Raw genomic sequence first — 68,357 nt, 5'->3', positions numbered from 1 at the left:
GTTAACCTTGCTGCTCTCTGAGACGCTCACCAGGGGCTTAGATGCCTGTGCTTTCTTCAAGTTCCCTGAAATACAAGCCAGTTAACACGTGTCATTTCTCAACAGTAGGAAATGAAGCAACTGTTTTTGAGACAGCATCCTGCCCTGATGGAGGGCAAAGCTCTAGGCAGCTGCTGCTTCATCCTGGTTGCAGGCCATCAGAGAAGGGGTTTTTGGGGGGAAAGCATTTCCAGCAGGGACACCAAGTCTGGCATGACCCGAATTCTGGCTCTATTTCCCTTCAGCTTTCCAAAGCCTGTGGGCCCCACACAACCTTGACCCGCCCTGGACCCGCAGACATATCTTGATTTCTTTGTGTTCTTGGTCATGTTATCTTGCAATGATTGGCCTGCAAGCTGAGTCAAAGAACCACAGGCATTCCCTGAGTTGTGGATGCCACAGCCTTGGGCAGAGACCCTGCCCATCGCCCCTGTGTCTATCTTCATGCTGGTGACACCTGAGCTTTCAAACCTCCAGCCCAGACACCCACGTGAGCCCTGGATGTGCAGCCTGCTGGCCTGCTTGCTCTGTCTACACAAAGCCCAAGCAACCCTCCCTTAAGAGGCAGTTACTCTGAACCCACTGCTCACAAGATGTACCCTCGCCTTAGAATGTTCCACCCCTTCCTGTGACCAAAGCCAGGGCCCCAGTCAATGTCTAGAAACTGCCCCATTCCATACCAGCCACCATACCCCTGGCCTGGCCCGGGCTTTGTACCTTCCCCTCTTTCATTGCCCAATTCATCTAAGATTGACCAACTTGTCCATTTGAAAGAGAGAGGGAGAGATCTTCCATGTGCCAATTCACTTGGCAATAGCCAGGACTGGACCAGGCAGCCTCCAAAGATCATCGGCAGGAAGCCAGCTTAGAAGTGGAGGTGGGATCCCTTCCCTGGGAGTTCTAGTATGGATGTGAAGACCCCAGTAGCCGCTTGACCCGCTGCCCCACCACGCCAACCCACTTGCCCTGTGCCATGTGTGTTCTCTGCAGACCCCAGGATGATTTTACAATACCTACATGTCTCCCCTGCTGTACCCCCTCTGCACTCCCCCATCCCCTCCTCCTGCTGACCCTCAGCCCTGCTGAAATGCTCAGTGGCTCCAGCTGCGTGTAGCTCAGGGCCCCATCATGCCAGCCCTCTCCTCTCTCCCTCTGGCTGCATCATCTCTGGCCAGATGGCCCACGTCCAGGCGTGTTTCCCCTCTCACCTCTGGGGCCTGCGTGTGTGTCTCCTCTTCCTGGCATGGCAGATATCTGCCCCCTGCCCAAGGACAGCTCTCAGAGAGGCCTCCCAGACTGTATCAGTTGGAGCAGGTCCTCCCGTCCCTCTCCCCAGCCCCAGGGGAACCTGCTTCTGCTGCGCCCCAGTCTCTGGGGACTCCCCCACCGCCCACCTTGGTCCTGCGTTTTCTCAGAATCGTGTATGCCAACAGCACCCGGAGGAGTCCTTGCTCCCCCTGAGCCAGCTGCACAGCCACACACACTCTGACTAATGTTCCGTCATTACCCCTTTCTATTTCTTGGTTTATGTACTTTTTTAACATTTTTTCAAAGATTTATTTATTTACTTGAAAGAGTTACACAGAAAAGAGAGACAGAGAGAAGAAAGATCTTCCATTCCAAATAGCCACAACAGCTGGATCTGGGCCAATCTAAAGCCAGGAGCCAGAGCTTCCTCTGGTCTCTCTGCCATCCCCTGCAGCTTTCCCAGGAGCATTAGCAGAGAGCTGGATCAGAAGTGGATCAGAAGCATTCAGGACTCAAACCAGTGTCTGCATGGGAGGCCAGCACTGCAGGTGGTGGCTTCATGCAGTATACCACAGCCCCATTCCCCTTGCCTCTTGCTTTAGACCTGAGTTAGTGAAGGGGAAAGTGGGCAGGGTGGGAAATCACCAAAGGGAAGAGGTGACTGGGCACAGGGATGCCTGGGTCCTTGGCTGTCGTGGGCCTCTGTCTATAGTTAGCTCCTGACTTCCTTTCTTGGCAAGCCCTACCCCGTTATGTAGGACAGTCCTGACTTCAGCCCCTCGGGTCTATTGTCTGACAGCGGCTCACAAATCCCCTGACACCCTTGGGCTCACTCCTCTTCTGCTCCCCTCTCTCCTTGTGAGGCAGCTTGTTTCAGCACGCATGCTCCCTGCTAAGGGAGCTGAGAGTGGTTCAAGTCCTGTCAGACAATGCTGGCCATCTCCCTGACCATTGTCCCTCAGCACCAGGATGTGGCGTGGGTGTGGCCAGTGCAGAGCACCTGTCCCAGTCACCCCCTTCTCCTCAGAGTGGATCTGCAATGTGACACAGTTGTTCAGCCAGAAACCTTCTGGACCCCGAGCGTAATGTAATGCTGTCACCCAACAGCGCGAGCAACAGGGTGTGCAATCGATAGGGACGGGGTGTGACCGCAACGCTCTCGCTCTGCCGGGGCCCAGCAGTGAGCCAGGGCATGCCTGCAGGGTGCTGAATGCCCGCTCTGCAAGGAAAGGGTGCCCAGCTCCAGTCACAGGAAAAGGTCAGAGCTTGATGAATAACCAGAGCTGTGGAGACCAGCCTCAGGCAGCTGGGCGGGAACATGACTTGGTTAACCTGGTTCCTCCCTGCACAGGGGGTCCTGCCTGGAGCAGAATGCACCCCTTGACACTTCATCATGCACCCTCATCCCCCAACAGCCCTGAATACTCCCACTCAACCTTGTTTGAACACCTTGGCCTTGGCTCAGGCTCTGCTGTACAAAGCGAGGGCTGGGGGCCATTCCCCAACCCCACCCAGGCCAGAGCCTCAAGGGATGACCCACAAAACCAGCTCAGTGACCGTCTCCATGGGGGCAGGTGTGTCTTGGTGAATCCGTAAATCAGAGTCGGGATGGGGGACTGCAAAAGCCCCCACCCCGTGTGGGAATTCTCCCTGTGCCAAAATGGCAGGCCTATCCCAGTGTGATGGGAGTGTGAAGGGAGTTGGCTATTCTGGGTTACACTTCCCCAAAGCCCCCACTGAACAGGAGGAAGGTGGCTGTGAGCTGCATCCCTTCAGTTCTTACACTCAGGTCTGCCCTGTGCCACACAGGGAGCAAGGAGGGGAGGGAGGGCTGTGTCACCAGCAGAGAGCGGGAGCTGAGTGAGCTACCTGCTCTTGGCTTCCCTGGTGTGGCTGGAGAAGAGTCCCTGGACTGCTTTCCTGTGACCACCGTAACCATCACCGTGACTGTAGTGGCTCCCAGCACCATGAATGCGGACTCTGGGGTGGCCAGTGCACAATCAGTTCATGCTGTGATCACTAGTGAGTGGCTGCTCGCAGGGCCACACTCCTCCCAGTGGCTCCAGAGCAGAGTCCAAGTCCTTACCTTCTTCACTTTCTAGAAGCCTCCTGCTCTCCTTGGATTGTGGCTACTCCTCCACTTTCATGGCACACCCCACTGATATCTACATCCTTAATCACGCACACCCTCTGTTGTGTCTCCCCTTTCCTAAGGACCTTTGGGATTATACTGAGTCCACTCAGATGATCCAAAAATGACCTTGGGGCAGGTGTTGTGGCACAGCAGGCTAAGCCACCACCCTGGAAGTCCACACTCTACATGGTGTAGATTCATGGTACTGCCTCCTGCCCACTCCTGCTGATGTGCACCCTGAGAGGCAGCAGGTCATCACCTGCTCATGTCCTTGGGCCTCTACCATCTGTGTAGGAGATGCAGTTGCATTTCCAGGCTCCTGGCTTTGGCATGGCCCAGCCCAGAAGGAAGGAGGAAGAGGAATGACTTAGGTGGGGAGTTGGGGGATTGGGAGGGGCCTGTGCAGGTGGGGAGGACAGGGCAAACCCTCCACGCCCTGGCATGAGAGATCACTCAGACCAGCTGGAGCGCTATTGCTGCTATAACAAATGGGCCAAGGTCAGGGGACCTTGAAAGGAAGCAGCACAGGTGCATCAGTAACCCAGCTGCACTTGGACGAGGAGACCGCTGACCTCGGCTGCTCAGCAGCCTGACCCCACTTCCTCTCCCCAGTCCAAGGCCCATGTGTGCCAGCAGGCCCAGGATCATCATCTTTCCCTGTTGCTATTGCTGGGCAGCTTATTTTTCTAGCCCTATCAACTACCTATTTGTTTGTGTGTTGGAAAGAGATGGACGGCCACCCAGAGATCCCTCATCAAATGTCTGTTACAATCAGAACTGGGCAGGTCAAATCCCGGAGCAAGGATCTCGATCCTTCCTTTGTGGGTGGCAGGAACCCAAATGCTGAAGCATCACAGCTGCCTCACAAGGTCTGGAAGCAGACACCTGAACCCCCTCCTTAACAGCCATGCCCAAGGCCCACCCTGAGGGAATCTAAGCCAAATGAAGTCTTATTCATCTCCTAGTTCTGGAGCCTAGCACATGCAGAGTCGAGGGACCTGTCTGGTAAGAACCTTCTAGCAGGTGTATCACGTGGTATGACAAAGCAAGCTTGCCAACTTGAGTCTCTTCTAAAGCCACTAGGCCATCTTCTAAAGCCACAGGGCTTCATCTGATCCCAAAGGCTCTATCCCCTAACACTACCAACACGACCCTGAGGGTCTGGTGTCAACATGAGGCTTAGGTGGGAAAAGCCCCATCAATGGACCCCCAATGGACACTGACCTCAGGGAGACTGGCTTCCGTCTTGATCCAGCATGGCTGTCATGGTCCTCTGAGAGACCACCAGCTTCTGTCAGTTTCAGCTTTTAGGCCCATGTCATGCCTTACGGATGCTTTACCTTGTTTTTCCTGTGGTGACTGAGTGTTCCAATACCACGATACCACAGGGCATTCTGATGGGTTCTGGCCCCTGGCATCAGCAGCTGTGAGTGGTTCCCAGAAACGCGGACTGCCTGGAAGCCAGCTGAGCCCTGAGCTTGCTGTGCCGAGGTCCAGGAGCCAGCAGCAGCCGTGGGAGATGGCTGGCCCTCTCCATCTTGAAAACACGGCCTTTATGCAGGTGTGTGGCCTTGTGGTCCTGGGTAGACGGCTTCCTTTGTGTGTGGAAGGTCCCTCTCCTTCCAAAGCCAGCTCCTTGCCACTATCGGTAGGTGAGTGCTGCCTTCCTTTCCCACGTGCGTGGCCCTCTAGGAATTTGCTGTGGCCGCTTGGCTCCTCCCAACACAACCAAGGGATGTGCCTGGAATCCCCAGCCCCTGACTCTCACCTGACTCCTCTGGGTGGGGAGGGGTCTGGTGAATCTGGGGAGCACACCTGACTTCGCCAAGGCTGGCCCTGGTTCCAGCCAGTCGCTCCCATACTGGGAGCCATGGGATTGGACACGGACTTGGTGCTATGGTCTGGCCATAAAGGGCTTTTACTCCAAGATCAGCAGGTGGGGTCTCCAGCCACTGCTCGGCCCGGAGGCCTGCGTTCTTTGGGACCTATGCTGGTCAGAGGCTTTTGCTCATTCCTCGTCTTTGAGATCACAGGGTTGAAAAAGCTGCTGACCTCTCCGACTTCTCGGGGGGCTGCATCTTCCTGGCAGTTCAAGTTCATGGGGGTTTCATGCTCAGCTGAGAGCCCCTTTCCTCATCCCAGAGCTCTGGAGTTTAAAACCATGATGGTCCCATAGGCTGTGATAACTTCAAAATGAAATCCCTACACCACAATGAAAGGGAACAAATCAGCCTCTCTTTAATGTCTCTTAATAATTCAGTGATTCAGTGCCCGGTGTGGTAGCCTAGTAGCTAAAGTCCTCGCCTTGCACGTGCCAGTTTCCCATATGGGCACTGGTTTGTGTCCCTGTGGCCTCGCTTCCCATCCAGCTCCCTGCTCGTGGCCTGGGAAAGCAGCTGAGGACAATCCAAAGCCTTGGGACCCTGTACCACATGGGAGACCTGGAAGAAGCTACTAGCTCCTGGCTTCTGATCGGCTCAGCTCCGGCCGTTGTGGCCACTGGGGGAGTGAATCATTGGACGAAAGATCTTTCTCTCTGTCTCTCCTCCTCTCTGTATAGCTGACTTTCCAATAAAAATAAATTTAAAAAATAGTTCAGTGATTCAAAGGTAACATTTTTAGAAATTTTTTAATCTAAGGTAAAGAGGCATTGTGGCTGCTGTGACACCAGCATCCTATATGGGCAATAGTTCATGTCCCAGCTGTTCCACTTTGACCCAACTCCCTGCCAATGTATCTGTGCACCTGGGAACACAGTAGCAGATGGTCCAGGTGCTTGGGCCCCTGCACTCAAGATGTGAGGCTTGGGAGCAGCTCCCGGCTCCTGGCTTCAGCCTGGCCCAGCCTAGGCTGCTGCAGTCGGCTGGAGAGTGGACTAGTGGATGGAAGATGTTCTCTGTCTCCATCCCTCCTCCACCTCTGTGTAACTCTGACATTCAAATAAATACAAGGAAATCTTTTTAAAAAGTAAGAAGATGGGGGGCGGGAAGGAGTGAAAATATTGTAAGCTAAAGAGACATTTACAGAGCAGATTGCTCTGCTAAACTCAGAAGGAAAATCTCCAAATGACTGCTTTCAATAATGATGCATCCCCCACAAAGACCTAATGGTGCTTAACTATGTCTTAACTGATCGTCTTCCTTTTTTATCCTTTAAAAAATATGCATGCGTTTGTTTGAAAGGCAAAGTGACAGAGACAGCTGGAGAGTGAGGGAGAGGAAGAATCTTCCATCCTCCAGTTTACTCTCCAAATGACCACAATGGCCAGGGCTGGGCCAGGCTGAAGCCAGGAGCCCGGGACTCCAGCAGCGTCTCCCACATAGGTGCCCAAGTCCTTGGGGTATCTTCTGCTGCTTTCTCAGGTGCATTAGCAGGGAGCTAGGTCAGAAACAGTTACAGGGGCTTGAACTGGAGCTCTGATCATGAATGCTGGTGCAGCCAGCGGCACCTTAGCTTGCTCTGCGCTGGTCTCAGGTTGATGCTTCCGATGCTGATGTGCGTGTTTTGGCCTCAGATTCCTTTTCCCCATCACCATAGAAGAAGTGAGGACACCTGCCTAATAGGTGCGAGAAGATTTTGAGCAAACAAATTGATAGCTCTTACATACTTCTGGAGGGAATTTGTTTCCCAGATCATAAAATCTTTTAAAATCTAATAGAATATATTCCTGTTTCTAAACGTCATCCTTTTAAATCAATATTGTCATTTGTCATTGCATACATGCAGAGAATCCAAAGGTTACTGAAACAGTCATCCACATTCCTTTTTAAAGATTTATTTATTTGAAAAGAGTTACAGTGAGAAAAGGAGAGGCAGAAAGTCATCTATCTGTCCACTGGTTCCCTGCCCAGATGGCCACAATGGCCAAGGTCAGGCCAGGCAGAAGTCAGGAGCCAGGAGCTTGTTCGGGGTCTCCCACGTGGGTGCAGGAGCCTGAGCATTTGGGCCATCGTCTCTCACTTTGCTATTAGTGGAGCGCTGGATTGGAACTGGAGCATCTGGGACTCGAACTGGCACCCACATAGGCTGTTGACATCACAGATGGTTTGACTGCTGTGCATTAATGCCAGCAAATTTGTCCACTTCCATGCTTAAAATCTGTTGATGTGGATTTTTTAATTAAAACTGTAATCCAGAATAAAACAGGGAAAAAAGGCCTCTGATTTGTGAGTTTTCTTAAAATGGTTTTGTTACCAGGTTATAAATTGAGAGGCAAAATGTGACTGTTGTGCAACTTAAGGGTTTTTAGAATGTAATTATGAGAAAAAATTACATAATGCTTTCTAATCAAGATGATTATTTGGAAAAATTAAACTAATTTAATAATTTTGGCTCCAAGGCAGTTTTATGTTTTTCTCTGTTTTTACCACCATTTAAAAATAATATAAACACAATATTCTAGTTTATACAGAACAGCTGTATTTTCACATGAAAAGCTCAATTATAGTGAATTGCATAAATTTCTCCAATGTTTTTCCTTGTCAGATAAGCAAGCATTAATTTGTTTGAGATTATGAAAGCTTAAGATAAATTAATGATAATAACTGATGTCTTTATAAAAAAGAGATTACTTTTTCTAATACTAAAAATCACAGACTTAATGTGCCAACTTAAAGTGTAATTTCCAGATTGTTAGTCAACTTTCAGATCTTAAATGAATTTGGTGTGAAAAATGAATAATCTCTGAATCCTGAGGTGACATCATTTTAAAATACTCATGGACAGGTGTGTGTGGAGCTGTGAGCAAGTCATTGCCTAGGTTACCCACATCCTGCTTGCAGGTAAGGCTGCTGGGCTTCGGATTCAGCTTCCTCTCCACATATTCCCCGGGCAGCAGGTACTGGCCCAGAACCTGGCCTCTATCCCCAACTTGGGAGACCAGGATCGGAGTCCTAGCTCCTGGCTTTAGTCTGCCCCAGTCCTGTCTGTTGTAAGCATTTGGAGGAGTAATCCAGAGGAAGAGAGCTATCTGCCTGGCTATCTCTCTTTCAAATAAAATGAAAATAAATAAAATAATTTCCATTGAACATGTTTGGGTCCCCGTTATTAATGAACACAGTACAGCCTAGCCACTGGTAGTGAGTGGAAGAGCTTCACACAGTCTCTTGTTTTGTTCATGCACAACTAATGTTTTTAAAGAATGGTACCAATGACACCAAGTGTCCAATGACAATGGTGATGTTTTGTTGGGAGGAGGGACAGAATAAATCTTAAACTAAAAATGTGTTTGATATGCCAAAACATAAATGATACTACAGCTAAAAGATAAACTTGGGCTGTCCTACTGCCAGTTCAGCTCCCCCTCAGGGGCCTGGGAGAGCCCTGGAGGGTGACCCAAGTGCTTGGGCCCTGCACTCTCTTGCAAAACAGAAGAGGTCCCTGGCTCCTGGCTTTGGCTCAGCCACTGGGGTCATCTAGGGCATGACTTAGTGGATGGAAGAGAGCTCTCTGTCCCTCCCTCTGTCTCCGTATGACTCTGATAGTTCAATCTTATTTTTTTTAAAAAAAGACAAACTTGAAGTTGTACTGTAAGTCTAGAGGGTTTGAGAGGAAGTAAATGCTGTTTTCATGGGTTTAAAATAACTACAAATAATGAATCTGAAAGAAGAACGACATATGTTAAATTGTTTTAATAAAGTCGGCTCAGTATTAACACACTCCTTTTCATTCTGAGTTCTCTACTGCAAATTGTCACTGGGGTGATACATGTGGCACAAACCAGAACTCTGCTTGCGGAGTCAGTCTAACTCTACCCAAACTAGAGCCTCTTAGTAGCATCAACACATTTTGTCACTTCCCCAGACTTTTGGATTATTTTTACATCTTATCAAAATGTCCAATGTTTCTAATAATTATCCTTACTTACTTCTGTGAGGTTTTTTTAGAAAAATATATTGTTATTATTTTTGCCTTTAAATAGCTATAACCTCTGAAAATTAGAATTTTCCTTTCCCTAAAATCATATTCCATATACAAAATGGTAAGGTTTCTATAATGGTTTTTATAGCAAAATATGAATTTTTATAGTTATTTTATTTTTGATTATTTTTTACATAGTTGATTAAGGTAATTAAGGTCAAGGGCTGCAGGAAGGTGGGTGCGATCACTATTTCCACGTTTTTTTTTTTTTTCCTGTATCTGGGAGAAGAGAGGAGATAAGGGGAGAAGCCACACCCAGCCTCCCAAATGCCTCTGTACTCTGGCATGGAAGAAAGCCACCCAACGCCACCCCAGGGTCCCTGATGTGAGGTATGGTCCTGCCTATGAGGTTTCAATAGTTCAACAGTTCCAAATCGTGCCACTCCAAGCACGATGCAATATCTCCAGAATTCACTGGCTGATATAGTCCACCTTAGCGTCTCCATTTGCCCAGATTGTCACTGCCAACATGTGGCCAGGGTAGTTGATCAATTTGTTCTGTCCTCCATCCTCTGTTGTGATACCAGGTGTCCTCTGCAGACTTCAATGTACTGCCATATCCTCCATGGCACCTGGATGTGCTGTCCTCTGCTCTGTCTGAGCCTCTGAGGAGGCCCAGCTCTGACACATGCACTCCATGGTCAGACCATGGAACCTGCACTTCTCTTCATGATAAGGGTTCTGAGATCAGCAGTTCAGATGGAGGGATCCCCATAGAAACTTCGTCTGAGGTGATTCCAGACCTGATTCTTGTGTGTGCTTGCTGACACAGGGTCCAGCACAGTTTGTCACCACAATCAGCTTATGCACATGCTGGTGGTTGCAATTATTATTATTATTATTTTTATTATCAGTTCTGCTTCCAACCCTGTCTTATACACAAACCAATGGGTGTTGGAGCCCAGCCCGATCCTGCCCATCACACACTAGGCCTTCATGTACGCTAGTGGGAGCTGCAGCCTAGTTGGAGTGACCCACAATAACCCTCACCAGGCCCACCCCCTGTCCTGGTTCCTTGCCTGCCAGTATGAGCAGCAGGCTGGTCCAGTCTGTCCCACATCCAATTCAGCTCTCATACAAGTCAACAGGTATTGAAGCCTAGTTCAACCCAGCCAGCCCCACTATCCAGCCCACACACATGCTGGTGGGTACCATTCTGTCTAGCCATGCCTGCCCCAGTCCTGGTTTTCATGCTCTCCTGTGGGAGTGGTAACCCAAGAGACAGGTGCCCACTGTTTCCCTACTGGGTCCACTCCCAGATCATGCACTTTCCAGGTGGTTCTGCAATTTAACTTGACAAAATTAGCCCTCAGTGCCAGCATCTGCCAGCTGATGCTGTGGCAAAGCCCAACCAACCCTCACTCACTCTGACTTATGCATGCACTAATACGAACAGTCAGGCCAGCTGGCTTTTCCCTGATCTAGCTCCCATAAGGCCAACAGGTGTTATACCCCATTTTAACTAACGTTCTCCAGTGGGAGTGGTCGTCCAGCAGGGGAGCCCTCCACATTCCTGCTACTGGTTTCACTGCCCTCCCCACTGGGTCTGCTGTTATCCAAACAATTGACCAGCTCAACAAAGTTCTAAGAGTCATCCTGTTTGTTGCTGTTTGCACTTTAGATAGGTTATGTATAAATAAAATAAATAAAATGTATTAAGCTCAATGTTTCAGTGATTCTATTGAAAACCATCACATCATATTTCACTTCCAAAAGAAAAATCTTGGTGTTTATGCACAAAGGTTTACGTATTTGAATAGTGTGTTTGCATGGTGAATGCTTTTGTTTGTATGCCTCTGCTTGCAGTCCTATCATATGAGATGGAGTCAGCTGCTGATGGGCCTCCACTCTCCCCCTCCATCAGCTTAGGCTCAGGTGCCATTTCCTCATTCCTTACCTCTGCTAGATACAGGTCCCTGCTACAACCAACCAACAGGCGCTCACCCTTCTGGGAGACATAGCCAGAAGACATCAATAAAGAGCCGAGGCTCACAGCTCACCCTGGTGGAGTGAACCAAGCAACTGAGACAGACTCTGGGGTGGCTATGGTATAGTCTAGAACCGTGCTTAGCAGACCATGGCTATCAGGGAACTCCAACTCACTGCCACGGTCTCCTGGTAAAATACAACTGGAATGCAGGCATGCTCCCTGGGTTGCTGTTACTCAGGGCTGCATTCCTGCTCCAAGGGCCAAGTTCAGCAAGAAGGGCAGACCACACATGGACACCTGTGTGAAACAGGTTACCTAGCCCCAGATGAACAAAATACACAGGGATTACCAAGGACTAAATGGGTAAGGTGAACTGGCTCCATTGTGGTTCATATTTTATTTCCATTAACCTGAGAGAGAGCTTTGCTATTTAAACTATCTCTCATCCTCACTTTAATAGCTCACACCTATACAAACTAGATTGAGTCACTCTTTTTAAACATTGCAGTAAGATATTTAATTTAACTCAATATATCCACATTACCATGTATTCTAAAAAATTAATAGCAAGTGGGTGTTTGGTATAGTGGCTTTTGACCACTTGGGACACCTCATCCCATATCTGCATTCTGGCTCCAGCTTTCTGCTAAGGCACACCCTAGGAGGTAGCAGGCGATGGCTCAAAGTAACTGGGTGCCTGCAGCCCATGCAGGAGACACAGATGAAGCTCCTGGCTGCTGGCCTCAGCCTGGTCCAGGCCCACTTGTCAGGACTTTGTGGATAAACGAACCACTAGATGGGAAATTTCTCTCTGCCTCCTTCCTGATCTCTGCCTTTCAAATAAATAAAAACTACTTAAAAATTAAAGAGATATGATATTTTGCTTTCGTTTTCAAGTTCGGTATTTATTTGTATATTTGTAGCATGTTGAAGCACTCTTTCTTGTTTGAAAATTGTAAATATTTATTTGCTTGAAAGGCGGACATTTCATCCATTGGTTCACTCCCCAAATGTCCACAACCAGCTTCCTTCGGGGATGTACATTAGAGGGAAGCTGAATAGGAAGCAGAAGAGCCAGGACTTGAACCACTCACTGGGATAAGGGTGGCCATGTGGTGTGGCAAGGTTAAGCTATTGCCTTTGATGCTGGCATCCAATATAGGCTCAAGTTCGAGTCCCAACTGCTTCACTTCTGATCCAGTCCCTGCTAAAACACATGGGAAAGAAGAGGAGGTTGTCCGGAGTATCTGAGCTGTTGACACTCATGCATGAGACCAGAATGGAGTTCCTGGCACCTGGTTTCAGCTTGGTCCAGCCACGGCTGTTGCAGCCATTTGGAAAATGAATCAGCAGATGGAGGATCTCGCTTTGTCTCTGTTCTTTCTCTCTCTCTCTCTCTCACTCTGCCTTTCAAATAAACAAATAAATCTTGGAAAAAAATTTTCAGGGAACAAAATGCAACTAAATCAATTAACCTAACTTCTAGATGGGACTAATGGTTAGGATCATGTGGATACTTACAGAAATTCAGCAAGGCTCTGTCCTTTTCTTTACCAGAGTATCCTTGGACATGGCTATGCCAAGCCTTGCTTTTAATTAGGTACATGATTTAAAAAAAAAAAAATCCTGTGACACTTATTGAAGGGTGCTGAGCTAAACTTGAGGCCATCCGGAGAGGCATAGGGATGGTGGCACTGGGGTCTAATAAGATGGCAGACATTTGGGCTCAACTCCACATACAGCATGGGCAAGTGTAATTTATAGCTCAGAAGCAGGTTCAGGATCAGGGCATAGGAAATTACCAAGAAGAAATTGCAGAAGACATTCTGAAAACCAACTCAAACAGACTCCTACTGAAGGCAAACCGGAGACATCACCTGCGGACATGGAAGATGAGGATTGTGATCAGAAACTGAGGGTGGTCAGACTTCGAGGGGGAGAGACCCCTTGCTACCCTGACTTAGCAGACTCCTGGTTCCAACTGGGTTTTACAAGGCAGTGCACAGACAGGCCAAGGAGCAGACTCAGAAGCCAGACTTAGGTTTGGTCAAGCAAAGATTCTTGGTCATAGGATAGCCCATTACCAAGAAGAGTGAGTATATTCATGGCAACAACACCGATGAAATCCTGGGGAAACCCTGGCATGGCTTACAGCTTCTGGAATGCCTCTCCTGGCAACTGGGTTATGTTAGCAAGTATGGGAATTTTAGAGGGAACAGTGCTGGTAAACTTCACCTTGTTCGTTCTCCTGTCCAAGTAATTCCTGGACTATAGGCTTTGCGAAGCCTCCAGACAGAAGTTTCCTGCCAAGCTTTATCTTGTGGCTCTAATTTAGTTAATCACACCAGAAGAGATTTGTCACTGCTTCCCTGTTGGCCCCTGAAAATAACGTTGGCCAAAGAAAACAGCCTATCAAGCAGACGGCATTGACTCAGACACTTGTTAAGCAACTGTACAGTACGACCCATAATTCAGCAGCAAGAACTTTCCCACCAGCAAGGAACAACTGTGGAAGCCAAGCCTGAGCCGTCGCTCTGCCTCAGGCCTCACCAAGCACCACTGTAAGGTAGTGACACTTCAAATCTGGAAAATACCAAGCTCTCTCCATTCCAAAATAAATAAATGAGCCAGCCTTGAAGCCTTCCTATAAATATGCCTTCCCTGACAACAATTGCATCCCTGGTTTTTCTATGCAGGTGAGTGAAGATATTTAGTGGCCACGAGAGACATGTAAGGACACTGTTGATTACCACTAAGAATAAGTTATCCCTATTCTCCGTTAAGTACTTGCTTTGTTTGGTGTTTCCTAAGCCAGACTTTGTTGTTTTTAAAGGCTGATTGAATGATTTGACAGGCAGAGTGACAGATAGAGTGATCTTCTATCTACCCCTTGGTTCCCTCCCTAGATGGCTGAGCTGAACCAGGCCAACACAAGGGACCTGGAATTCCATCCAGGTCTCCCTTGTGGGCTGCAGGTTGCCAAGCACTTGGACCATCCTCTGTTGCTTTCTCAGGTGCATTTGCAGGGAGCCGGATCAGAAATGGAGCTGACAGGACTATAATTAGCACCCACATGAGAAGTTGCTGTCACAGGCGGTAGTTTAAGCTGCAGTGTCACAGCTGCCTGCCCTGCTCATGCACTTTTGTGCTAGGCTGACCCCTCCCTTCCTTCCCACCTCCTGAGACTCTGAGTCTTAAGGAAGCAGTCCCTGACCACCCACACCCCAAGGCCACCTGTTGAACTTCCCTTCATGCAGCACTAACACAGAATTCATCTTCTTGTTTGACATCCCGTTTCTTTGCTTGTTATAGGTTCCCTGCGGCCAGAGACTGCCTCTCCGTGCACACCTGTCCTGCCTCTATCACCTACCTCTCTGCACGGCCCCTGTGACCAGTGCAGGGCAGAGCCTACTGAGGGCTGCCCAGGCACGCAGACGCAGACACTTGTCTTACAGCTTTTTTCTTTTATACTGTTATCCTGCTGTCAGGACCATTTTGGGGAGTGAGGAGGTGCTCTTCCCAGCTGAATCCCCAAGTGACAAGAGCATCACAGGACAAGAGATGGGGCTGGGTTGGGTAAGGCATCCTGCAACGCACAGACATGAGGGCTTCACCCTGGTGACCTGCTCCAGTCTAATCATGGCCCACAGCAGCGCCACCTCTCAGCTGTGCTGGCAGCAAGTTCCCAGCACTTGGTAGCTTCACCCTCAGACTCTGGGGACCAAGCTCCCCAGCTGCAGATGGCTGTGAGGGACACCTATGGAAGCCACAGCCTAAAAGCAGAAAAGAAGATGCTGGTGAGTAGGGTACAGGGTGGGACCCCTGGCCAGGGCTGTGGAGGTAAGGCCTTGAGCGTGTCTTGGTCATGCATCATTGACGATGGGCACAGGAGAGGGAGGCCTGGGCCAGTTCTAGCCTAGGAGGTGATTTGTAACAAAGGAAGAAAGGAGGTGCTTCTTGAATGCCTTGCACCATGTGAACACTTCCACATGCAAACCACTGTGCCACATCGCTACTAGAGACGAGGGGAGTTCTTCCTCTGTGCTCCAGTGCACAGGAGTTGTCAATCAACTCAGGTACAAAGGAAGACAATTCCTTTCAAAGGAGGAAGCTGTCACCCTGTAGCATTCAGAGTATGACTCTGGCAACCATGGAATTCTTTGTGTTTGTACGAATGATACTTCAAATTTTTATTTATTTATATTCACTGTATTTGAGTGAGACAGAAGGGGGTGTAGTGAGAGATCTTCCATCCACTGGTTCACTCCTTAAATGGCTGCTATAATCACAACTTGACCAGGCTGAAACCAGGAATCCGGAAGCCAGCTTAGGTCTCCCATATGGAAGGCAGAAACCTGGGACCCAGAGCATCAGCTACTGCCTTTCCCAGGTCAGAAGTGGAGTGGCCAAGACTCAAACCAGGTCCTCCCAGGGAACAGGATGTGAACAGACCAAGCAGTAACTTCATCACTGAACCAAACTCCTTCCCGTAATTATTCAAAATTAATTAGAAAAGCAGAGAGACAGAAAGAGATGGCCAGATAGTCGGCGCTCCCATCTGCCGGCTTTCTCTCCAGATGCCCAGGTTGGAGCTGGGAGCCAGCAACTCAAGCCAGTAGGGACCCGACCAACCACCTGAGCCACCATCGTCTGTCTTCCCAGGATCCGCATGAGCGGGAAGGAAGCCGCAGCATCTGAACGTAAGACCAAACGGCCACCCCCGGACAACCCCCCGCCCCATCTTACAGTGAAGGAAATGGGTTATCAGAGCTTCAGAGAAGGCGAAAGAACGAGAGTGGAGGAGCAGGAGGCAGACCTCCTGGAAAGAGGGCTGCCCGCGCAGCGTGGCTGACGTCAGTCACTGCCTAACACTGTGCTAACTAATAAGGGCGCTGTGTCTGGAAGCCCGTGGCCTGCCTAGCTCCTGGAGTTCTGTATGTTCCCCTATCTGCCTCCAACGGGGGCCCAGATGGAGTCCCGAGCAGGGGCTGCACCAGCCCCAGCCTCCTTAAGAGGCTTGCTCCTACATAAAGGGTGATGAGAGATTTGGGAAGTATGGAGAGAGAAGAACCTGGCCATGGGGCATGAATGTTCGAAGCATCCGTGGAGGAGATTCCGTGGAGGCAGATCACCTGCCTCTGGGGGAAGACCCGGGGAAGGATCAGGGGGAGCTGTGCTGGTCCCTGTTTTTTCTTTGCACTTGACCACATCCTAGGTCTGCACCAGGCCCCGACTCCCTATTTCATCAGGGAAATGAAACAGCACCCAGCTCAGAACCCTCTTGGGAATAGCTGCCTCTCCATCTGTTTTGTTTTGAAATGATCACAGCAGAAACTGCTAAAAGGAAGGGCTAATTACCCCCAGGGAGCCCTCAGCTTGGGGTTCTTTGTTCTGTCCCTCCCGTTGCCACAAAGCTAGACTGGGCCAGACTGGAGGAGAGCAGGAAGCAGGCAGAGTGTGAGAGAAAGGCAGGCAGAGCTGGATAGTAGCAGCCTTGTTCTGAGGCTGCATGTATGTAACCTGATTGGCCCAGACAAGAGTCTGTGCCCAGGGCTGCCAGGGAAATTGGGAAGCTGCTGACCAGGAGCAGCAGGAGTGGGGTACAGAAGGAAGCTGAGTCACCCCTACTCACCCCCTGAGTTCCCAGCCCACCACCTTGCTGGCAGAACTGTCCCAGACATTTCAAAACCCCAGGCTTTCTCAATCTTCCCTGCCGGCCTTGCCTTGCTGGCCAGCTGGGGCTCCTCCATTGACACACAGTGCAGTTCCTGTAAGGGGAAGTGGGAGGGGATTGGTATAAAAAGCACAGGGTAGAGGGGACCCCAGGAAGAGGCCGCACCACAACCCACTCCGCTACTGTCAGAATGGGACTGAGGGTGACTCAGACAGGTCTCTGGACTGACCAAGGCCAATGGAGACTGGGTCGGGGCTTCTTAGAAGCCACTGCACTCTGGAGCCAGGCCACCTGCCTGCTGGGCTTAGGATGGGCTGGGGGCAGGCCAGGAGAGAAGGGGGACTGCTAAGACCCTGGTGGGAGGGGTGGCAGGTGCACAGGCAAGACACCCTGGCACAGTCTCGCTCTGGTTTCCCCTGCAGGGCTGGCGATCCTGGTGCTGCTGCAGTGTTGTGAGTAATGCCACCACCCCACCCCCACCTTCACCGGCAGTCCTGGAATGCATGGCAAGGCCACGGGGAGATGGGGAGGGGCCTGGCACAGCAGGGAACCCTATTCCAGGCTCTTCTGGGTCTCTGGCTGGGAGGTATCTCGTGAGCTAGTCCATGGCCACCGGAAGGTATTGGTCACATGTGTCCACTTCTCTGAACATCTGAGACTTCAAAATAGCAAACCTAGGAAGGCTCAGGGAAGTGGCGGCTTTCACCAGCAGCAGCGGCGTGGAGTGCTCAGGCAACCGGTGGCAGCACACTGCCATGCCTTCTGCTCCTCCCCAGTACCCAGAGGCAGGGAGAGGCAGCCCCAGCGGCAGCAGGAGTCAGGAGGGGAGGATGCTGGGAGCTGGCTCCCATGTACCACCAGCTCCAGGCTGAGATAGGGACACTCCCACAGAGGGGACAGGAGAGGCCAATGTTCCTCTCAGATTAAGGCTCCAACGGGAAGACCAAGTGTCATGGGGCTGGGTCACCATTCTCTTTCAAAGCCACCTCCTCCAAGAGGCCTCCTACCGGAACCCTAAAGTCCCATTTCAGCAGCATGTGCCAGTCTACCCCTGCCACCACACAAGGCCCATGAATCAGTCTACAGCATATTTAGCCTCTGCAGCTGCTCCATGCCAAGCCAAAGACCCAAGCTACTCTTCCCTCACCCCACCCCACTCACCCCAAGCCCCATGGGCAGGGTGGGGGTAACTTGGGCTCAGCCTGGAGGCCTACCCCTTCCTTCTCCTCCAGGTTCCGCCTACAAACTGGTCTGCTATTACACCAACTGGTCCCAGTACCGAGAGGGGGATGGGAGCTGCTTCCCAGATGTCATCAACCACTCCCTCTGCACCCACATCATCTACAGCTTTGCCAACATAAGCAACAATGAGATTGACACATGGGAGTGGAATGACGCCACGCTCTATGGCATGCTGAATGCACTCAAGAGCAGGTTGAACTACGGGCCAGCCAGGGCATGGGGAGGACAGGGGTGTACTGGCAGCCCTGCTTGGCAGCATGGACATGGACACCCAGCACCCACTTGTGGGTGGGGAATTGGAGGGCTTAGCTTAGACAAGAGGGGCAGCTAAAGGTGGGTGCTGGGCAGCATCTGGATGCACTTGGAGGTATCTCCTCCCCTCTCCAGGGAGTATGAAAAATGTTCATGGCTCTGCTTTGCCCTACGCTGACTTCCCAGTGCAAGGAAGACAGTGGTCAAGTCTGTGACCACTCAGAACACTGACAAGGAGGGCCCCGGAGGCCTAAGCCAGCCTCTTCCCAAAGCTGGAGCCTGCCTGTGGCCCCCGAGACATGGGGCCACCTGATCCGCTGACCCCATCTTGCCCTGCCCCTCCCCATCCTGCAGGAACCCCAACCTGAAGACTCTCCTGTCTGTGGGTGGATGGAACTTTGGCTCTCAGAGGTAAGAGGGCCTAGAGGGTCTGGAACAGCAGCAAGGAGGCCTGGGTCTTCCCAACCCACTCTAGGGGGGATTTTAGAGGTTCCTATCCGGGGCCTGCCTCATGTACTGCCGACAACCCAGAAAGAACTCAGAGACAGGGAGAAACTTGCCAGGAGTCACACAGTCTCCCCTGCTTGGTTTCTTCCCCTGGGTACTGGGCCTGTCCCAGTCAAGGCCTCCTCCAGCTGGACAAGGTGGGACTCCCTGCTCCCCAGGCCCAGGGATGCCTCTTCCAACCATGGAACACTGTGCTTTCACCCTAGGTTTTCCAAAATTGCCTCCAAACCCAAGAATCGAAGGCAATTCATCAGGTCAGTGGCGCCATTTCTGCGGGCCCACGGCTTCGACGGGCTGGACCTGGCCTGGCTCTACCCCTCACAGAGAGACAGGGATCATCTCACCAAACTCATCAAGGTGCTGGCCGATGAGGGAGGGCGTGGCAGGCAGTGGGAGGGGCAAAAGGTTGAAGGTTTATCACTTGTCACCCAGACCGATGGTATGCATGGGGCTTGGGGGTCTACACAGACTTTACGAAAAAGTTGAGGTCACACTGTCATCTCCATAAGCTGCCCGTCACAGCAGAAGCAGGAGGGCAACCAGGGACTCAGAGCTCACAGCCTCTCCCCTGCTGCCTCCAGGCCCCCTTCACTCTCCTACCTGCCTCCCCCAGGAAATGAAGGCTGAGTTCGCCAGGGAGGCCCAGGGTGGAGCAGATGAGCTGCTGCTGAGCGCGGCAGTGTCCGCGGGGAAGGTGGCCCTCGACAGCGGCTACGATATTGTCCAGATATCCAGGTGTGCAGCCAGTGTCCCTCATGCCTCGGTCACCTCCCTCCTTCCTGCTCCCCACCCCCTCTACCTGCCCTGGTATCCCAAAGTACACAAGGTGGACCAAGAGTCTGAGAGTCCTAACTCTTCCAGGCCTTGATCCTGTGGACCAGGAAGAGGTCACATCACTACCTTGTGCCTCAATTTCCCATCTGTCGAATGGGACATAACAATGCCTGCCCTTCCTTTTCCTCTGGGGTGCTGCTGATCTGCTGACAGTTGCCAGGACTGCATTCTGGAAAGGGTATAGACACTGCACACCCACCCAGCCATCATAAGTGTTTCCCCATGCCAGGCTGGGGCAGGACACCAGTGCCTACAAGACCAACACAGAAGAAAAAGACTTAGTTTTCCAAAATGAGATAACCTCACACCCCTCCCCGCTGGCCACCCCCTCATCAGGGACCGGCACGAGAGCCCCCTGAGAATGGCTGCCAGCAGCCCAGTGGCCTGATGGCTCCAGAGGGATCCCGGGAAAGCCTCAAGCTGGAACAGTGACCTTAGGCTCTTCTTCAGGACCCTAGAGAGGCAAAGACTTGGTGTTTGTCCAGACTTTGCTGGTGACGAAGGCATTGTGCACCATTCTCCCAGTGGCAGAAGCTTGTGCTGTGGAGTCCGCCTCTGCTGCTCCCAAGCCCCAAAGGACACTTCCTCCCACCCTCTTGTGTCTTTGGGTTCCATCGCTTTGGTCCCCTGTGCCTCCCCTGCCCTGCCTCCTCTCAGCAACTTCCCATGTTGCTATTGGTCGGCTTGTCCTGGAGGGGAGCAGGAGGCCGGCTCCCACATGCGTGTTGGGCCAAGATACAGGGACCCACTCTCACCCCATGTGCCCTTGTTGCCCGGGGTAGGTGGGCCAGCAGCCAGGGCAGTGCTCACTGGGAACGCTGGGACTTGGTTTAACAGCCTGCGCATCAGCTGCCTCCTGCCCCGGCTCACATCCTGCTGGGGCCTTGGATGTGCAGCCAAGGGCTTTTCTAATTTCCCGCTCTGCCCTTCCTCCCCAGACACCTGGATTTCATCAGTCTCATGACCTATGATTTCCACGGAGCCTGGCGTGGGACCACCGGACACCATAGCCCCCTGTTCCGGGGCCAAGAGGATGCAAGTCCTGACAGATTCAGCAATGCTGTGCGTGCCCGGAGCTCTGTCACTTGCCAGGATGCCCACATCCCATGGTTGAAGCACAGGGGTCCTTGCCCATACCACCCCACCCACAAATTCCTCCTTGCCCTGTCCCCATCCAGGACTACACTGTGGGCTACGTGTTGAGACGGGGGGTCCCAGCCAGTAAGCTGCTCCTGGGCATCCCTGCCTTCGGCAAGAGCTTCACACTGGCCTCTTCCAAGACTGGCGTTGGCGTCCCCATCTTGGGACCGGGACTGCCAGGCCGGTTCACCAAGGAGGAGGGGATACTCGCCTACTATGAGGTAAGGGAGCCAAAGGAGACCATGAGAGCTCCCAACACCACCAACACCACCCTGGGAAGGGGACTGCCCTCACCCTCCTTTTCTCCTTTGGGAATAAAATAATCCTCTGTTGGCATCATGTCCTTGAGAAAGAGATGACACACTGAGGTCTCTGCCACTCCATCTCCGGCGGATGAAAGCACATGCCTGCCCCCCCAGCCACCAAGTGGGGTCTTCCTGCCAGCATGAGAAAGATCCAGGGCCAGGAGGCAGGTTCTGTGTTTCAGTCTAGCCTCTGTTCTCTGTGTAGCCCTGAACTTGTCCTCAAATCTACATGAGGGAGGAAGCCAGTAAGGAACCCCCTTACAGCTGCTTTGCTGTGGCATTGAGGAATGCTGGATTCACACTTGTTTTACACCAACTAGTAGAAGCCAGAGAGAGGGACTGTCAGAGACCTGGTGGGCTGATTTCTCCCCACCACCTGCTGAGTCAGCTGCCACTCCCCACATGATCCCTGCTCTGTTCTCTTCTCAGATCTGTGACTTCCTCCAAGGTGCCACGGTCCACAGACTCCTGGGCCAACAGGTCCCTTATGCCACCAAGGGCAACCAGTGGGTGGGATACGATGACCTGGAGAGTGTCAAAAAGAAGGTAGGCTTCCCAGAGCTCAAACCCCAGGATAAAGAGGGAGGTGGGAGGCCTATCCAAGGTGGTCCAAATCTAGTCCCCTAAACAGTGGGGACTGGGTCACCGGTACGTGGGTCTTAGCACCTGTTGTTCCCTCCTCCTGGTTGGAGAGGGCCGAACCACACATCACCCACCACACACACACACACACACACACACCCCTCTGGTCCAGGGACCCAAGCCCTGCCTGCTCTGCTCCTTTACCAGGTGCAATACCTGAAAAGCAGGCAGTTGGCGGGTGCCATGGTGTGGGCGCTGGACCTGGATGACTTCCGCGGCTCATTCTGTGGCCAGAACCTACGTTTCCCTCTCAGCAACGCCATCAAGGATGCCCTGGCTGCACCTTAGCCTGCCCCTTGTCCTACACTCTGTATAGGGCAGGGGTAGGAAGGTGGGGGCTGCGGAGGCCACTCTCCCCTCAGCCCGGGCTCCACCTGCACCGTGGAGTCCAGAGTTGGGCCTGGGAACCTGTGCAGAACGCAGCATGGTGTGTAAGATGGGGAGCACAGGGCATGGGGCTGTGGGGATTGTGAGCAACTGAGGGCCAGCACAGTGCAAGGCACACCTGCCGATGAGTGGAAATGCTGGTGTGAGGCTATGTTTTTGAGTTCCTGCTCATGGTCATGCCTCTTAAAGGACAAGAAGTAGCCCCAGGTCCTCCAATAGCCAGTGACCCTACCATTTATACCCTCTGCCCAGCCCGCAACCTCCTCATAGGAATATAATCGCAGCCCCTCTCTCCCTTCCCTTTCTTACTCCCACAACTGTTCAATAAAATAGCACAGCTTGTCCCTCAGCCCTAGCTCTGGTCTATCTTTGTAAGGCACTGGACCCACCCCTCATGGGGCTCTGCACTGCCCCTCTTCTGGATTCTTCTTTCTGAGCCCTGGGAGTCCAATGCTTGCCTGAGATAAAGCTGCCACGTCCAGCTATGCCAGGCCCACTAACCCTCAGAGGAGACTGTGGCAGTTCCTGTGTCACCCGTTGTGGACTTAGCCAAGCCAAGCTGCAGGCCTTCCAGCATTCATTGTGGTCTCCCAGTTCAGTTTCTTATTGCAAGAAATTTAGCTTCTTGCCATAGGCCCTTCAGCTAGCATTTCATTTCTTCCTATCACGGTGGGTGATAGTGAGAGCCCATTATAGGACCAGGCACAGCAAAGAACCCTGAATGTCATCTTATGCCCCCTCCCTGTCCTCTGGTGTTGGGGGGTATCTCTGCAGGGAAACCCCCCAGTGACAGGCACCTCTGCCTGAAGGCAAGCCTCCCACTGCAGGGCAGGGTGGAATCCAAGGGCTGTCCCATGTCCTGGGCTCCCTTGCTGCTCACTCTGCTCCCTCAGCTCAGAGGCACAGCGCTCAGAGCATCTCAGCTCAGGCTGGCCTGGGGCTCTGGTGGGAGACGGTTGGGATGAGCTGGGATGCTGCAGCGGGGGCTCTGAAGATGGCTGGAACTTGTGCCTGGAGTCCCTGATATTTGCGTTGTCTGTGACTTGGAAGGATCTTGAGGTGGCCGGATGGTTTGTGACTCTGGTTTGAGAAATAGGGAAGAGAACACCTGCCGGTGGCCTTGAAATCCAAACCAGCTGAAGCAGGGCAGATGCACCTGACCCCCAAGGTCACAGCCCCACTAAAGGCAGGGAAAGCAAGGGCCTTGGCCAGCGCTCAGAAGGGTACATGGCATTCACTGCTGGCTAGTGTGGCCACGTGTAGCCTGATCCTTGCCCGCTGCCCAGCCCACCCCATGGCAGTGGCCGCCAGTCCGCGTCCCCTGGGGCCACCCTTCCCCCCAGCCTGGGCAGGCTCTCCAGGGCTGACTCAGGGAGCTTCAGGGTTAGTCACATTTGCTTATAGCTGCAGAGTCAGAGGCCAAGGATGAAGATCGGGTCTCCAAGGACTGCTCCTTGTCCAGCAGGACACTGAATCACCAGCCAGAGGCCACGGGCACCACCTGAGGGGCCCTCTACTATTGGATCCAGCTAGGACAGCCAGCCCCAAGAAAGGGCAGCATGTTATCTATTGCTAAAGAAATGACAGGACTGTTGATTCTGAAACTGACAGACATATGCTTGGAAGGAATATGTCTGGTATAAATCATCACGCAGGGAACACCTGTGCGGCCTCCACTCAGAACAGCAAGTCTCTCCTGAGTACACCTCGAGGCCACACTCCTATCCCACCACTGTAGGCCACCCCCACCCCAACTTCTGTTCTGATCATCACCTTGCTTTCTGTCTGACCTGGCCACCGACTGGCATCCCTGGGTGCAGCGAGCTCACTGCATCTTGAACAAGCTTCCAGCCCACAAGAGGACAGCATTCTGCGTGGCTTGCTCTTCCTGCTGCCCCGGAGGGCCGAGCATTGCCCCATGCCCACCGCTTTTCACCTTGTATTTCACTTTAGGGTTTACAAAGATGCCAGTCATTTCTCTATGCTTCCACTGGAGCCAGCCGTGTCCCCCAGAGCTCGGGGTCGTCCTGCTGTGCACATTCCCCTCCCCACCTCCTAGGGCACAGAGGTGGGCATTTGGGGGTGGTGCTGGGGTGCTGCCAAGCAGACCCATCAGCCCTGTCAGGACTGTCATGCTTGCAAAATAGTTGTAACATCTTACTGTTGTGGTTTTTCAAGGAATGACCTGGGCTAATGTTTTATTCAATCCATGTCTAGAAATGTGGTCACAGATGTCTCATTTGCCCTATACTGGGAACGCTCCCACCTACACCCTGCTTCAAAGAATCTCGAAGATTCTGAAAGCTGTTTTCCAGCAGTAGTGCCTTTCCAAGATCCGCCTCCAATTTGTCCCAACCCCTAGGGAAAAGGGTTTTGTGTACCAAAGGGAAACCAAGGAAGCCTGACCATGAACCCAGGCAGTGGCAGCAAGAAGTGAGGCCATCAGTAGGTGATCGGGTCATGGAGCACTGGCCCCTCCTGACTGGAACAAGGTCATTGCGACTTGGAGCAGGTGCATTCTAGCAGGGCAGGTTCCAGATCCCCCTCCGTCTGTCCTGTGCACCTGCTGTGCTGAGGCAGAACCCACAGACCACCCCACCACAGGCGATGTGCTCAACTGTGAGCTCTGAAATGTCCACTCTTCCTGACACCCTGAGCCGCTAGTGTCCTGGGGAACCCCATCCCACTCCCTCAACCTCACACAGCACAGGGGAGAGCCCTAGCGGACTACAGACCCCAGGGGAAGGTGTCAGGGGGACTCTGAGCCCTACTCCCTGGTGTAAGAAGCCCCGGAAACAGGTGGCCCTGGAGATACTCAGAGTTCAGTCTGGTCTCCATCCCCAGATGGACACTCTCCCCACAGCCCTGTCACCTGGCACCGGCCCCCAGCCAAGTCCCAGCTCTCCCATACACGCCCTCCCCCACTCCCCGGGCAGCAGCACTCTGGTGGCGGGCACAGCCAGGGTGCTGGACAAGGGAGTGAGCGCCTCAAGGGGCCTGTGCACTTCCTCCCCTAGATCTATTCCTAGCCTGGACGCCTTGCTCCCAGCCCCCCACCTGACCTGACCCCACAGCTGAGAATCGTTGGCAGGGGGCGGGGCAGCCCCTAGCTATATAAACCCAGACGGAGGTGGCCCAGGCATCCTGGAGCCCCAGGCCCGCCACACCGACCCTGCACACAGCAGTGCGAGCCCCAACCTGCCCAGCAATGACGGGAAAAGCCGCCTCTGAGACCCCTGCCCCCAGCACGGAGGAGGCAACGGCTGAGCCTGCCAAGGCGCCCAGCACTGAGCCCTCAGCAGCAGCAGCAGCAGCGGAGGAGCAGCCCCTACAGCCGCAGGACCCTGTCTCTCAGGAACCTGCCCCTGGGGCTCCCGCGGCCCCTGCAGAAGCCCCTGCAGCCGCAAAACCTGCACCCCTCAGTGAAGGTGACCAAGGGTGGTGCGGGGCGGGGCAGGGGACGGGCATAAGGAGAGGAGGGGGGCTCCTGAACTCACCAAGACTTCCCGCACAGATGTTCCCAGCGCCCCCCTGCGGCTGGCCTTGGAAGATGTGAGCAGCAGCTCGGTGACCGTGAGCTGGGAGCCCCCAGAGCGCCTGGGAAAGCTGGGGCTCCAGGGTTATGTGCTGGAATTCCGCCGGGAAGGAGGTGAATACTGGGTGGTGAGGAGAGGGGCTGGGCACTGGGGCCAGTCAGGGAATCACAGAAGATGGGGAGGCATCCACTCCTGCCCTTCCTGCCCCACCAGGGACCTCTGATAGTCAGCTATGCCTCAAAAAACCCCCGCTTAGAGAGGGGCTGTACTACAGGGACAGGCCATGAGAGAATGAGGAGGTATGGCGAGGCCCCCCCCATCTCGCTGTATGACTTTGCAAATGTATCCAGCCCTCTCTGGCTTCGTCCTTCTCACCTCTGGCCACTACTATAAGGCCATGATGTGTCTCTGATTCCGCTGGAAACTCAGAGGTTGAGGTGGGCACAGCAAGGGGTAGACAGACCCCGGGGGGGGGGGGGTGGTGATCAGTGTTCCCAGACAACCAGCAAGAAGGGAAAGCCCACGGACAAGGCCTCACCCCCTCCCCACCCCCTCTCTCTGCCTTCCTGCCCAGCCTCAGAGTGGGTACCTGTGAACGCCCGGCCCCTGATGGTGACCCAGCAGACGATGCGGAACCTAGCACTGGGGGACAAGTTCTTCCTGCGCGTGACTGCCGTGAGCCTGGTGGGTGCCGGCCCACCGGCCGTGCTGGAACAGCCTGTCCACATCCTGGAGACCATCGGTAAAGCCCCTCGTCACCTTGCTGCACAGCCCTCACCTGGTGGAAAGGCAAGCCCACCCCGCCACACTCACACACACCTGCTTGTAGGGAGGTCCTGCTTCCCAGGCAGCCAGGGCCCTCTGGAGCTGAGTGGGCCAAGCCTCGGGGAGGGGTTTTGCCATGGCCACCAACAGAAGCTCCAGGTCCCTGGGACCCAGGTTCGATGACCTCTCTGTACTCCCTCCTGTCTGATCTTCAGTCCTCAGCAGCACCAGGGAAATGTCCTGGGCCCCATGGGTCCCCACCTCCCCTCAGGGGTCTGCAGCAGTAAGAAGGCCCTGCTGGTCCTGCTCCCACCGTGACCCTGGCGGGAAGAAGAAAAGGCCACAGAACGGCCACAGAATTTCTCCATCCCCGCAAGGCAGCACCCACTGGGCACTGGAGGCCAGCTGCTGTCCCTGTGGCTAATATTTCTATTTGCAGGGTGTATTAGCCTCAAACCCGCCCCCACTCCCCTGCCAGGGCTGGTCAGGTTTCAGTCTGTTAATGGCGGTGAGTCACTGGGTCCGATCTCGAGTCTCTAGAGACAGCAGGGGGCCCCAGGGTGAGAAGAGACATGGACAAGCAGGTGGCCTGGAGCTTTCTCCACCTTCTGCCTCAGCCAGTTCTCAGCAGAGCTGGGGGACAGAACCCTACCTCCAGGAGTCTAGAAAGACCTCTAGGAGAAAGTATTGAGACTACAGAATGGGGTTGAGTTTGGGTTCAAGTTTGAGACTCAGGGATCATCGTAGCCAGACCAAGCAGGTCCCCAGGGGCCCAGGCTTGCCCCTAGCCCTCCTAGGCCAGGCCTGGGGTTCCAAAGCCCACACAGGAGTCTGGATGAGATGCAACCCCCACCCTGGTGGCAGCAACTACAGCTGCCTGGCTGGCCTGGCAGTGGCCTGCAGCATCCTGCACCTCACCACAGGTCCCCCCATCCATCACCAAAAGACCCCAGGGAGCATCACTGCTGAAGGGGGCCAGCTCCACATTCTTGTACCATGCAGGTGCCTCTGGCAGGACAAGAGGGGATTTCCTGGAGAGAAGGGGCTGAGGAGGCCCAGAGCAAGTAAGGAGCATCCAGGCTCCTCAGGACAGGGTGAAGCAGGGCCCTGTCCAGCAGCCGCCCAGGCCAGCTGTCCCTCCCAGCCACCTGGGGCTGCCAAGCATTCCTGGCCCCCTGCAGCTGCCCTTGAAGCATTCCAAGCCCGAGGCTCCAGAGCCCTGTACCCGCTCAGCTAATCCTTGGAGACACAGTGTCCCTTCTCACTGTCTCCTCCGCGTTCTGCATGCCACCAGCCAACTGCTGCCACCTGTTTGCCACGGAGGAGCCCCAGTCCTGGCTCCAGCACCCATGCAGGGGGAAGGGCAGCGGCTGAGGCAGCCTCCCTGGCAATGCTTAGTGAGTGCACCTGGCTAGATGCTAGATGCGTGAGAAGGTGGTTCCCTAGTCTAGCAGGGGGCTGACAAGTCCAAGAACGACCTGCCAGCTGCAAGATGGAAAGATTGTGGGAGCAGTGCATAAGGAAAACCCCAAAATCCTCCTAGTAGGGCCTAGAGACAGAGGGGTGGGCAAATAGGGTTCCCAGAAAGTCCTGTTCTGAGGTGGTGTCAGGTTATCTTGTGCTGGTTTCCTAGGAGGAAGACTAGGCTGCCTTTACCCAGTAGTGCAACAGGTGAACTACCTGCTCCCCACTAGGGGGAGACCGAGAGGTTGGGGGGCCCATCTGGAGTCTGGGGATTTGCAGGCAAATAGCCTAGCCAGGTCAAGGTGCCAAGGCAGTGCCCAAGATGCCTACCAGTTCACACCACGGTGGCCCTGTCCTGCCAGCAACCTCTCATTTCTCAGCTCCCCAAAGACCTCATGGGGATGGGGTTCCCTAGATCTGGAGCAGTGAGAACTCCGCCTTTCCCCATGGGGAGGCAGCCAGGACATACCCAGTCCTCCTGCCACCTGCCAGCCAACTGTCCTCCCCAGCTGTCCCACTGCTGTGCTAAGCCTGGACTCCTGTTCTGATGCAGAGGCCCCCAAGATCCGCGTCCCCCGCCACCTTCGTCAGACCTACGTCCGCCGTGTGGGAGAAGCCATCAACCTGCAGATCCCCTTTCAGGTGGGTCCCTGCAGGGAGCCTGGGGAGTGTCAGGACCCCCATCGGGGCCTACCTGGAATCCACCAGGGCGGCCTGCACTCTCAACTGGGCCTGTGACTCAGTGGTCAGAAGCTGAGAAGATCAGGGTAGTAGGGGAAGCAGGTCTCCCCTCTTTCCGGGGGTGTGGGCCCCTGCCTGCACTCACCCTGCAGCTTCCTCTCCGTCAGGGGAAGCCCAAGCCCCAGGCCTCCTGGACCCATGATGGCCACGCCCTGGACATGCAGCGTGTGAATGTGCGCAGCAGTGAGCAGGACTCCATCTTCTTCATCCGCTCGGCCCAGCGCTGTGACTCGGGCCGCTATGAGCTCACTGTGCAGCTGGAAGACCTGGAGGCCAAGGCAGCCATTGACATCCTGGTGATTGGTACGGGGGCCAGGGCGCAGAAGCACCCAGCTTGGCAGGAAGAGTGGGGCATGGCCCACGGGGCTTGGCAGGAACCACATCAGGCTGTGAGGACTGGGAGGCAGGCCTGCCGGGTGCTGACACCCATCCCTTCCCCTCTGGTCCTGCAGAGAAACCTGGGCCCCCCAGCAGCATCAAGCTCCTGGATGTGTGGGGCTGTAATGCCGCTCTTGAGTGGAGCCCACCCCAGGACACGGGCAACACAGAACTCCTTGGGTACACGGTGCAGAAGGCAGACAAGAAGACAGGGGTGAGCCGTGTGGCAGGTGAAGTCGGAGAGGAGGGACCCGCCTACTGCGCATGCTAAGGACCACCACTCTGACTCCCTGCGGGGCCCTGGCCAGGACCAGCCCCTTCTCTGGGCTGCTACCTCCTCCTCTGTTCATGTTCTGGAGGCTTCCTGTGTATGGAAATGAACACATGGAGCCTTGCTCAGGGGCTGAACGCCTACCCTTCTAAGAGAAGCTGAGGCTGCGGATTCTCTGAGGCCCCCTGGCTGACCCAGGTCCCCCAGGTTGGGGTGTGGAGTGAGCAAGTGCCGCTGAGGAGGGGGCTGCTGATTGGCAGGGTGGGAGAAGCCAGGCAAGGGTGACCAGCCGCTCTGTCCCCACAGCAATGGTTCACGGTGCTGGAACGCTACCACCCCACCACCTGCACCATCTCCGATCTCATCGTTGGCAACTCTTACTCCTTCCGGGTCTTCTCCGAAAACCTGTGTGGCCTCAGCGACTCAGCCACAGTCACCAAGGAGCTGGCGCACATCCAGAAGGCAGGTGGGTGGGCCAGCATTCCCCAGGGTCATCACGGCTCTGTGGCTTCTCCTAGGTGCCCACCCCCTGGGATATCTGCTGCCCTCCCGCCTCACAGCAGGGGTGTGTGGGTGCGTGCGCAGGCGCGCACACATACACACAGAGGCTTGAAATCGAAGTAATGGATGCAGCTGACAGATTTCAGCAAACGCACCACAGCAGACCCATGCAAATGAGCAAGTAGCCGTGCACTTGTTCTGCCAGCCCCACACAGCCACTGCATCCCAGGAGATCTTGATGCACACAGCCAGGCAGCCTCAGGGCTGTTTGCTGGAAGCACAGAGTTCCGGGGCCAGAGAGAACGCAGCTGGCTGGCCGATCAAACAGGAGAGGGTTGCTCTTGTCCATCTCAGCAGGTGCCAGGCACCCCTGCATCCAGCACTAAGTCCCAGGTCTTGGTCCCCAATGTCCTGCAGGCTCCACCAGATACCTTCTTTTAACACCACCCTGTGCTGCACAGAATTCAGAATTTGTGTTTAGAAAAGGAAAGAAGCCAGCCAGACACAGACTGCCAGGACACCTGCCACCAGGCCAGCCCCTGGCCTGCCCACTCCATTCCCCATCCCGGGCCTCTGAGAGGCATGCTCCCTGAAATTCCCCTACAAGCTTAGATAAGGAGTGTCTTAGGGTGCCCCCCACTTCTGCACCCTCAGATCTGCCTCCACTTTCTCTGCAAACCCAGGTATTGTAGCCAAACCCAAAGGGTTTGTCGAGCGAGACTTCTCAGAAGCCCCTTCGTTCACACAGCCCCTGGCTGACCACACCTCCACACCTGGCTACAGCACTCAGCTCTTCTGTAGTGTCCGAGCATCGCCCAAGGTGAGGAGCTGGAGCAGTACAGGGGTGGGGGGCATCACCCAGGCCTGTCTACCCCACCCTGAAGCTGGCATCCCAGCTCTGCCCTGACCATGACTCCACCCAGCCCAAGATCATTTGGATGAAGAACAAGATGGACATCCAGGGCGATCCCAAGTACCGAGCCATCTCCGAGCAGGGGATCTGCACCCTGGAGATTCGTAAGCCTAGCCCTTTTGACTCCGGCGTCTACACCTGCAAGGCGGTCAACGTGCTGGGTGAGGCCTCGGTGGAATGCCGGCTGGAGGTCAAAGGTGAGCTGGAGAGCATCAGGAGAACTTGAACTAGATGCAGCTGAAAATCCAAGGCAGGAGGACAGGGGAGTGAAGGCCAGGAGTGGGGGGAGAGGCATGTAGCCGGGACCCTCTGCGGTTCCCTTCCCCCATTCCCCCACCCTGTAACCCTCCCCTCCTCCTCCCCTAGCCATGCTCTAACCTGCGGTTCTCTTGCAGCCTCAGCCACACACTGAAGAGCCACGGTGGGAGGAAGCTGTGCCTACCAGGCAGGTGACTGGCTGGGCCCCCACGCCTGCTCCCTCTGAACAGGGGCTGGGCTGGGAGGGGGAGGGTCAGCTCAGGATGCAAATGTGCAGGAACGGGCAGCTAGTGCACAAGTGTGGAAAAGCACGGTGACATTGCAGAGCCAGGCCATGCTGAGTGACTGTACATAGAGGTAGGGATACGGAGCCCCTACCCCCCTTCCCTCGTCTGGCATTCTACAGTGTTGCATAAGGAAGCATCTAGTACTGCAGGGCAGGCTAGGGAGGGAGGCCCTGAGAGAGTGGAAGGTGCTGCCTCCCACCTGCCGCACTCCCCCTTTCCTTCTTCTCCTCCCTCCCCAGCCCCCTCCCCTCCCCGCACCCCTGGCAGCAGCCAAGCTCCACCCCGCACCAGGGCTCAGGAAGCGCCTTCTCCGGCAGGTGCTGCAGCCTCAGGATCCAACCCCACCAAGACCCCAGACTCCCACTTCCACAGCGGTGGCTTCCCCCTACTGGCACTGGCTCCTCCTGCTCTGGCTGGAGCCCAGAAGTTACAGGTGGGCATAGCAAGCCCCGCCGAGCATGCTTCCAGGGCGGAAGACAGCAGAAACGTGCAGGAGCTGAAGTGGGCACGGGGCTGGGCACTGGGCAAGAAGCATCAAATAAAGGCTTGTGGTGTTGCAGCCAGGGGCCTCTGACCATGAAGTGTGGAGTCACCCAGGGCGCCGTCTGGCTGGCATCCTTGTGAGGAGGGAGCCATGCAAAGGGAGCTCTGGGTATTACAGGGACTTTCCCTGATGTGTGAGTGTTTAGACTCTTGCTGTCTGATTCAGGGTTTGTCACCCTAGGTGCCTGTGTAACCATAGCAACAGACACACCCTGGAGGGAACCCTGGGCTCCTGCAGCCTCCACATCTCTTTCCCCAATCCCACTGCTCCCCCCACATCCCTGACAGCGCTAGCGCCATGCTCACCACCAGGGTCTAGCCTTTTATTAGTCCTGCAGCCTCCCACCCAGCCCCCGACAGAAGGAAGACCTGATACCCCTCCCTCCCTATAGTGTGCACCAGAAAGAGTGTTTCAGGCCAGGCTTCCCCCAGACCCCTAAAGGTCCCACACTGAGCCACAACTGATCCCCAGCATTTCTCATGAATGGTCTCCTCTGGCTGGTTCCAGCCTGCCACTTGTCCCCCCACAACAGCTCCAGTGAGCACTGGGTTGCACAAACCACCACACTCCCCATGGCACTCCCACTGGGGCCAGGCTCCTCCTGGGGCCAGTAGGGTAAGGAGGGCTTGGTGCTGCCGCCTAGTGGTTGTGTGAGGCCAGCACCCAGCACTCCACGCTCCTAGTGTGTTTGTGTGTGTGTCTGGGGGAGGGGTTTGAGGGGTGGGACGATGGGGAGGTGCCAACCCTGCCCAGAGTTCAAGGGCTGATGGAGAATAGAAGTAAGGTCAGAAACGACTTTTGGACCCACTCTTTCTGCCCCTGCCAAGTGCAATCCCAGGCTTCCTTGTGCAGAGTCCCTTAGAGGTGGAGACAGAGACTCTGATTACTGAGCCTTAGCTGCTTCTGGCTGCCTGCTCCCGCAGAGCAGGGGAGAAAGCAAGGCCCAGACACACCCCTTCTATGTGCCGCCCACCCCCAGGCAAAAACCCATCAGTCCCTCTGTACTCTTGGCCTCCACAGGGAAGAAGGGGACGGTGCTCAAGACCCTGCTCTTGGCCCAGGCTGCAGGTTCCCTCCCCACCAGGTCCCCAGGGTGCAGGTGTGAACTCCTGGGGAAGCGCCCCATTCCCCAGCCTCCCTGTCTCTTTGGGGCCTCCACAGCCCAGGTGTAGGAGCAGAGGACTGGGCAGTGCTAGTCGTTGGGCTTCCCCTCCTGCTCGTCTGGGAGGTCCTCAGCAGCAGTGGCGGCTGCGACCGCAGGCGGCGCAGGCCGGCAGCGGAAGTGGTCGTTCCAGATCTTAAGAAAGGTGACGCGGAACTTGTGGATGCGGAAGGCATAAACAATGGGGTTCATGGCCGAGTTGCCATGTGTGAGGAAGATGGCGGTGTAGACAAGGACACTGGGCTTGTGGCAGGTGGGACAGAAGAGGGTGATACAGTTCAGGATGTGCAGCGGCAGCCAGCTGAGGGCGAAGAGGAAGAGGATGAGGGCCAGTGACTTGGCAATCTTGAGCTCCTTGCCGTAGTACTTCTGCGGATCGCCAGCCGAGGCCGACACCTTCTTGTTGAGCTGCCGGCGGATCAGGTAAAACACCTCCAGGTAGATGAGGGCCATGAGCAGCAGCGGGGGCAGCAACCACACGAAGAAGTTGAAGTACACCATGTACTCCATGCTGATGACCTTTTCAAACTCGCACTTGATCACCGGCTCCCCAACGCTGCCGTTGGCCACCCAGGCCTGCTCCACCTCCTGCAGGTTATTCCAGCCGAACATGGGGGTCAGCCCCACTACAAAAGACAGGAGCCAACAGCCAGCTATGGCCACCGCTGCCCTCCGTGGGGTCACCACCGTCTTGTACCTGCGGATGAGGAGGGCAGAGGGTGAGGCACCGCCACCCCCAGTCACGTGGGAATGGTCCCTGGGGAGTCTCACCTGACCCCTGAGAGAAGGTCCCCTCCCCATCTGGGCCCAGTGAGTGGGAAAGGCATTGTGTACAGATGGGGTGTGTGTCTGCAGCATCTCAGATGTAGGGTACTGCGCTGGCTCGCTTCTTCTGCATGGAAATGGGCCTCAAATGAATGGTAACTCAGGGGCCGCTTTCAGAACCAAGAGAAAGCCACTCACATTATGCGGGGCACACCCTCTGTCGCTCATCCCATTGCAGCCTGGCCATAGCCCCTACCAGGCACTGAAAGCACCGACCCATTGCACAGATGAGGAAATGAGACTTGGTTCAGTCCTGTGAGTGGTCCAGGACTGGCAGAAGCTGACAGCACTGCCCCAGGCTTCCTCACCCTTCTATCCTGCCTAAGGCAGCCAGGGGATTAGCAGCCCCCACTCCCCTGGGGCCACCCCCATTCTTTGAACCGCATCCCATCTGCCCCTGCCCATACCATTGCCCCATCTCCACCTCCATCTTTATTCCCATTACCCTAACAGGTAGAAGTCAAGAAGCAGCTCTTGGCAGGGTCTGTGTGTGGCACAGCACATTAAGCCGCCATAGGCAGCCAGCAACTCATATGAGGACTGGTTCAAGTCCTGGCTATTCCATTTCTCAACCAGCTTCCTGCTAATGCTCCTGGGAAAGCAGTGGAGGACAGCCCAAGTCTTGGAGCTCCTGCACCCACGTGGAAGATCAGGCTGATGTCCTAGGCTCCTGGATTTGGTTTGGTCCAGCCCTGGCTATTGCGGCCATTTGGGAAGTAAGCCAGCAGATGGAAGTACCCTCTCTTAGTCTTTCTCCCCTTCCCCCATCACTGCCTTACAAATAAATAAATAAAACATACAATAAAAGTGAAACAACCAGCTCTGTGCCCTTGCGCTGACCAGGAATGATTCTCAGGAGAGAAAAACAATGTTCACCAAGCCCCTGCAGTGTGCTAGAATCTTCCATGTATTTGTGCAAGCTCAGCAAACACTTATCAAGTGCTTGGTGTGGTGGGCATTGTTCTCTGCACCCCCAAGCTCACACAGGAAAGCCAGGAAGCACACGGACCAATGCAAACCATCATGCATCCAAAAGAAGCTGCCAGGGGGCAGGGCTTCCCCTTTAGGATCCACACACAAGATGGAAACATCAGGGATGGCGCCTCCCCTCCCAGAGGCCTGAGTTCTTCTCTGTCTCATGGGCTGCCTGCTTCCCTCTAGGCCAGCACGGCCAGCACCATTGTGTCCTCTGCCCACACACACTGGTGTTGGAGGGAGTGCCAAGGGCTGAGGTCACCTGGCTCTACACACAGAAGCGGCTGCAAAACAGAGCATCAGAGCGTGCCCAGTTGTTATTTTCCAGGACAGCCTTGGGGGTGTCCGGAGGTGGACAGCATGTCCTGCCTCATTCCTGAGCTGCAGCAGGATACGGGAGCTGCATCCTGGTTTCCCAGGTCCCCGGCCTGCAGAATGGGTGGCTTTCTCCTTCTGGTGATGGGGCATGAGGTCCCTGGCACCCTGGTCAATAGTCCCAGCGGGGTTACAAAGCCTCTCTCGGGCCCGGCGGCATGGCCTAGTGGCTAAAGTCCTCACCTTGAACACCCCGGGATCCCATATGGGCGCCGGTTCTAATCTCGGCAGCTCCACTTCCTATCCAGCTCCCTGCTTGTGGCCTGGGAAAGCAGTCGAGGACGGCCCAATGCTTTGGGACCCTGCACCCACATGGGAGGCCCGGAAGAGGTTCCTGGTTTGCGGCTTTGGATTGGCGCGCACCGGCCCGTTGCGGCTCACTTGGGGAGTGAATCATCGGACGGAAGATCTTCCTCTCTGTCTCTCCTCCTCTCTGTATATCTGACTATAATAAAAAATAAAATAAATCTTTAAAAAAAACAAAGCCTCTCTCTCAGCCCTCCTGCTCTGTGCAGCTGTGGGGCGGGCAGAAGGGTGACAATCTGGAGAGTGGGAGAAGCCAGACACGGCCTCCAGCACCATCAGGGACCTCTGGAACTGGGTCTGCCACTGGCCAGCTCAACATGTCCCCACCACCCCCGTCCCCTGCCCTGCTCTGGAAAACAAGACTTGCTTTGCTGTCTGAGGACCCAAGGACACGGCCAAGGGCAGATGCTCTGGGAGCCACCAGCTGCTGATACCACTCTATCTCTGCCCCCACCACACCCCTACACCCACTTGGTCCTGTGACAACTCCGAGACCTCTGTGTGCTCAGCCAACACAGACGCAGGGCTGTTCTAATCCCTTGCTCAGAACCTGTTGCTGACAAGCTCATTCTCTCACACAGAGCGGAGCACACAAATGCCACCAAAGGAGTTCTGGGCAGGGTGGGTTGAGCTGCAGCCCCAGTACCTGCATTCCATACAGGAGCCCGTTTGAGTCCTGGCTGCTCCACTGGTGATGCAGCTTCCTGCTAAGGCATCCTGGGAGGCAGCAGAGGATGGCCCAAGTATCTGTGCCCCTGCCACTCATGTGGGAGACCCAGATGGAATTCCAGGATCCTGGCTTTAGCTTGGCCCAGCCCCCAATCATTGTTGCCATTTGGGGCATGAACCAGAGGATGGAAGATGGCTTTCTCTCTGTATCTCTCTCCCTCTCCATCTCACTGCCTTTCAAAGAAGTAAAGCAAAGAAGAAGATGACAAGGAGGGTAGTGTTCTGGGAGAGACCAGAGGAACGTGGGCCCTTCTACAGGACACTACCTTGGTGTTACCAGGTGGAGGGCTGGGCCAGGACCAAGGGGACTCCAGCAGTGGGAGGAAGGGCAGGGCTGCCTCCTGCCCTCCCCACTGTCCAGCACTTCTCTGGCTGGCATCACATTTGTCACAGACAAAGCCCTATCCAGGTCATGTCTCAGGTGACCATGGCTACCTGTGAGCCAGCGTAGCAGGTAGCAGAATTCCCTAGGGCTCTAGACGCCAAACCCAGTCTGGCTTCAGTCCTCCGGCACCCCAGGCCAACTATGAAGCTTCAGGTGTGGATGGTCCCTGGCCTGGGGACTTCATAGTGGCAGTGTTGCCGGGGGAAGCTGTTGAAGGAAGACACCTGCTTGCGACCGGGGTGCACCAGGGAACCCTGGAGCTGTTGCTCAGCCTGAAGACCATCAGGGCCTACCAAGAGAGGGGAGGTCTCGGGTGGGGGAAGGAGACAGCTTGTGGGGCACGCCCTCCCCTCCTCTCCCCTGGTACTTCCGCCTGCCTGGAGCCCCGGGGTTAAAGCTTTCCTGGGGCTTCTCCAGGACCACATCCCAGCAGACCCTGCAGCACAGGCTATCAGCTCCCATCTGTTTTTCTTGCTATTTTCTCCTTGCTGGGAAATGGCCAGGTCCAAGACCTTGGCAGAGGTGGGGCGGGCTCTCACGGGAAGGGCAGGGCAGGGCCACATACACCTCTTCTGGCATGTGGGAAAGAGAAGCTGAGCAGGCACACACACTTGGGCTGGGGCAGGCAGTAGGCAGATGCCCAAGGCCTCCCCAGTCCCAAGGATCATGGTGGGAAGGAGCCAGAGAGCTGGCTGACCCCAAGACCAGAGCTTTGGACAGACGTTGAAGGGGGAGCCAGAGAAGGGAGGCTGGTAGAGCCCCCGAGGGAGCCATCCACAGCCGGGGGCGTGCATTTCCAGACACAAACAACTGAGCGAACCAGGCATAGCCCCACGTCTGCCTCTGTCCCCTTCCCGTCACCACCCCTGCTCGGGACACAGCTGCCCTGCCTGTGTGTTAGTCCTCAAAGCCACAGTGAAGCTAATGGCAGCTGAGAATGCGTTCACTGGGCGGTATCTTCCTGTTGATGATAATAGCATGGAAGGACCAGGCCCCTGGGCTAGGGGGTGGTGGGACTCTGAGAAGGAGACAAAGATGGTGGAAAGGAGCTGAGGGGCTGCTGCTGAGCCCCTCCACCTGGGGTCACCAAGAGCTGGTCCGGCTGACAGCAGGGACATGTTTCAGGCGCAATGCGGATGCAGCTCCCACTTCTAAAGCAGACTCGGCAAGGCAGCCAACGGTTCATTCCAGGGCACCGTGGTGGGGCTGCTGCAGGACGGGCTCAGAGACAACAGGGAACTGGGGGACAGGGCAACCATGCAGATGAGAGCTCAGGTTTGCAGCTGCTTTCCACCTGCTTGGCTTCAGCACAGCCCTGGGACTGTGTCCCTTTCTTACAACCATTGCTGCCTCCAGTAACAGACCCACAGAAACAGGGAAAGGTGTCTAAGGTTACTCATCCGGGAAGTAGCAGAGACAAAAGCCCATGCTGGCCCCAGGCTTGCCATTTGGAAGCCAGAGGACAAGGAAGACACATGTGGCAGAAGCTGGAGTGGGAGGCTGGAGCTGTGCTGGGGCGCAGGGGGAGCCTCAACATCCCTGACCGACCTCCAGCTCCTCCTACTCCCTGGAAGTCCAGGCTCTGTGAGGGTCCCTCTGGGGGCTCCTGGCTGGCTGGGGCTCTGGCCCTTTTGTTCAGAAAATTGGGGTTCATCAAGAATCTTGCAGGTGCAGGGACCCCAAAGCTCTGGCTTGGAAACATGGAAGAGAACAGGTGCCCCTTCTATCCTGGAGGTGGCAGGTAGGCAGCCAAGACGCCCAACACAAATCTTAAGACCATCCAGAACTACGACAGGGAGTGAAGTTCACAGGGGCCACCTTTGCTCCTAGAGACTGTGGGGCAGGAGCCAACCAAGCGCAGACCCAGGCATGGGGTGGGGGGCTCCTGACAGCAGGAAGGAACTGCCCTGACAGGGCAGCCACTTAGGGCAGAGGGACCGTGGGGAAGCTGCCTGGAGGAAGCTAGCAGCCAGGGAGATACACAACCCACATTCCCCATCAGCGGCAGGGGCAGGAAAGAGAGGAGGCCCACAGAGCCCAGCGAGCCATCTGGGAGGGACCAGGGAATAACAGGACCTAGGGTCTGGGCAGTGGGCAGTAGATGTCTGGGGAGAGGAGGAAGCAAAGTGACTGCCGGGTATCATGCTGACCATTGAGCAGGGAGTGGGCAACAGCACCCCCAGGCTCCCTGACCCCTTCTGCGAGGCTCCTCAGGATCAGGCACATGACACACCCCCCAGAATGGACGCCTGACTCCCCCATACCACCGTGCGGCAGTCACATGTGAAAGAATGAATGAGTGATTACATGCAAACACAAGCTAACCAATCTACGAGCCTGTGTATTCAGAAATGATTGACGGAGAAACTTTCAGGAGTACATCTTAGGGAAGCAGAGCTGAGGACTAAACAGCTGCTGCTCAATTAGACACAATCAGATTAGCCAGGCTTGGCCCCAGCCCCAAGGCAATTACAGAGCCCTGGCGCTGCTGGCGTCCCCCGGTGTCCCCGGTGGCGCTGGGAGCTGCCAGGATCCCCTGCTGTATCAGACGCAAGGGACAGCAGGGTGCAGGGATCAGCGCCTCGCAGGAGATGCAGCAGCATGCCACCAGGCCACAGTCAGCCACCAACACATGCACGAATAGCACTGGGTCTGCACCAGCAGGGACTGCCCTGGCCAGAGCTGCCAGCCTATGCCTCCCCCTCCCCAGCCCCCAGCAGCTGTCCTGAGCATGCCCAGCTCCTCCCCGTCCCAGGCCTACACAAGCAAGGTCACTTCCACCGGGGATCCCTGGCCTGTGCATGTAGACGGGGCCTATCCTGCCCACAGCCTTGGAGAAGGGCTATTCTTGCACACATTGGGCAGTGACTTCCACAGCAGGAGACATCACAGCTGTGGAGTGACCTGCACGGGGCCTAAGCAGGCAGGGATGCATCCAACAGGGAAACGAGATGGGAGAGGGTGTGATGGGCTCCGGAGCCCTCAAGAATCTCTTTCATGAGCCAAGAAATACCAAGCAGACAGGGTGTAGGAGAGACACCTGTGCCACCATCAATATAGCTGGTGCACACAGGTCCCCAAGCCGTGTGGCGCCCCACAGCCTGTGAGCATTCCAGTCCTGCCTGTGCCCTTCAGCCTCTGGTGGCTTCTGGTTGTGGCTAATTTCCCAGGAAACTTGCTACCTGCTGAGTGGCTTTTCTTGGCGTTAAAGCCCTCGGGGGTAAGTAGATGCCTGCAGTGTTGTCTCCCAGAGCAAGGCCACCCCAGAGACCCGAGTCAGCCACCCTGATTTTGAGACACAAAGATAGAATCCAGGACTGGTGTGGCCTGTCTGAGGACAGTGTTGGGGATGATACGACCCACCCGCTGCCGAGAACAGAGTGGAATCCTTCCTGTTCCTCACCGAGGCCCTGGTGCAGGCAAATAGGGCAGAGGGCTGGCCAGGGGCCCAGGGACCCTGACATCGTCCCTGCCGTGGTCTGTGCCTAAGAAGGAGCTCTCATGTCCAACTTCACCTCTGCCTGTCCCCTCCTTGCCCAGGACCTCGGCCCCTACAGCCTTGGAAGCCTGGATCCCTGGCCAGGACAAGGAGAGCAGTGAGGCTCTCAGATGAATAAACTGCTTCCTGCAGAGAGGAGTTTCCTCCCAAAGGAAAACAGGAAACTAGATACAATCAGAGCCACTGGGCACAGTCTCAGGCCACACACTTAACAGTAACATTGCCCAGGGGAGTCTGGCGGTGGCAGAGCTGGTGCCTGGGAATCCTACCCTGACTCTTGCCCTCTCCAGCCCAGAGGGTCACCCCTACTATCTCCAACAGCAACCATCCATCCTTCTGAAAGGGGTCAGGTCCACAGCCCCACCCTCCCGGTGACACAGGAGGGGTCTAAAAGCTGGGTAAACTGATTAGGTTCTCAGAGTAATGGCCTTGGCAATTAACTCCCAGTTGATTGGGAGAAGACAATTGAGTTCTCTCAATTGGGATGTCTGTCCTCCACTGTGAGTCACCATTGGCCCTGCCCCCTTCCTTCAGACCCCACTCACCAGGTGGGAGCAGAGGAGGAAACATAGGTTCTCTCCCAGAGCAAGGCTCAGCCATGAACAAGGGTGCCTGGCCGCTGGGCAGACCCGGAGAGCCCCGAGAGCAGGCGCAGGGCCATGCCCAAGGCCAGAGTCCCACCCCTCCTCTCATCCACCCCCTCTGCGAGGGCACCCAGGCTCCCAGATCACAAGGGTACCTGACACCACCATGGCTGCCATAGCCCTGTGGGCCCCGGGATGAGGTCTCTCGTTGCCAGGTATGCCCTATGGCCCCCAGAGAGTTGGGGGTGTGCTGGAGGCGGCTGCAAGGATGGGGGTGTGGTGAGGGGCTTGGCAGGGGTGTGCAGGAAACAGGTTCTCCAAGTCTGCTCACCTAATCCCCATTTTTTTTTCCAGGGGGTTAGGAGCCCACTGCAGGGCTGGGCACAGCTCCCATTCCCCAAGGACAGGTGGTCCTGGGGGAGGAGGGTGAAACCAGATATCAGCTCTGGCCCCTTTCTGCTGTGAGCTTTCGTTCTTGGCAACTCAGAGGGTAAAGAGGGTGATGGAGAGAGGCAGGCCCACAGCCAAATGGCCCCACCTACTGCGGGAGACTGTTTCTGACTCACCCGGTGGGACGGAAAAAAACCCCTTCCCAGCCGTGTCCAGACTTAATGACCTGTGAGCGGCTGGCAACGCTGCGGGGGCCTCTCTGGGGTGACCAGTGATGCAGAGAGCCCAGTCCTGGGGCTGAGGCTCAGTGGATGCAGCTTTCCACAGCTGCCAGGGCTGCTGGCATCTCCTGGGGCAACAGCGGCCTCTACCAAGGGGCGGGGAGAAGACCCTGAGTGGGCTGCACCTGGGGAGGCCAGGGAGCAAACACCTGGTTGATTGTAGGAGTACTTGGGGGCAGCATCCTGGTCCACAACCACCACCAGAGTGAGCTGGCCTGGGTGAGACCCTCGCCCTGGGCTGAGCTCTGGCTTGTCCTAACTCCCTCCTTGTGGAATAGGGGTGGGGGGAGCAGTGAGAGCAGCAAGGTGAGGAAAGGGATTGACTAGGGAGAGGCACACAACCCTCCCCAAAGGCAGTAGAAAGAACCCCACTGTGTGAGGAGTTAGACTGGGTGGTAGGCAGTTAGGGTATTCTGGGTCCCCCAAGTCATTTTTATTCCCAAATATAAAAGGGAATTTCCCCACCATGTTTTTGATTCACCAGAGCAGTCTCTTCCAAGGGACAAGGGTGCTATTAGCATATCAATTCCCCACCTGAAGCACCAGCCATTACCTCCAGCCATTGTGTGGGAGGGTCCCAGGCCTATCTCCTTATCATTGAAAGGAGGACAGGAGGAAGTAATATGCAGATGCCTAAGGCCTGGAATGTCCTATCTAGCACCTCTCTGTTTTTTTGTCCCAAAGGCAGATACCTGGAGACCAGGAAATTCCTTTGTCCTTGGAAAACCCCCTCTTTGAACTAAAGCTTTAAAAGGGTCCCAACACCCCCCATCCACGGGTCTTTTCTATCTCAGAACCCCCTCCCGTCACTAGGGCGGGAGTCTCCTTTCTTAGCTTTTCTAATAAATCTTACTTTAAAACTAAACTGTGTCCGCATGAAAATTCTTCTTTCCTGCGAGACAGGAATTGAGGTTGCTGCAGTATTCGGGGTTCAAAAACCCTACAACACCTCGTTCCAGCCCTGTGCCCCCAGGGAGGAGGAAACGGCACAGGCTGGGATGCACAGAGAATGAAGTGCAGGAAGACGCAGTCATGTGGCAGCTTCCACGATTGCAGTCTGTGGCCTGGGACAAGGCCTGGCTCTCTGGACACCAAGTGGGAGGCTATTCCTGCCAAGGAACTGAAGTCAGCCTCACTGGGGAGTCCCAGTGCAGACTCCAGAACAACCCAGGGGCAGCTGCTGTGGCTGGGGCCCACCAGGCAGGTGGGATATCTTGTGTCCAGAGCCTAGAGGCCCCTCCCAGCCCTGCCCTGGTCACGCCCAGCTTTGAGGGGACAGTGTGCTCCAGGACCAGGGGTATTCTATTGTCACCACCCTATGCTGCCAGGGCCCCCTGAGGCTCATGGCGGCTAGTCCTTGGCTCTGGAAAAGCCAGAGCAGGAGACGGGGGTAGGAGGAGGCCAGGGAGAGAGCTCTCCACCCTGGAGAGTCTCTGCACCCTGGAATCCCCATCCACAACCGGAAAACCCTGAGTTTGACTTGAGTCCAGGTTACTTCATCAAAGCCTAAGCAGAAGGGCTGGCAGGTTAAGCCATCAGCATCCCATATTGAGAGTGCCCGTTCAAGTCCAGTCCAGGTCCCTGTTAATGCAGCTGAGAAGGTACAAGCAAATGGCCCAAGTCCTTGGGACCCTACATCCGTGGAGATACCCTGAAGAAGCTCCTTAAAAGAAAAAGATGCTCCAGTGGCTAGCAAGAGCCCTGGATGTTCTGCACCTGCGTCCCTGCCAGCCTCATGATGTGCAGGGACATTGACACGACACTCTGGGCCAGACCCCAACACACACCTGCCCTTCTCAGGCAGCCAAATCCAGGGAAGTGTAGCAAGCTGAGCCCACCCCTACAGGCCCTTGCCTCACCTCTTCCCCAGCTCAAGGCCAGACTGGGTGTAGGAGGAACCCAGATGCGGCGGCAAGTGGGAGGTACCCAGGCTCACCCTGGTAAGACGCAGCTCCCTATTCCAGAGCAACGTGCAGCAGGAAGTAGGCTGCCAGCTCTCCTGCATGGTGGTGGGGGCTGAGCCCCTCCCCCACCCCATGCAGGCAGATCAGCAAAATGATCTCCCTGTCTGAGCATCCCAAGCTGCAAGCTCCCCAAGATCACATCTGGCTCCGTGGGGTCTTCTTAGCACCTGCTGTGGTACTTGGCACACGGCAGGCACCCAGGTATGATGGGAGTGGTTGGGGGGTGCCAGGAATGGAATCACACTGGATGCTCAATTAAAGCCAGAGAGGCAGAAAAAGAAAAAGCAAACCAAGCAGCAGAAGGAAGCCGTTGCAGACATGGCCGATAGGAACTCAGCAGCGACCGCTGTTGGAAACACAAGTGGCGAGCAGCGCAAGCCAGGGTGAGCAGAAGCCAGCCCAGGCTCCCTGCGCATCTCAACAACAGCCCTCCAGGCCAGCAGAAGGGCCTTCTGTGGAGTTCCGGAAACTTCCATTCTCAGGCTCCATCACCCAGACCCAGTCCTGTGAGCCAGCTAAGTAGGTGCTTGCAGCTAGGGTGTGATCACACTTCCACCTGCTGTATGACCAGCCCCTCTCCTCACCAGGCCCAGGTGCAGGTGGGGGACCTCCCGTCCTCCCCTGGGGCTGGCCTGGGGCCCACCCTTTGCACTGGGACAAGGGAGCAGCACATTGTCATTGACAGCACCCTGAGCAGGGGCTGGCAAGGCAGCTTCCCTGAAGGTGGATCGATAACTCTTCCAATTGATTCTTCCATCCGTGCAAAGCCCTATCCGTCAGTCAGGTCTGTCTCAATCCTGGAGTGGGAGGAGGAGAAGGGAATCTCTATGATGTATGCGTGGGAGGAGGCCTCTGATTAAATCAAAGCCTTTCTTTCCAGCCACCATTCACGAAAACTTCAAAGTGCAGTGCTTGGAGCTGGGGAAAAAGGGATGCGGATGGCCAACAGGGAGGGGCCTTGGGAAACCAGGCCAGGAGCCAGCGGGATTCACGCGGAGACCCCAGGAACAGGTGCAGCGGGGGGCTCATGGATGGTGGCGAGCAAGGAGGTATCTGGCCTCCGTGGGGCAGCTATGAGCACCCCCAATTTAGGCCAAGTCCCTCAGATCCCCGATGCTGGCACTGCATTCTCCCTGCCCCCACCCAGGCTGTGTGACTGCTGCCTGCTCTTTGCTTGGCCAGAGAAGCAGGGTACTGCAGGGCCTGGCTCTCTGCTCTTCGGTCTCCTCTGTGAAATAGAGCTGAGTGTCGTCCCGCCTGCCTCCTCCCGGGGCTTCCGTGGTTACCCTCTGGCACTGGGTTACCTGTTCCTTCTCTCCTGGGTTCTCTGCCAGCCTGCGATTGGGGTGGGCTGGGGGGCATCCACCTGCACACATCAAGCTGGGAGACTTGCCCAGGGTCATGCAGCACTAGGTCAGCCACCTCCCAAAGCAAGGCTTGTTCCTGTGATCTTCAAAGAATTTTGATTGATAGGTAACATATTGCATGGGGCTTCAGATCCCACCCACACAGCAGAACAAGCAGGTCCGGCTTGGAGCTCTACCAGCCAGGCTCTGCTTCCTGCTCCCACAGTCCCCCACAAGGGCCCAAGGAATGTGAAGGCATGCCCTGTGCGTTCACAGGGTCTGAGTCACCTAGGGTCCTTTTCAAATGCAGATGATGTATTAGCAAGTCCAGGGTGGGACCTGGCATTCTGTCTCTTTGACAACTCCCTGGAGATGCCAGGGCTGCTGGCCCCTGACCACATTTCAAGTAGCCTGACCCTACTAGTGGTTGGGCCTCAGTGGGGAAGATAGCTCTCCCCACCACCACCCCATCCTTGTTCAGGCCGGAAGGAGGCAGGCGCAGCCCTGTCAGGTGGGCAAGCTCCACCCAGCACGGGGAGCCAGGACTGGAAAACAGAGGGGAGCCAAAGGTCACCTCAGCCCTGTCACAGGCACCTTTAGAACTACAGGTGCCTGCCTCGCTGTATGAGATCAGAGGGGCAAGGAGGGTCTCCCTGGACCACCTCCTACCAACACACTGGCATACAGGGCTGTACCCCAGGTTCCTGCGTGGGGCCTGCTGGGCTGCCTCCCCCTTTCACCTACACAGACCTCGTGGGATGGCTCCTGCTGCTGTGATGCTAGCAACACCTCCAGATTTAGCTCCCCAGCTCTGGTGACGGAGGCAGCCGTGCAAATGAGGCAGCCACGCGGGCACTGGAGCTGGAAGAGCGTGGTCAGCGCCCAACAGAATCTGGGCAGCCGGCAGCAGGTCAGACCCAAAACACACGGCCTGTGCTGACACCCCCAATTACCTGCGAGATTTCTTACTTCCTGTTCCTCTGAGTCTCAAAGCTCCCATGGCAGGTGGAAGGGGTTGGGAAAAATAGGGGTGCTACAGCTCCTAGCCTGGAAGATGTCCACTTTTTTTATCTGGCAGGCACACATCTGGTCCTGTTTTTGCTACTTCCTGGCTGAGCAGCCGTCTTCAAGGCCCTTCAGCTCTCTGATTCCGTTTCACTGTAAGCTGGAATGCAGGTCAGCCTTGCATGAGCAAGTCCAGTGAAACTCACGCCCAGGAGTCACCCAATTCCATACAGGCCATAGGGTTGCTGTTCCTCCCCCAAGGCTTTCTCTCCTACACAGCAGGGACCCTTGGGTGCCAGGCAGCCTCTTGTGTGCCCAGAGAAGCTGAGGCAGGAAGGGAGGAACCCGCCTGGCACTGGACCCACAGCAGGGGCACAGCATGCCCTTACCCATTGGGAGGGCTCACATGCCTCCTAACCCTGCCACAGCCGCCTCCCCCAGGCCAAGCCACTAGTATGAGCGCCAGCTGGCCCACAGATAGCGGGAAGGATGACAGGGATGAGGCTAAATCCTCCCACCCTCTCCCAGGGGGATCTGATTGTTTCCATTTACAGATACGGGAGACTGAGGCTTGGAGGACAAGGACAAAGGCACAGACTAGGAAAGGGGCAGAGCTGGGCTGGGCTACAGGCAGCAGCTAGGCTGGCCTGGATGACAAGGGGTCAGGCCAGGGGGAGGGGTTGGGTGGCTTGTCCTAATGGGCAGCAGGGCAGCTAGGTCCAGCGTCAGGCGCCCCAGTTCCAGCCCAGGTCCCCCATAGTGCCAGGCTCAGCTTTTCCTGGCGCAGGAGGGGCTCCCCAGCCCTGGATTCTCCTCACCATGACTGCTCTTGCACATTGTTTTTTCCAGCCTTCACTGCAGACCAAGTCAGACCTGGGTCCATGCTGATGGGAAGATCGGGGACTAGCGAACGTCCCCTCCCCATCCACAGTGGACAGGCACCCTGAAAGGATCCCCAGTTCTAGGCCTGGAGCTGCACATCCTCTGGGGTTGAAACCTGCACAGCAGCCATGGCTGGTTCCCACCCACTTTCCACAGTCAGGATGGCCACACCCATCATCAGCACCCTCCTGCCAAGCCCCAGGGGCTACAGGCTCAGCTCTTCCCCCTGCTCCTCAGCCAGGCCTGCAGCACAGCCACTCCAACCCTTCTCTTTTTTTCTCATCAGCTCTCCTCCACCTCAATGCCAGGCACGTGGGCCAAGGATGGGACAGGAGAAGGGCATGGGCACAGAGCAATGAAGCCTTCCTCCCTCCCCACCCGCACAAACCCCTGGTGGAAGGGTTTAGAAACCTGCCCATTCTCCAGATGTGGAAACTGAGCCCTGCTCCCCCCTCACACACACATGTGGTCCACCCAAGGTCACCCAACAGGAAGTGTTGGCATTAAGGCTCAAGTCTTTTCATTCCTCTGGGCAATTGTCCACTCAGCAGTTCTGGTGGCCCTCACACTCGTGTGGCTGCTGGGAAGCTGCTAAGTCTCTGGACTTCAGCTTCCTCCCATGGGGATTGAGGAAATACTACACGACTAATGGGAAGCGCTGCTCACAAACCCATGCAAGGATTAAATCAGGACTTAACGCAGGGCCTGGTGAATTCAGCTGCTGGAGCCAGCGCTGTGACCCCACGCTCAGAGAGTCCCCTCAAATACCACACAGATCCACAAAGGGGCACGGGAGGTGGGCACACGACATTGCAAGGAAAGCCACTGCTCGAGATGCCAGAGCCCCCTATGGGCCCCACTTCCCCTCCAGCTCCCTGCTAATCCACCCAGGAAAAGCAGTGGAGGATGACCCAAGATGGCTTGAGCCCTACAACCCCCTGTGGGAAACCCAGATGAAGCTCCTGGCTCGGCCTGGCCCAGCCCTGGCTGTGTGGCCATCTGAAGCGTGAACCAGCAGATGACTATCTCTGTCTGTCCCTCCCTCCTGTAACTGTGCCTTTGGAATAAGTAAATAAATCTTAAAAAAAAAAAAAAAAGGAAGCCCAGACAACGGAGTGAATAACAGGCAAAGCAAGGAAGACATCATTTGAGTGGAGTGTGAAAAATGAGGAGTTAGACTCTCCCTGATGAAGGGAACTGCTGTGTGTGCACACGTGTGGGTGTGAGCCTGCATGCGGGTGTGGTGTGAAAGCAGTGGTTGGGTGCCAGCTTCCTTGCTCATGCCAATCTCCACTCCAAGGCCTCGGCATGTCAAGAAGTGGTTGGCCAGCAAGCCAGAGACAGTGCAGATGTGGGCTCAAGTAGGTAGGGTATGCACCAGGACCTGCTGCTGGTCGGCCAGGCTGATTCAGGTCTCCTACCTGTCTGCCCCAGGAGTGTGGTTCTGTGCCCTTAAGGACGATCCTTCATCCTCAAATGGACTTGAACCTGTAAACCTTGTTCTCACACTGAGGAGTGAAAGTTGAGGGTGAGACACAAGCAAGAAGCAGACTGAAGAAGCAGGGCACCGAATGGGCAGGTGGATGACAGGTGTGGAGCCCAGAATATCGCTACTGACTTACAGAAACAAGAGGGCCATACACGTGTATGCGGGCACACAGGAACAAGTGCATGCATACCCCCCTGAGTGCCCAGAGCCACCCGTGGCCTGGCCTCTCCTGTACACACCCACTCCTGCCCTCCACAGACACCAAATAAGCCACCTACTAATTGTCAGTGGGTGCAGGTTAGGTGCCAGGCACCAGGCACAGGTAGTACCACTCCCTGCTCTCAGGTGCACACAGCTCGTCCCACCCCATCCTGACCAGCCACCGTGGGAGCACAGCAGCCACACAGCATCTGGGGCAACATGAGCTTTGTGCCCTTCCACAGCCGCAGTAGACACCATTTGCAGAGGACCTACGACATGCCAGCCCCTAGTGGACGTATCAGCTCCCAGCTACCCTAGGAGGGACGGACAGAGAAGCCTGACCTACTAGAGAGGAGACGGGCACTCAGGTAGCATCTTACCCAAGATGACATAGCCCCAGATGCCCAAACAAGCACTTTTACCCCAGCGCCTGGAGCCAGCTCAGGGACCTGAGTGTTGGGATGCACGGGGTGCCCCAATCCATGAAGCAGGCCCCCCAGGATAGGCTGAGGTTCCGGAGGTGGTGTGTCCCTGACAGGGTCACAGGAAGGACTGGGGGGCTAGGGGTGGAGCTGGGGAATTGCTTAGATAGTGTAGGAGCCGCTGAGTCCTGCTCTGAAAGCAGCCTGAACAAGGGGTGAAACCCCGAGCCCTGGCACCTTCTGGAAGCTTAAGGGAGCTCTTGGCACCACCGTCCCAGCCTGAAAAAGCCAGCAGCCTTGGGAAAAGTCAGGAAAGCAGAGAGGCCCAGGAACCAGCTGAGGTCTGGGAACACCTGGCCAGAGGCTGAGACAAATCAGGGCCACAGGCCTGATACACGGAGGCATGGGGCATCGGGGACATGTCATCTCCACCCGGTACCTGATGCGACCCAGATCTGCTTCCCTGTACCCCGTCCCCATCCCTGCTTCTTCCCCAGCTGCAGACATACACAGGTACCCACACAGTGGAGTCAGGCACCCCAAGGCACACAACTCCTCCTTGTTCATCCACGTCTCTCCGAGACAGCTCCAGGGCTCACAGACCTAGGCTCTACCAGCTTGCTACACCCGCGCTGCCCCCTCCCAGGCCAACTGTTCTTCCATGTGCTGCCTCACCCCACTCCCACCCAGGCCGCCCGCACCGGGCTGCGTGACCTTCTCCTGCGCATGCGATGAATTACACGCATTGATTTTCCTAATAGGAAAGCAGTGTTGCAGACACAGGACAGACCCTTTTTGGTGGTGATAGATTACCCTTCTTGTATCACCGGATTTCATTTGCTAATATTTTACCAAGGACTTTCGACCTTCCTAAAACCCAATTTGTATTATGTCATCGCCTGTTCAGGCCACTCAGAGGCTTTGTCGTGCACTTAGAATGAAATCCAGACTCTTGACCGGGAGCCACAAAGTCTACCAAGCTCTCCCAAAGCTCCCCAGGAGTGGGGAGCTCCCTTGTGAATCTCTGGGTGTCAGCACAGGGTTCAGGAGACGCCAACAAGAACCTGCCCCAAAGAAGAACCAGCAGCTGCTTCCTTCCTCAAATTCTCCAGCTGTAACCAATAGCTACTTGCCCCTTGGCAGGCCTCCGGGTATCTCTCCCCACTGGCCTCCACATTCTACAAGGGCGGGGATCACAGCCAAGTTCATGGCCCAGATGAGACACCTAATCCTGTCGGGGACTCCGGCACTTTGGATTTCACGGTGGATCGAGCCTTCTGCCTGCTCCATGCCCCGGTGCCCAGAGCTGCACGCGGCAGCTGAGACACCTACAGGGGTGTCACCAGGTCTACTGCAAACTCCAGGGGGCCTTTCAAGTCATTCCCCAGACTCCACCCCGTGAGGCTGCACTTCCTGTGTGCGGGCACCGTCCCCCTTGTGTCACACTTGTTGCTCTCTGTAACCCCTCCTCCCGTGTCCTCCCTCTCTGGCGCTCTACCTCACCAAGGAAAACTGAAACAGTCAGACAAGAACTTCCACCAGCCTCCGCACCCTACAGATGTTGCAACCACAGGTCCCCCAACTTCCATTCCAAAGGGAGTGGCACCAGGAAGCTTCCTCTTGGCTCCGCCCCTGCCTCATCTCCCACCCACACCCCACGAGGGTTTCATTCCCTCCAGGGCCATCAGCCAGTCGCAAGCACACCAACCTCCCTCCTGCTCTTAAAACACAGCCCCCTGCAAAGGTCGCCTCCCACATCTCCTGCAGCCGACTCCATGCTCTGATCCATCTGGGCTTGGCCCCACCATGTCACTGACCTTGCCGTTGTCCAGGTCGCCCTTGTCTCACATACAGGCTCCCTCACTAGGTCCACAGGCCAGGGGTCTCCTTGCCCACATCCAGCTAATCCTGTAGTCCCCCAGCTGCCTCCGGGGGTTCCCAGCGTCTCAGGCTCAGTCACAGGTCCCCTGCTCTCTCCTTTATCTTCACTTCCTCTCTCAGGGATTCCACTGTGCCTCACACAGCCACACCCAGTCCCTTGTCAGGGGTTCTTATCTTTCTTGCCTACCCAACTCCAGCCTCATACCTCCAATCACATGCCCAACACCACATGGATGTCCCATTAGACCCCCACCCAGCCCCAATCAGGCTAAGTCCTGACTCCTTTTATTCCTTCCCAAACCTGTACCACCTGCAGCCTTTCCCATCAACCCAAGACCAAAACTCGAGTCCATGCCAATTCCTCTTCCCTCACAGTCAACCTGTAGGTAAATCCCTCCTTCTAACCCATAAGCAAACTTATCGGCTCTTCAAGATACAGGCCAACCTAAACAAGCCATGGTGCATTCACACACGTGATTTCTAGGATGCACAGTGAGGGGGAGGGGGATGCGACATGGGGGGAGGGGACTCTCTGTGAGGAGAAATCCCGGGGGGCACTGTGAGCTTCAGAAGCCAAACCTGAGTCCATGTAGTAAAGTTCAAGGACAGACAGAATCAACCCATTGAAAGGAAGGTGGGAAGAGAGGCTACCTTTTCAGGGTACCGGCTGGGAGGGGCATGGGGGAACCTAATGGAGTATGGGGTCTTCTTTGGGGTCAGAGAAGCCCGTTGCCCACGCGCTATACTCCCACCTTCAAGCCAGTCTTCCCAAAGGGATGTGAATGCCAAGACCCACCCACCTGTCTCCATCCCCACCGCCCCAGCCCCACAGCCTCCTGATTGCTGAACAGCTGGGAGCCTCTTCCGGGCATGAACAATCCAGGCTGAGGTTCAGAGGGCCCTTCAGGCTCCTTCAGCCTCCTTCCTCACTGCTCCAGGCTTTGTGCCCACCTGTCAGGTGGGGCCAAGCCAGGAGCACCACACTCCAGCCTTCCACCATGCTGCTCACCGAGAGGCAAAGAAATCTATGACACACAGGTCTAGGGGACCAGGAGCTGAGGGTGGGGACCAGTTTCAGACTCTGACATGGGGCTGGGGAAGGATGCCCTGGAAGAACAGGAATTCATCTTATCCTCCCCAGAAAACCCTTATAGGGGCTGGTGTTGTGGTGCCTGGGGTTAAACCACCGCCTGCAATGCCAGCATCACGTATGGACACTGGTTCGAGTACTGCCTGCTCCATTTCTAATCCTACTAATGCATCTAGTAGGCAACAGAAAATGGCCTTCTGTTTGGGCCCCTGGCCATGGCACCATCTGGGGAATGAGCCAGTAAATCCAAGATCTCCCTCACCCTCTCTCCCTCTGTCTTTCTGTCTTTGTGACTCTGACTTTCAAATAAATAAACAGATCTTTAAAATGAAAAAAACAAATAAAACTTGCAGACAGAGGTTATGCCATCTAACAAGAGTTCTGGCCTTAGCTATGATCCAACAAACGGGGTGAGTGATGGAAGTGTCTTGCAATCATAAAAAAAAAAAAGATCAGTAACACCCTACATCAAAGATGATCTGCAAGGAGTCACAGAGTCAGTATGGAGAACATGTTGCTACTACTCCACGAGGTTTGAGGTTTCGTGCCTACTCCACAAGGTTTGAGGGACACGGGGGTTTGGAAGCATGTGGAGTGCCGGCCCTTTAGGGCTGGCTGAGCCCAGGGAGAGGAACAGCAAATAGAAAACCAACCGGACCAGAGTGATGGGGAAAGAGAAGCATACATCAGCTGCATATCTGCTGAGGTGTGGAGGGTTGGAAAGGCAGAACACAAGACAGCCCAGGGTGGTGTGGTGGGCGCGAGCCTCGTCCAGTGGTCAAGCAGCTCACCTGCTGGTAATGCTGAGTCCAAGGGGTTTAAAACCACGCACAGGGAGCTGTTCTCAATATGTAAAAACAACAAACCCATATGTATGTACACATGTGGGAAAATTTCCTAGAACCTCCAGATGCTAAGGAGCCCTCTATAGATGGTTGGGTCACTGGAGATCCTATCATCTTTATTCTTTCCTCCATTTTCTTTTTTTAAATTCTTTCCTTGAGCTATGATGCTCAGAAGTCAAGTCCAAACTACAGCGTGTGACCCCTGTGGCTCCTCCACCTTACCCCTGGATGGAAGGGGCTTTCCAGAAGGTAGCCTGACCACACCCCCTGCATTCGCACAGTGCACTCAGACACTTCCTGAAGCTGGCCAAACGCCAGTTGGGGAAGTCTGCACCCCTGAAACCAATCCAGGCATTTGCTCCCGGCACAGCGGGCTCCTTGGCCGTCTCTAACTCAAGTAAAGCCGTAACCTTTCTCAGCACAAAGTGACACGGTTCTGGCACCCACAGATGTAAGCAGACTTTCACAGCAGAAGCAGGGAGTTGGTGTCCCACCCATGACCTTGAGCCAGCCTGCACCAGCCTGGAATCCTCTCCCTCCACCCATCTCCCATTGCAGACCTGTCACAGAGGGTCGGGAGACCCCCACCTCTGCTGAAAGCAGACACCTATTCAGAAACCGCAGCTACTGGCCACGGTCACGGCACAGCAGGCACTGGCCACATGGATGCCAACACACCCTCCTCTGCCAGGTTCCTTTGCCCTGCCTCCCTTCTCGGCAGCCCGCGTGGGCAGACGTCCAGCTGTGGACAGAGGCAGGACTCCCAGGGGCTCCGCTGCCCACTGGGTGAAGGTGGGAGGGTGGAGGCAGGGTGGAGCACACAGAGGCCACTGGCAAAGGTTACAGGAGCGGGAAAATCACACTCCTGACAGCCAAAGAAAACGCCTGCTGCATCCCACAGCATCTCAGGATGGACGATGTGTCAAGGCTGCCGGCTGTAGGCATCTGGTAGACAGGCCCAGAGCCAGAGCTGCCTTGGCTCCCGACAAGCTGCTTACGGGGGCCAAGTGCTGAGTGCCCCTCCCCACCCAGCCCAGCCTCAAACCTCAGTGTCTCTAAGGAACTGTCTATGCAGTGGGATAGCAACAACCTCTATGGGAGGACGGCCACAAATGAGGTCCAGATCAAAAACCACAGCATTGTGCCTAGCACGGAACCCTCGGGAGCCAGCACACCATACACAGAGCCGGGGACAGGATCTCAGAGACCTCCAACGCTACCCCTTCATTTGCTGGATGGTGAGGCAGGGGCTGAGGGGGTACATGGCTGGCCAGCCACATAGCAAGGGTCAAGCTCAGACACCCAGCAGTCCTTCACTTCGCTCCATGCCCCTAGCCATGTCCAGCTCTAGACCATTTCCCAGGAGGCTTGAGCAGGGAGCCTGTTACAAGGTCATCCCCACATCCAGCCCCCGGCAGAGGCACCAGATCGCCAGAGTGCCACCAAGAAAGCCCTGGGGGAGGAGACAGACACAGAGACACCCTTGAGCTGGGGGCTGAGGGGACAAGGGCGCATAACATATAAACTTCACATAAATAACACCTGTGGGTATGCCATGCGCATAACAGCCAAACCACATGTAAATAACCTCACACAGGTCACTGATGAATTAACAAGCTGGATTTCTTAAAACTTTGTTGGGCTGGCATTGACACAGCAGTTAGGCTTCTGTGTACAACACCGGCATCCCGTATTAGTGCACCAATTTGAGTCCAGCTGCTCCACTTCCTATCGAGTGCTCTTGCGAATATGCCTGGCAGAGAAGAGGAAAATGGCCCAGGTGCTGGGCCCCTGCCACCCAGGTGGGTAACCTGGATGGAGTTCAGGCTCCTGGCTTTGGCCTGATCCAGCCCCAGTGTCTGCAGCCATTAAGGAGTTCAAGTGAGCAAGTTCTGTCCACCTCGCTCTCTCTCTCCCCACTGCCCCCAACCCTGTTACTCTGCCTTACAAACAGACAAAATAAATCTTCCACAACATTACAAGCGGATCATACTCCACATGAGTCTCTCTTCGCTCCCTGCTTTCCGCCAAGTGGAAGGAAACACAATTTGTGGTTAATTGGCCAAACCATGCCTCGTCCTGCGGCTTGTGAGCAGTAGGCTGACACCTGTGTCCAGATGCCCTTCATGAGCCTCACCAAGGCCCGCTGCCAGAGCTACACCTGCCGGCACTGCTGGGTGCCTGGGACCTCAGGCCAGAAGGCTCTTACTGTCTCCAGGGGCCCAGCTGGGAGCACATGAGTCCCACCTGCAGCGGCCTGGGAAGTGGCTGCAAGGCCCCCTGCCTGAAGAGTGAGGCTGCCTGTTGGTGGAGCAAGGGACCTCCCTGGCAGGCGCTGCCGGAGCACGGAGAACGTTGGGCTGACAGGGGCAGCCAGGGTCAGGGCCCGAGGAGGTCAGGTCCACAGCAAGGTCAGAGGTTAGACGGGTGGGAGGCCTGCCTGTGGCGTAACAAGGCACACTCTAGGAAGTCCACTATTTATGGAGTGTCCGCTACATGCAGGACATGAGCTGGCTGTCCTAAAGAATGTGCCGAAACAGACACAATGCAGTCACTGCCCAGCCAGTGGCCTCGAGGTACCAAGGATCCCCCAAGGGATAGAAAACATATCCAGGTGTAACACAACAGGACTCAGAGAGCATCCTGGAAGTGTGCAGCATGATAAGAGCATGTTACATATATGTTTAGATAAGAGCATGGCGGGCGTACATGTACATGTGTGTTGCCATATAAGAGCATGCTGCATGTACGCACCAGCATTGCCATATAAGATCATAGTGTTCCTTCTCTGTAAAACTGCCTTTAAAAAAATCACGGTGTGCATGTGTGTGCATGCGTGTGTATTGCCATATAACAGCATGCTGTGCGTGCATGCATTCATGTTGCCATATAACAGCATGAGTGTGCGGGTGGCAGGGCTTGCGGAGGGGGCCTCACTGTGACGACAGGGTCTGCTGTTGTGGTGCAGCCCCCTAAACTGCTGCTCTGGGAGTCGGGATCCTGTTTCAGATCCTGCTCTGCTTCTGCTCCACCTCCCTGCAATGTACCTCGGAAGCAGTGGGGTGCTGGCTCCCATACTTGAGTTTCTGCCATTCATAAAAGAGACCTAGAAAGGAGTCCTGGTCCCTGGCTTCCAACTGGCCTGTCCCAGGTGGTGCTGCCAGTCTGGGAGTGAAGCTGTGGATGGAAAACCTCTCTCTCAATCTCTCTCTCTGTTACTCTCCCTTTCAAATAAATAAATACTTACAAATACATACTAGTATTACAATAAACAAAGGGGGCTAACACTGTGGTGCAGGGGATTAAGCTGTCCACTGAGAAACCAACATCCATATGAACACCTGTTCAACTCCCAGCTGCTCCACTTCTCATCCACCTCCCTGTTATGTTCTGAGAAAGCGGAAGCTGGCCCAAGTACCTGCAGCCCTGCCACCACCCATGGGGAAAATGTAGATGGAGTGCCAGGCTCCTAGCTTTGGCCAGGCCCCGTTCTGGTCACTGCAAACATAAATTTATACACTTGTGGCTTGCGTATAATACACCATGCATAATACTAAGTGCTTGATATAATGCCTCCTTTCATAAGTGAGGAAATTAAAGTTTAAAGAAGTTAAATAAGCGATTTTCCTAAAGCCACACAGTTACAGATTTATAGCAGGATTCATGCTGAGACCTGTATCGGCCTCCGGGCCTGCTCCTGCCTCGGCCCACAGAACATAGCTCCCGATGCAGCCAGCACCAGCCCCGCAGGGCCCATGCTCACTGTCCCAGCAGGGCCAGGCCTTTGGCCAGCCTTGGCATCCACACAGCATGCAGATTTCTCAGCAGCCCTCTTACGTCTGCTCATCTGAACTGCTTTCCCAATGCGGCCACGCTGGGTCAGAACGGTCCAGGCTCCCAGGCCCAGCCCTGCTGCTAAGGCACCGGGACCAGCAGCTTCTTCCACACAGCCTGGCACTGACCCAGAGCTAATGGCAGCACAAAAGCCCCGGCTAGCTAAGTGTACAGGGCCCAAGCAGCAGCTTTTAGCGCCCCTCCCCCTGAGAACCGGAAGCTCCTAGCTGCTGGGCACGGGGCCTCAAGACAGCAGGTGTGTGACTGGGTGGCGGCTGGCTCCCAACCTCCTGCATAGGACATCTGAGGCCAGCCTCCTCTGTCAGCTCCTACTCTATCAATCCCCTTCCAGAATCAGGGAGGAAGCAGAGTAGAAAACCACGCATGAAAAAAAGTCTTAGGAAGTCATATAAAGGGAGAGATGTGGTGCCTACCCTGGGCGGACAGCCAAGCAAGGCCAGAGGCCCTGCATCCAGATATGGAAGCCACGCTAGGGACGGCAGATGCTGCTGAAGGCCAGAGCTCCCCAGTAGAAAACGAATCTGCTGGTGACAAGAATTTAAAGCAAGGGCCAGCATGCCTCCCAAGAGTGTCCCAGCAGGGCCAGTGCTGGGCAGTGTGCCCAGATCCTCGCTGGCACTTTGTGGCCCCGGCACTGCCTGGTGATGAGATTATGGCCTGGCAAGTCCCATATGGCCTGGACACCCACGCTGAATTCTGCTACCATCAGGCCACCTGCCCTGATGTTGTCTGGAGGCAGCTCATGCACCTCGGCTGTGCCGGGCAATGACAGGCACACGTGGTTTTGCAAGCAAACAGGAATGCTAAAACCAAGCACCAGCATTTCCTCCTCTTCCTGCCACTGCATTCCCCTAAGTGTGAGCCGAGGAGCAGCCATCAGCCCACTGGCTTGGTCAGGACGGTGCCCGGGAATGGGTCTGGCTGGCACAGAGACACTGGAGAAGAGAGAGCCAACGACAGTTCAGGAAGCCAGCCTGGGGTCTCCCTGGAGAGGCTGCTCCCCCAGCTCCCTGGGGCTGCTTGCCCAGACCCCAGCTCTGCTCCATTTCCATACCTTCCCAGGGACTGGCAAGACTCAGCTGACTCCCATGCAGCATCACCTTGACCTTGGCTGGGCGGCCCCTCTGAATGCCCCATCACTACCGCAGGCCTGGCCAGCTGCCTCTATTCCCACAGATCTCCAGCCCCTCTGCCTGCTTCTCCAGCCTCAGCTCAGACTGGCACCGCAGTGCCTGAGGGGGCTGCCCTGAGGTCTTGCTCGCCACCTTTTGTCCCTCGAGCAGTCACCAGGGACTCACCGAAGAGGAATCTTGACGCGGAGGTAGCGGTCCACGGCGATGGCCAGCAGGGCCAGGATGGAACTCTGGGTGAGGATGAGCACAGGACAGGCCACCATGAGGCAGGTGTGGAAGTAGGTCTGAGGGCCAATGTTGATGAGGATGGCCAGTGGGATGACCAGGGCTCCCACAGCCACGTCAGCCACGGCCAGTGATGCGATGAAGCAGAAGGTGGCGTCCCGCAAAGCCTGGTTCACCTTCACAGCCCAAATGACCAGGACATTCCCAGGCACGGAGACCAGGGCGATGAGCACCTCGATGCCGATGTAGGCGGCCTGGAAGGCCGAGATGGAGGGCGGCATGCTGGGCACAGGCTGGGCACATCAGCAGACAGGCACTGGGGGGGCACGCAGCAGGCACCTGTGGTCAGGGAGGCCTGGGTGGAGGGCCAGCCTGGGAAGAGGAGGGGAAACCCTCCTAACATGCACTGGGTTCTGGCTGCCCCACTGGGCACTGCCAGTGCCTTTCCTGGGTCCGTGGGGTTACCCAGCTCTTGCTCTCCCTCTCCCTAATCTTCCCCTCCCTACTCATCCCCATGGGTTCCATTCAGCAACTTAAAATAGCAGCACTCACTGCCTGGGCTGTTATCAGGTGTGAGGCAGCTCCCAGCACACACACACTCTCACAAACACACACTCACACACTCACTCCACAAGGGTCCCCATACCCACAGAGCACCATGCAGGGAGCTCACCATCCCGCCCGCTGGCCGGCAGAGGGTCCCAGGGGCCGTGCCCAAACTTGCGAGCTCTGGAAGCCTGGCGTTCCAGGGCTGCTCTAGGCAGGGATGGGCTCTGGGCACCGGCAGCTCACGGCCCTCCAGGCTCCCGCTGCAGCTCTCCCAGCCCGGCCTTTCAAACAATCACATGGTGCGGCGGAGGCTCTGCCCCGGACGCTTTTAAAGAGGTAGTGCTCCTGTTTCGCACCTGGGGCCAGAGTGGCAGGCGTGGGTCTGGGCAGCTGAGGCCGGGACAAGGCCAGGGCGTGGGCTCCCCATCCGGCTGCGCACACCGCACACCTGCCCTGCACCCACCCACCTGAGACACGGCTGGCGCTCGGCTCTGAGCGGTCCCCTGGACCCGCTCCAGTTCTCCTCGGACCCCTGTCCACCACCTGCCCCAAGGGGGCCATTCCAAGCGCCTTGTTGCGCCCTCTCTGGCATCCCGCTGCGACGCGCCGGGGGCGCGCGGAGGCACAGACTCACCCAAGGTCACCAGAGCCGGAGCAGCTGTTGGCCACCTGAGCTGGTCTGTCCCAGCGCCCCCACGCCCTGACAGTCCCCCGCGCCTCCGGCAGCCTACCGCTAGGTGCTGGCCGGGAGAAGCCAGAGCCGGACCACCGGCGTCCAGGGAGGTGGTGGCGGCTGGCGGGGACTGGATTTGGGCGCCGGCGCCTCGGTCGCCCCCGGCGCGGGAGCTGAGTGACAATCGGGCTCCGCACCCCGGGAGGGGCGGGGGCGGCGGCGGCACCCGCGGGCCCCTCCCTCCTCGCCCTCCGTCTCCTCCCCCACCCCCTCCTCCGAACAAAGGAAGTGATTCTGAGTGCGAAAAGCTGGCAAAATGTGAGCTTTTCCAAGAGTCTGGTGTGTGAATCCAGCCCCGCGACTGCACCGCGGCGCAGCCTCGGCGTGTCCACTCCCCGCCTCGCACCTCGGCGCCGCAGCTGGGAGCCCCGACCCCAGCCCCGGTCGCGGCCTCCGGATAGCTGTTCCTCTGCAGGTCCCCATGGAACCCGTTCGCAGACCTCTTCCGAGACCCGCGCTCCCCAATGATCCAATGCATGCACACTGCTGGGCACTCACAGCCTTGGGCGCGCGTTCCTTTGCAGGCGCTGGCCTGAGTCATCCCATCCTTCCTTGCCCGCCTCTTAGTGGACCAGCCCCTTCCAAGCTGCAGGTAAGGGCGTGGAGACTCAGGACCGTCCGTGACCCACTTCCTGAAGTCACCGAGGTCCCCGACACCTACTCCGTGCCCCCCACCCCAGCCAAGCTCCTAAGCCGTGGGGTATCTTGTAACTCTCGGATATTATGAACAGGCAGACCAAACTGAGAAAGGGATTTCCAACTTGAAGGCTGCAGGGCAGATACTAACAAGGACCCAACGACGGGGCTTCGGAGCTCCCTCTGGGTGGCCCAGGGGCACCGACCAATACCTTCTTGCATAACAAGGGGGCCTGCAGACCCCCAAGCTACCAAAACCCTGACTGGGGGCACTGGGAAAGGATTGGGGGAAGTCCGGTAGGGGGGACTTGGCCTCATGTGACTCCACCCCCTCACTATACCTAGGGGGAATCTGTGTCCAATCACAGCGGGGAGCAGGGTGGTGGGAGAGGGAGAGGGCAGCCGAGTGTTCCACCCACGGAGGTGGAGGAAAAGGCTTGGCATTTCTGCTGGAGCCAGGAGGCGCCCAGGGAAACTGGGCAGCACGGGCTTTCCACCCCCCTTCCCCTCCGCGCTGCTGTTACCGACTTCCTCAAGGCTCCGCAGTTTCCCTGCCGCCTGCCTACCCCCTCCCCCACCAATGCACAAACAGTCGCACCAACACCACCATCACCAACACCCCCCCCCCCCTTTCCTTAGCTCCAGCCCGTTTTTACACAAGCCTTGATCTCTTCCATTTTCCTTCAGTCTCTAGCCTGTGGCACCCTGTCAGCACCCAGGGGGCCAGCACGAGTGGTGGGAGTCCCCCTTTCCAGCCTCAGCTGCATCCTCAGCTCAGGTATCTTATACCTGAACCCCCCCAATACACACATGCATATGTGTGTCCATATGTGCACACTTGCACATACAATGCACCTGTGCAAAGACATATGTAGTACATGCACATGTACACACACACAGAGGCTGTCCCACCACAAGCTGTTGCCCGGCCAGCATGCGTTTGTGTAACACTTGTAGGTGATTTGTCTGCTCCTTAATTCTGAGAAAAACAAGTAAAATTCTTTGTTAGCCACCCCACCCCTGCTTCCCTCCTTCCCAGGTGCCAGTTCCCAGCCCAGGCCTGTTTGAAAGCTGACCTGGCTAGGCAGAGTCTCCCCCAAAGGCTGCTCTGAATAAGCCCTGGCTGGAGGAGGTGTCTGACCTGGGTGGGCAGGGCCTTGTACCATGGTGGTGCAAGAAGCACCTGTCAGACACTCAAGCGCTGAAAGCTCCTAGCCCCTACACCGCCACTCCCTGGCCTTGTGGTCCCAGGCACATCACTTCTCTCCTGGCCTCAGTGTAGCCATCAGTAATGTCCATCACCCACTTGGGGGTGGGACAGAAGGGCTGAGATAGAGGGGTGGGTGCGGTCTTCTCTGCTGAAAACTGTCTGATTCCCTGCTGTCTCCTCCCAGCACCCCCAACCCAGGGTCAGGCAGAAGGGCTGAGAACGTGTCAGTGGAGGGAGTCAAGAGTACAAGGAGGTCTGGGGTCAGTATGGGTCAGGGCTGTGTGGACAGTCATCCAGGTAGAGCCAGAGCCAAAAACCCCAGCCTTCATGGTAGCGGTGCGCAGGACTTTGACCTCGGGGACCCTGTCCAAGGGTCCACTCTGCAGCCAGGGGAGCCTCCACCCACACCACTGCCTGCATCTCCTTGTCTGTGTGAGTGGGAGTCAGAATGGCCTGCGGAGAGAATGCCATGGGCTGCCTGGCCACAGGGTGGACAGTGTCTGGCATGAGTGCTTTGTCAAAGGCAAGCTGGCAGCACCAGCTGGCCAGGAGTGGAAAGGGAAGGAGAATGGGAAAGAAGGATCTGCTGTGTGCAGCCAGCCAGGCCAGAATCTCAGGGAACCCCAGACTGCCAGGTGCAGGGGCTCTGAGAGCCACCCAAAGTCTAGTTTGCAGAGGACTCAGGGGACAAGGTCAGGCCACATCAGCATGAAGACCTTCGGGGCTCAGCCTCCACCCACGTCTCTGCTTCTCCTCTGGCTGTTTCTTTCCTTCAGTCCTCCTCTCACGGCGTGGGGGTGCTCCTGGGGGAGGTGTACCTTGTCGGGCAGCCTTGGTCTTCTTCCAGGAGTTTTACCCACTGGGAAGTGGACTTGACTCCCAGGACAAGAAAGGCTGTACAGTCCTTGGAGCTCCAGGAAGGAAGACAGGAGTGTGGTGTGTCACGGCTTGGCTCAGACCCCGGGGCAGGGGCAATGGAGAGTCAAGGGGCTTTTAGGGTTTCCAGCAGGTGGGAAGATACTTTGGTCCCTGGTTTGCTTTGTTTGCACTGCCCGGGGCTCTGTGTGGGGCAGGATGGCTGGAGCTGAGCAGCAGTTGTAGCACAGCTTGCTTTCTTCCTTTCTTTCTTTCTTTCTTTCTTTCTTTCTTTCTTTCTTTCTTAGTATGGAATGCTTCATGAATCTGTGTGTCATCCTTGCACTTGGGCCATGCTAATCTTCTCTGTATCCTTCCAATTTTAGTATATGTGCTGACGAAGGGAGCACTGCTTTCTAAATAATGGAGAGGCCTCTGGTGTTTCCTCAAAGGCCCCCTTGCACCCCACCAGCCTGTCTGGCCCTGCCTCCAGGGTCCTCTCTAGCCTGGACCCTCAGGTTTGCAGTGAGGGCCTCTCCACCTCCCTCCTAGGAGCCGGCTCCCTATGGGGAGCCCTGGACCTCAGCACCCACTGGGAGAGCCCCCAGGGGCTACTGGTGTGCTTGTGCAGGTGAGGTGGACATGGGATCTGTGAGGCCATTTAGCCCACATTCCTTCATACAGAGAGCAACTGCTCCCAGCCGCGGAGCCACGGCAAGCGCAATCATTGCTCTATGCAATGAATCCACTCAACACGTGTTTGTACAGCCCCTTCTGTGTGTCAGGTAAGTGACCTGAGCATGCGGCACACCAGTAAGGAGGGCTCACACCAGGTAGGGACCAGAGGCACAAAGGACTCCACTACCCACTAGGAGCAGAACATCCCCTGGCCACCTGCATGTGCCTCCTCCAAGCTGACCATCAGCAGGCACGGGAAAGAGCCAAGGTCCCATCTTCAACAATGCTTTTTTTTTTTTTTTTTAAAAAAAAGATTGATTTATTTTTATTGGAAAGTCAGATTTACAGAGAGGAGGAGAGACAGAGAGGAAGATCTTCTATCTGATAATTCACTCCCCAAGTGACCACAATGGCCGGTGCTGTGCCGACCCGAAGCCAGGAATTAGGAGCTCTTCCAGGTCTCCCACACGGGTGCAGGGTCCCAAGGCTTTGAGCTGTCCTCAACTGCTTTCCCAGGCCACAAGCAGGGAGTTGGATGGGAAGCGGGGCTGCTAGGATTAGAACCGGGACCCATATAGGATCCCGACAAGTTCAAGGCGAGGACTTTAGCCACTAGGCCACTGCTCCGGACCCCATGCTTTTTTTTTTTTTTTAATCTTTATTTACTTCATTTGTTGGAGAGATAGAGATCTCCCATGTGCTGGTTTACTCCCAAGAGACCTGCAACAGCCCTGGCTGAGCCACACAGAAGCCAGAAGCCAGGAACTCAATCCTGGTCCCCCATGGGGATGAGAGGGACCCCAGTACTTGGGCTGTCACCTGCTGCCTCCCAGTGTGTGCATTGACAGAGAGCTGGAATGGCGCATGGGACTAGGACTTGCACCCTGGCTTCATGATAGAGGATGCATGGGGTTCTGTCCTGAGTGGTGGCTTCACGGCCAGGCCACATGTCCCCCTGTCCTGCAAGGGGCACTCAGCAGGGAGTCTGGGGCCTCCCGGGCTGGGACGCAGGAGCAGGAGCTGGGGCCACCGCTGTTCTGGACAGAGCAGCTCTGTGTTCACTTATATCACCTATGCATTCCTGGTGTAAGACTTTACTTGAATGTAAACATGTATGAAACTCCATGGTTTAAAAGAAAATTCAGGGCTCGGCGGCGTGGCCTAGTGGCTAAGGTCCTCGCCTTGATCCCATATGGCCGCTGGTTCTAATCCCGGCAGCTCCACTTCCTCTCTATCTCTCCTCCTCTCAGTATATCTGACTTTGTAATAAAAATAAAATAAATCTTTAAAAAAAAAATAAAAAAGAAAATTCAGTATGTGAGCTTCAGCTCAACCTCTTCATGTACACACAGGGAAACTGACACACAAAGAGGGATTGAATTTATCCAAACCCACTCCTGAGTCAGGGATGGAGCCTGGAAGCCGCCCCGATCCTGCTGTCCACCTTCTACCCCTCCTCCAGCCCTTGTACTGGAAATCCTCAGGGCCAGCTGCTAAGTTCAGAACTTGGAGAGTTCCTGGCTCACAGGAGTGGGGCCAGCCACAGGTAGACAGATCTTTACACACTGATAAGAGCCCAATAGCTGCCACCTTGCCAAGGATTCCTACGGACAGCAGCCCACAGAATGCTCGATCCACACCTAACAGGATCAAAACAGACGTTACTGGGCGCCCAATCACAGACGAGATAGCTTAGGCTGAAGCTGGTTCAAGGGAAGCCATGAGGGGCAGGTGTTTAGCCTGGTGATGCAGACCCTCACATCCCTACCTGAGTCCCAGCCCTGCTCCTGGTTCCAGCTCCTGCTAATGCACACCTTGGAAAGCAGCAGTGATGACAACTGGTTGGGTCCCTGCCATCCATGGAGGTTAACCTGGATTGGACTCCCAGTACCCAGACAGCTTTGACCTGGCCCAGACCCAGCCCCCATTGCTGGCACTTGGAGAGTGAATCAGCAGATGGACAATTTGGCTCTCTCCGTGTTATTAAAATAAATGTAACATATAATTAAATGCATTTTTTAAAAAACTGAAGAAAATAAGTTATTTATCTTTTTTAAGAAAAACTGAGTCTGGCATTGTAACACATAGATAACAGATTAATCCACCATCTGTGATGCCAACATCCCGGGTGGGAGCTGATTTGTGTGTGCCAGCTGTTCCACTTCCAATCTTGTTCCCTACTGATCCACGTGGGAAAGCAGTGGAAGATGGTCCAAGTACCTGTGTCCCTGCCAACCACATTGGTCCCTGACTATAAGCTTCAGCATAGCTCAGCCCTAACTACTGTGGCCATTTGGGGAGTGACCCAGTAGATAGAATAGTTTCTGTCTGTCTCTCTCTCTCTCTCTCTCTCTCTGTGTGTGTGCGTGTATTTCAAATAAATGAATAAATAAAACCTTACAAAGTGGAGGGGAAAGGGGCAGGAAGCTACATGGCAGAAGCTGACACTGGGATTCCAGCCACAGCTTCACCTGAACAAGCTGGGACACGAGTCACCCATGCAGGTATGTGTAACACTTGGAATTCCTGACCAAATATGCTTGGAAGGCTACCTGGAGGGGAGGCACACCTCATGCAGCCCCATGCACCCACTCACTTGTTCAACTGCTGGGAAGATGACGTTTTTCTGGGAGCTCACGGCTTAGGCGCTAGATGTTGAGGCAGGACGCCTACCCCACCCTGACTCAGCCAGTGCCCCAGGCGTGGGAGACATGGAAGTTCATTCAACGGGTTGGCACAGGCTGGGTGCCTTTTGGGAAAAAGCAACCCTCAGGCTGATGCTGGACAGTGACAAGACGTTTCAGAGAGAGCTGGTGTAGGGTGGAGGCAGATGAAGGGAACCAGCACGTGAGCAGGTCAGGTCACACAGCACTGCTGAGACTGGGAGTGCCAGGGTCTTGAAAGGATTATAGAGGGACCTGGATTGTGGCACAGTGGGTTGAGCCACCTGTGATGTTGGCATTCCCTATGAGCATCAGTTTGAGTCCTGGCCACTCCACTTCTGATTTAGCTCCCTGATAATGTGTCTGTGAAATGAGAGACGAGACCACTGAGGTAGAGGGTGAGTGGAGCAGCCAGAAGGAAGCTGGGCTGGAGGGAGAACAGGGGGTGGGCTGCTAGAGGCTCAGGTGAGGTGGAGGGAGGACAGGAAGTAGAGACTTCACAGCCTCAGGGAAGGGCTGGAGCAGGTGGGAAAAGGCTCAGAGGCTGCAGCTGTAGACTGGCCGTCGGAAGCTTCCATAAGGGAAGAGACCAAGGATGGGTGCTTGGCTGCAGAAGGAGGTTCAAAAAGAGGCTGTTTTTACAGGAATGACCTGAGCACGCACACAGCCCTCAGCCCCAGCTTCGCCTCTCCGCCAGGGGACCTGTGGTCATCCAGAGCATCAGTTAAATGATCAACCTTCCCACAGTGGGTCTCTCAGCATCTCTGGCATGGCCAGCTGAAGAGGTACCTCTGGCCGATCCACCTGTTGAAAGAGAAAAGTAGGGTTAATGCTTTTTCTGCTTCTGTATTCTGCTTGGTGAGATCAGATAAGGGGTAGGGGAATGGCCATGCTGGGCCTGACAATGGGAAGAAGGCCCAAGTTTCTATCTCCTGATAAGTAAATTCCTTAGTCGGAGGAAATGAGGCTGGAGGGCCCTGAGCTGGCGCCAGAATAAGGTCATAAAATTTGTACCGAACCCAGCAGGTGTGCTGAGCTCGCAGTATAAAATGCCTGTACCCCTGGACATCGGGGCTTCTTCTCTTTGCGGAGTGGGAGCCCGTTCGCAAACGTCAATAAAATCCCTCTTGCTTTTGCAGCCTCTGACCTGGTTATTGGGAGCTTTCGGGCGGCGACTCCTGGGGCCCATACCTGTTAAACCCCCGCGGTTTAACACTGTCACCCCATCACCCATGGGAGACCTGGATGGGCTTGTAGGAGCTGGACTGTCCCGGCAACTCCATTCCAGCTAGCCTTTCCCTCACCCATTTCTGAGCCCCTCCTCCACTCCTCCGCTTCCCCTCCCATCACTGGACAGAAGGGGAAATTGAGGTTGGAAGAAGCTGTGACTCCTCCCAAGGTTGGTCAGGCTGGCCTCCAGGCTCCCCAGTGCCTCCCCTCTCCCTCCCACCCATCGACCATTTTTCCAGCCCTCCAGAAAGAGGCCCACACTGCCCTCTGAACATCCCAAGAGGGAGAGAGGGGTTAGGAAGTGGGAGGGACAGAAGTCCACACTCACAGTAACCAAGAAGCAGAAATCACCCAACATTACCTGCTACAGCCACCAGATTAAATCCGAGACACTCTGCTAAAAAAAAAAAAAAGCAACAGCTTTTTGGAGATTTAATTTGCATATCAGAAAGTTCACCCATTTAAAACCTGCCATGATTTGGGACACGGCATTTCCAGCACTGTGCGAGCCTTGCCACTGTTCAGGTTTAGAATATTTCCATCCATCTTCCCCAAATGCCTTGCATGTGTCAGAGTTATTGCCCAGCCTTCCCCCTGCCCCAGCCCTCAGCAGCCACTCCCCCACTGCCTGTCTCAATGCATTCGTCCATGGTGGGCTTTTGTATAAATAGAACCCTGTGCTACACACTCCTGGCGTCCTTCCCTTAGGCATAATTCTCTCAGTCCCATCTACCCTGTGCTCTGGGTCAATGCTGCCTTCCTTTTTAGGATGGAGTAGCCGCTCCCGCCCTCGGTGAGCGCCATACCTGCTCATGCACCCCTGCGCTGGTGGAGATGTGAGGCTGTGATGGAAAACTCTGCCCTGAGCATTCATGCACAAGACTTTGTGTGCATGTCTACCTTGATCGAGGAAGTTAGAGCTCAACTGAAGCAGCAGCCCAACCAGTGCCTGGCCCTTTCTAGCAGCCACTCCTGTGTGGTCACACTGCCAGGAGGGGGAGCTATTATAATCTCCTCTCTTGGAGAAGGGGAAATTTGTATTTCTCTATTTGAAAGGCTGAGTGACAGAGGGAGAGATGGATCTTCCATATGTTGGTTCACTCCCAAAATGTCTACAACAGCTGGAGCTGGGTCAGGCTGAAGCTGGGCTCTGCCACAGGGGTGAGTAGTCGGTGGGCCAGTCACCTTCAGCCTCTGGGCTCTCATTACCTGCCACAGAGCTAGACTGCAGCCAGGACCTCTTGGAAGGAGTGTGCCTCCCTCTAATAGGTAGAAAACTGACTGGTTGCAATGGCAGTAGCCTGCCCAGCCCCATGTGCTGTCACCGTGTAACTGGTCCTTACCTGCCACACTCAGAACCAGAACTGCCCCCACAGGCTTTGTCAACAGCCCCTTTCCTCGGTACCAGTCATCCTGGCCCTGGGGCTCTGGCCTTAAACAGAACTGGAAATGCAAGTTTAGGACAAAACCCTTCGCATCTACCTGGGCCCTGATCCCAGAGCCCCATGTCCAGGGAGTGCTGAGTCTGCCAAAGGATTCTGAGGTCAAGGGGCAGGTCAGGGGCCTGCCCTGACTCCCTGCTCCTCTGCCAGCCCCACCCACAGCCCTAAGTTCCAGCCAGAGCAGACAGCAGCTGCCAGAGTCCTTCAGGTCCCTAAGAGCCACTGAGTCTGGCTGGCCAGGTGGAGGGGTGTGTCCAGGTGAAGGGGCAAGGGCAGGTAAGAGGGGGCATGGCCTGGTGAAGGGGGTGTGGCCAGGTACAAGGGTGTGGCCAGGAGGATAGGAAGACTGGGGAGCTTTGAGCTAGCAGGTCTTCTAGTGCCAGCGGCGCCTGTGGACCAAGACTGAGCGCCTTCACCAGGGCTTCACCCAGAGCTGTAGAAGCGTCTCCCGGCGCTGACGGTCGACAGGATCCACTGCGAACTATGGTCGGGGGCGCGGGTCCCTTCCACAGCGCTGCGAGCGGGGACAGCATTTCCTCCTTTCCATAAGGGTGGAACCCAGGCTCCAGGCGCGGCTGGACCTGCTCAGCGACGGAGTAAC

General features: G+C 55.6%; 3 protein-coding genes and 1 non-coding gene across 15 annotated transcripts; 2 read left to right on the top strand and 2 right to left on the bottom strand.

The window, feature by feature from the left end:
- The first annotated feature begins 17,100 nt into the window (after positions 1–17,100).
- CHI3L1 (chitinase 3 like 1) lies at positions 17,101–22,349 on the top strand. Of its 2 annotated transcripts, none has more exons than XM_004578945.2 (10): positions 17,101–17,159; positions 17,367–17,396; positions 18,177–18,378; positions 18,793–18,849; positions 19,152–19,302; positions 19,559–19,680; positions 20,718–20,841; positions 20,958–21,140; positions 21,654–21,770; positions 22,014–22,349. In XM_004578945.2, the coding sequence occupies exons 1-10, from the start codon at positions 17,135–17,137 to the stop codon at positions 22,152–22,154; spliced, it is 1,152 nt and encodes a 383-aa protein (XP_004579002.2). In that variant the 5' UTR covers positions 17,101–17,134; the 3' UTR covers positions 22,155–22,349. The 2 variants fall into 2 exon arrangements, with proteins under 2 accessions (XP_004579002.2, XP_058525013.1); XM_058669030.1 differs by having other exon boundaries at positions 17,103–17,177.
- A 2,511-nt stretch (positions 22,350–24,860) lies between these two features.
- Positions 24,861–31,926, top strand: MYBPH (myosin binding protein H). 2 transcript variants are annotated; one of them, XM_004578747.4, is made up of 11 exons: positions 24,861–25,681; positions 25,768–25,902; positions 26,364–26,531; positions 28,572–28,660; positions 28,867–29,062; positions 29,212–29,351; positions 29,715–29,874; positions 30,593–30,729; positions 30,833–31,019; positions 31,218–31,271; positions 31,685–31,926. In XM_004578747.4, the coding sequence occupies exons 1-10, from the start codon at positions 25,462–25,464 to the stop codon at positions 31,232–31,234; spliced, it is 1,449 nt and encodes a 482-aa protein (XP_004578804.2). In that variant the 5' UTR covers positions 24,861–25,461; the 3' UTR covers positions 31,235–31,271; positions 31,685–31,926. The 2 variants fall into 2 exon arrangements, with proteins under 2 accessions (XP_004578804.2, XP_058525011.1); XM_058669028.1 differs by lacking the exons at positions 31,218–31,271; positions 31,685–31,926 and having other exon boundaries at positions 30,833–31,141.
- A 1,133-nt stretch (positions 31,927–33,059) lies between these two features.
- On the bottom strand, positions 33,060–59,611 carry ADORA1 (adenosine A1 receptor). 10 transcript variants are annotated; one of them, XM_058669727.1, is made up of 3 exons: positions 59,541–59,611; positions 57,701–58,099; positions 33,060–33,770 (listed from the first exon to the last, which is right to left on the bottom strand). In XM_058669727.1, exons 2-3 carry the CDS (start codon positions 58,039–58,041, stop codon positions 33,104–33,106), a joined length of 1,008 nt encoding a protein of 335 aa, XP_058525710.1. In that variant the 5' UTR covers positions 58,042–58,099; positions 59,541–59,611; the 3' UTR covers positions 33,060–33,103. The 10 variants fall into 10 exon arrangements, with proteins under 10 accessions (XP_058525710.1, XP_058525714.1, XP_058525705.1 ...); XM_058669731.1 differs by having other exon boundaries at positions 57,701–58,076; positions 59,541–59,577; XM_058669722.1 differs by lacking the exon at positions 59,541–59,611 and adding an exon at positions 58,944–59,189 and having other exon boundaries at positions 57,701–58,115.
- Positions 59,612–62,046: 2,435 nt separating this feature from the next.
- Positions 62,047–62,153, bottom strand: LOC118759151 (U6 spliceosomal RNA). Its single transcript, XR_004996005.2, has one exon. It is a non-coding gene; the product is annotated as a U6 spliceosomal RNA (small nuclear RNA).
- Between the last annotated feature and the right edge of the window lie 6,204 nt (positions 62,154–68,357).

The sequence above is a fragment of the Ochotona princeps genome, chromosome 10 (genome assembly GCF_030435755.1).
Source record: "Ochotona princeps isolate mOchPri1 chromosome 10, mOchPri1.hap1, whole genome shotgun sequence".
Taxonomy (NCBI): Eukaryota; Metazoa; Chordata; class Mammalia; order Lagomorpha; family Ochotonidae; genus Ochotona; species Ochotona princeps.
The sequence above is the reverse complement of the archived record's forward strand: the minus strand, read 5'-3'. Positions and strand labels throughout refer to the sequence as shown.

What these genes read in the sequence shown, in the direction of transcription:
- ADORA1 (XM_058669727.1), bottom strand. Translation starts at nt 58,041, where the DNA reads ATGCCGCCCTCCATCTCGGCCTTCCAGGCCGCCTACATCGGCATCGAG. An exon ending in CGCGTCAAGATTCCTCTTCG is followed by an intron (nt 33,771 to 57,700) that starts GTGAGTCCCTGG and finishes CCTCATCCGCAG; the next exon opens with GTACAAGACGGTGGTGACCC.
- CHI3L1 (XM_058669030.1), top strand. Translation starts at nt 17,135, where the DNA reads ATGGGACTGAGGGTGACTCAGACAGGTCTCTGGACTGACCAAG. An exon ending in ATCTCACCAAACTCATCAAG is followed by an intron (nt 19,303 to 19,558) that starts GTGCTGGCCGAT and finishes TGCCTCCCCCAG; the next exon opens with GAAATGAAGGCTGAGTTCGC. An exon ending in GATATTGTCCAGATATCCAG is followed by an intron (nt 19,681 to 20,717) that starts GTGTGCAGCCAG and finishes CTTCCTCCCCAG; the next exon opens with ACACCTGGATTTCATCAGTC.
- MYBPH (XM_058669028.1), top strand. Translation starts at nt 25,462, where the DNA reads ATGACGGGAAAAGCCGCCTCTGAGACCCCTGCCCCCAGCACGGAGGAG. An exon ending in GGAATTCCGCCGGGAAGGAG is followed by an intron (nt 25,903 to 26,363) that starts GTGAATACTGGG and finishes CTTCCTGCCCAG; the next exon opens with CCTCAGAGTGGGTACCTGTG. An exon ending in GTGTCCGAGCATCGCCCAAG is followed by an intron (nt 30,730 to 30,832) that starts GTGAGGAGCTGG and finishes GACTCCACCCAG; the next exon opens with CCCAAGATCATTTGGATGAA.